Raw genomic sequence first — 54,073 nt, forward strand, 5'->3', positions numbered from 1 at the left:
TATGTGTGACTGTAATGACGCAGATAGTTAGTTTACATTAAATCAGTTCATCAGACTATCCCAGTTTTACAGTATACTCACGGTACATGATCACCGAACTACTAGTACTTCCGCTCCTCCAAAATGGGTCACGCAACCTTGAAAATGATGACGGTAACCAAGAATTGTTCGAAAATCCTGATTATTCATATTGTTACCTTTAATAATGTCTTAGATTGGTATGGAAATAAGGTACACCGACAAATTCCGTTATTTTCTCTCTTTTCAGACGACTTTTTTTTTTTTTAAATATTGAATACAGTGTATTAAAAACAAAAGTTGATGACTTTTTTCCAAAATTTTTAAGATCATTTTTAAAAATAATAAAATCAATCAAATGACCGCGGGCGACAACCTTGTCGCATGGGCGTTTGCATAGGCACATGGGAAAGGTACGAGGGAAGAACAGTAAAAACAAAATGTACTACAAAAATGTTGCAAGCGGGCGCACTTCTCGAGGAAGTACACAACCACCAACCATACAATAAAAACTCCGCCATTGATTCAAACTTCTGTCATAAGCAGCATGTTGCAAAATGTCGTTTTCCTTTGGTAGCGCATCGTTTGGTGGCCAACCACCAGCAACATCGGCTCCGGCGTTTGGAGGGTTTGGAAGCAGTGCGTTGACTACAGGTACGAATACATTACTCCATCACTGTGCGACGCAGCTTGTGAAGTTGCCATCAATACTTCTACAGTTTTATCAGCTCCGATCGATCAGCTAAAACTCAGCAAATTTACCTGTCATCAATACTTCAACAAACCACAGTCCCTCAGGACTGTGATCAAACATCTTGTCTACATCAAGTGTGCATACCAGTCCTGAAGAGGGTCTTATACATTTAAACCACAGCTATAGATGTGTACATATGCAGTTCTGATGACCGTGTCTCTTTATTTTTTTTATATCTTGCTAATGGGAAATTCAAGGAAAGCCTAAAAAGCATAAAAAGAAAAGCTTTAAAGGCCTTATTTTCTTTAAAGGGAAAAACTGGTAAAAACCTAAGTATACCACTGTCACTCTCTCTGTTTGATAAACTAATCAGACCAATTCTCACATATGGTAGTGATGTGTGGAAAGATGAAATTACACTCAAATCACCAATTGAAGATGTACATATAAATTATCTTCGTTTTCTCTTGGGGACATCCATAAACATCACAACAATGGGTTTATACGATGAACTTGGACGTTGCCATTGGAGACTTTTATCGAAAAACAAATGATCAAATATTTTAATCGTGTAAAGAACTCGTCAAATCCATTATTAAAACTAGCTTTCTAAGAAAATAAAGAGAATAATAGTAAATGGTACACTAATATAGATTCCCTTCTGAATAACATCAACCAGTCTAACTTGGTCGACAGCAATGAAATTCTAACAGCAAGGCAATTAGGACGAATTAACAAAAATATACAAACATCATTCATATCAACTTGGAAAAGTGAATTACATAACGACAATCAATAAAAACAAAATGAAAAAGATGCACGAAAATTTGACTAAATTCCGCCTCAGTGACCATAACTTGAAAATTGAGACTGGCAAACACAAAGGAATACCCCTTGCTAATAGATTATGCAACCTTTGTGATCAAAACGAAGTAGAAGATGAGTATCACCTAATGATGTCATGCCAAAGATATACCCCCGAAAGAAATGTCCTATTTGAAATGGCAAAAACCAAAATCCAAAACTTTAAAAATTTGCCACCAAAGACACAATTCATAGCCTTGCTAAACAATAGTGGTCTAACACTCCCTGTAGCAAGGTACCTAAAGAAATGTTTTGAAATAAGACAGCAACCCCAGTGATAATTTTCTTTCACAGTTTAAGTTTTGCATTTTGTTTTCTATCTTTTGTAGTATTATAATTTAATTTTTTTATTCTCTGTAATGTATTATTAGCTTAGTTTGTTTTATTTTATCTATTTATTTTTTTGTTTTATTCCTTCTTAAACTTTTGTAACCATTGCCAATCCCTCCGGGGAATGTGTAAGTGTTAATAAACTTATTATTATTCTGTTCAGGAACTACTGGCTTCTCTGGATTTGGTGCAACTAAAACAACAGCACCCTCTCTCTTCGGTGGACTTGGAACTGTTACTACAGCCACAACAGCGCCCTCAGGATCCTTTTCTTTCCAAGGTAACAAGTATACTAGTAATAGTATATACTAATCACGATCACGAACTACTCACTGTTTCCATGTTCCATTTCTTTTCAATCGCCAAAATCCAAAATTTGATGTTGGCATTAATCATGTTTGTCAAATAAAAATGAAACAGTTCCGAAACTGAAATGAATATATTTCCTACTAATGTTAATTAGTATGCAAGACCATATAATAAATCCACTCTGATATGACATCAGTTCATATGCTTTAATTACATGTACATTCAAACATATAAACACTAGTGAGATTCAAACTCATGACCACAGAAAATGTGTCTAGCTATCATAGGCAGACATGCTTCTCGTTACATACGTATGTACTACCCCTTCCCCCCAAAGGCACATTTAAATAGCTTGTAGTAATCAGTGAGAATAAATGTAGATACACAATTTGAATCTCTGACATCACAGAATATATTTCTACATATGTAAAGCCAAGATTTAATTGTCAGAAAAACCTACTCAGTTATGATTTCTCTCTGGGACAATTCTGTCTGTCACTGTATTCTTGGTTACAGGTTTTGGAGCTGGAACTGGAACCACTGGGTTGGGAACTGGTCTTGGTACAGGAGCATTAGGTACTGGATTAACAACTACTACCACAGGGGGTACTGGATTTGGAACTGGATTAGGCTTTGGGACTGGATTTGGGTCTTCTGCGACAGGACTAGGTACTGGTCTCGGAACCGGATTTGGTACCAGCTTAGGAACTGGACTTGGCACTGGACTAGGGACTGGATTAGGGACTGGACTTGGCACTGGGTTGTCATCTGGATTTGGTACTACTGGACTGGGTGCCACTGGTCTTGGTACTACTGGTCTGGGCACAACTGGACTTGGTACAGGCATTCAAGGTTAGTTCACTAGTTGTTAGTTACTACCTTGGTTGAACTGATGTGCACAAAACAATTAATTCAGCTAATGGCTTAAGTTACTGCTATTGAATCTTGTACTTACTGAGAGGATACATCATAGCTTCACGTTGTTTATACCATACAACTTAATTTGTTTTTTTGTACCATTAGCAATTTATGATGTCATGGTAACTAGTTTTTGTGACCACCACCAAATTGTCTGATTAAAAAAAACAATACAATATGGTAAATATAGTGATTTTGTAAACTATTCTTTTTTCTGTTGCTTAACAGGCCAGCAAGCCAACTCTGCCAATGTGCTTGTAAACACAGCCAGTGCGCTACACTTGCCTATGATATTTGGTGATGAAAGAGACATTGTTTTTGCCAAATGGAATCAGATCCAAGCATTTTGGGGAACTGGTAAAGGCTATTACACCCAGAATGCATCTGTTGACTTCTCACCTGATAACCCTTTTTGCAGGTTTAAGGTAAATATAGTTTCACAATTCAGTGGATGCTTGCAGAGTGTCAGGAGATTCTGTCATCAGTTTTGCATTCTATTCTTTGATGATCATGTGTAACACATTAACCTTTTGAACCAATAATTTTTCACACCCAAATTTTGCATGTTCTATAAATATTTCAGTACCTGCAGGTCTTTAATCTTTAAATTTTTGAGAAAATTGTTGTCAACGGTAACAAAAGTTTGGCATTCAAAGGTTTGAGGTTTTTATTATGCACCTTACAAGATAAAGTCAGTAATCTAAATGAGACATCACAACAAGAACTATGAAATGTTATAAGAGAATATTCACATCATAACAACAATAGCAATGTCTTAGAGACTTCATACACAGAATAGATTAAATACATCCAATGAATTAGCATAAACTCAAGTACATCAACCAGTAAAACAGAGAACAAAAATACAGAATTAATAGAAGATGCTATGAATAGAAATGAATGGCTGAACAACCAAATTACAATACAAGAAATAAATGCTGTATTAAGAAAACTGAAGACAAGGAAAGCTAGCACATTGATGGAATACCTTCTGTGGTGTTCAAATATGGAATGCCACTCTTAATACAAGCACTTAAAAAACTATATAGTCTGAGGAACACAATCGAGAATTATGGAATAGGAACATAATTACCTTAAAATTGTTGCAAAAACTCTTGGATACATTATCTGAATACAATAAAAAAAAAGTAAAATATTGACATTATTAAAAAACAGAAAGATCTGAAATGAGACCAACAATAGAGGAAAGTTTAAACTACACACATACAGACTTTTGAATAATACAATTAAATATGCACCCTATTTAAACATTACTGAAAAATATCAAGATATTAAAACATTAGCCAAACTAAGACTAAGCTGTCATAGCCTTGGGATTGAAGTTGCCAGACACGCACGTCCCAAAACACCAGCTAACAAAAGAATTTGCTAAATATGTAAAACAACAGAAGATGAAAAACATTTCATAATACACTGTCAAATATATACAAATGAAAGATGGGAACTTTATGAACAATTCAACAGAATATACAATAATTTCTCAACAAAGAACTTATAATATTATTATACATGCATGCATGACATACAGTGTTAAATAGTGGTGGTCATTTCGCAAATATGCTTGAGATATTGGTTCCATATGGGAAAGTCTCGCACATACAGAACGCAATGTCCACCACCCTTTAAATTTGCTTACCTGTTTCAGACAGTTGGGTACAGCTGTAAACCATCCACAAAGAATGAGTTGGGTCTAGTGGCATTGGATTTCAAGAAGAAAGAATCAGAAATACGAAGTTACCAGCAACAAATTGTTGACAACTTGTTTAAGTTACTGGGAAGCAAACCTACATTGTCTGTCTGCGTTGAAGGTGTGAGGGCGCTGCCAGATGATCGGTAAGTGCGAGGGCTCTGTCCAAAATACGTGGTACGTAGGATAGAATACAGTGTTGCGAGAAATCAGGAAGCTAGTAGATCGTTTTGAAGGGAACTGCAACACAGATGTATTGTCCAGCCAATATTAACTACAGTAATGCGGAATGTTTTTCAGAACTGAAGTCCTTATCTATCTTCTTGAGCGTCTACCGACCGGTACATCAAAGAGAGTGTCTGCTACTGATCTGTTTAGTTTTTTATCTCAGCCAACCATCAAGCAGCAACTTGTTAATCTAGGTGTTGATAATATGATGCCTAAAACTGAATTAACAGAAGCTCAGTTACGACAGTACATGGACAACCCACCCGCAGGTAAGCTGGCTTGTTAAGCTATATTCAATATTACAAACAGGAAGTTGACTGGCCTCAAAATGCAAAAACGTGTTGTCTGGTGATCTTGTTACTGTCAGCATCATATTGGTGTTGTTCACCATTATTATTGCCAGCTAACGAATTGACTGCTTTGCTGTGCATGTTATGTATTTTATTGGATCTGATTAGGTCAACCGAACATCAAACTGATACTGAGGGACATATAGACTTGCAGTATGATGCATTTTAGTTTCAATTTATTGCATCCGTTTGTAGAAATTGACGTATGGCTAATGGAAAAACAGGCCAATGGCCTGTTGCTCAACGGCTATTGTACAAAAGATTAGTGCTGTATATGCCACAACTTTTCGTTTAAATTTGTACTTTTAAATGAAATATCGCCAAACAACCACACAAAGTTGTCAATGGAATAATAAACACATGTATGCCTAACACCAAAGCAATGGGAAATAGTGGTTTGTTGAAATTCCATTTTTAACCAAAAATGACAAAAATATTTGCCAAAATTAGAGAATTAAAGATATGGCCATGAAATGAACAAATCTAGTAGATGTCAACACAAGGTACATACACACCAAGTATCAAAGCATTCAGGCTACCGGTTTTGAAGAAGAAGTCGAAAATAGAATTTTTGACCAAAAATGACCATTTTAAAATAGTAACATCTGTTTGTTTTTTTCATTATTTTCGCCTTAAGTTTCTACCTTTCTACTGTCGATGGGTCCTGAAACTATTTCATCAATTATTTTGAGGGCGATGGTCCGAAATTGGTCGATGAAAACCGTGTGAAATGGGAAAACCACCGTTAAAGTCCTATTATAAACCACGGTTTATATTACAATGTATCAATTTAAAAATTGGGATCAAAAGCTGAAGTTCGGGGTGCGGTTTCTATTAAGTACATATTGCAATCACTAAATGGGCGTGGTCATTTTTTGTCCACAACACATGCACAAAACAAACAATACACCGTACAATCTCTTGAATAGGCGTCGGGGAAGAGAGAAAGGCATTATTTTGGTTCTAAAATAGGCGTTACATAATGTTGAAAAATTACAGTCAATCAAAAAAAAATTCCACATGATACAAAAAATACTCAGTATTTTTAATGTAATATGCATTTATTTTTTTAATTTTCTTGGTAACGAAAAGTATATTCTCACAGAAGTTTCAAATAAAAACAAGAATGCACTGCTTAGTAGCAAATGATCACATAACGGTAGCTCCATCCGGCCATGCTGCGGGTCACAAGTGGATAACTTACTTGTTTTCGAAGTGTTGATATTGGTGATTATTATTTAGTAGTGATTACAATAACGCACGAAAAATAAATTCGTTGAATTGTTATAAAATGCAAGTAAAATTCAACTTAGTTTCCCCGTAAGCGAATGATTTCAGTCACATGTAAACAGCCGATATGATATCCGCCATGTTTTTGAATGCTCACGTGACGTATTATTGACAGGATAGGTCAAGTTGCTAATTAACCAGTCAAAATGCTGGATGGTGCCCACGTGTCTAAATTACATAGCTCATTTAAATATGTTTATGACAGTTCAGCGACCTCATGGTGAACGCAACACGGAAGAGATTTACCGATAATGTAGTGCGATCTTTTGCCTTTGATTTCCATGGGAAAACGGCATGATTTTTTTTTAAATCAAGAAATTATTTGTTTTCGAAAGATAAATTATTCTTCAATGCTCAGTTTAACACTTTTACGGTGATAAAAGCTCATTGTCTAAAACTTACGAAACACAGACGTATTCAGAAAGAGTATTGACAGAGGTCGCCGCCAGAACAAAAGCAGTTTCATTGCCTGTCTGACATCTTATCTATAGGTGTGAATATTTTTAGGCATGTTGTCGAAACAAATGAATAGGATTAGGAACAATGCGGTTTTGGAACAGCTGGTTGAAACAATGAAGTCAGTCACGGTCTTGTTGAATTGGGGGTGCGGTTAGTAATAGGTACTTTTCAAGTTTTCAATTTTTGTTAAGAACTCTTAAACCCCGAAGCCGGAATTGGGGGTGCGGTTACTATTACGTATGCGGTTTATATTAGGACTTTAACGGTAGGAGAAAACAGGAGAATCGACCTGCCCACAGACAAAAACAATTCGACTGACCGACACAGGGATGCACAGACTTATTCATAAACAAAGTTATTCCAACACCATACTATAGAAGGCGCTCTCACTATAGACCGCCACAGTAGAGTTTTGGGGGGCTAATTTGCATAATTTTTGGCAGATCGACTTCTCATGAACAAATTACCATCTACACTCATCAAGGCATTCACACACCAAAAATCGAGTCAAATGGTTCGGCGGTTTTTGAGAAGAAGTCGTGCACAGAGAGACAGACAGATAGACAGATAGACAGATAGACGGACGACAGACTCAGGACAGAAATCCATCCCATAGGCTTAGCCGGCCTATAGTCCATTGAGCCAAAAAGAGAATTAAGTCACTAGTCAAGTATATGAGTGTGTATAACTACATAGAGTTGTTACTTTGGTCCTTGCCTTTTGCTCCAAATATGTTCACTCTATTTCTAATTTAGCCATTAGAAAAAATGTTCAAATATTATGTTATATCAAAACTATAGAGGCAGTAAATAATCTCTCTAAATAAATTTGTGTTACACTGCCCTCATTTAATCAAATGGCGCTCATTCGTAAAAATGGTTTGATCAATCTGATGATTAAATACTCTCAAGACATGCATAGCTAAACAGTCTTGTAAATTTCCTGACAATATTGACATTTTGTGGTATGCAACAATATAGCGATGACATAAAAAGTATTGCTGCATTGTTAGCCACTTATTTGTCAGGTTTGAACATTTTCCTAACATAACTTTTTTTCAACTTTTCAGATTCATTATTGACATCTAGATTCCTAATTTTTTGATAATTTGTTTTTGAGGGTGTTCTCAAAAATATTCTAATTCTAATGCTTTCACTTCATCCACTATATTTCATAGGTTATGATCCACGATTATGGAGACAAGCAAAACTTGACAATCCTGACCCATCAAAGTAAGTACACCTATAACACCCCCGCCTCCAAACGGTTTAGCTTATCTATTAATACATAATTGTTTTCTGCTGGAGAAGAGTATTTTCTTTGCTAGTTGTCCTATGATAGGTTTTCACATTTGTACACTCATGAAAGCCTCCACAGATGAATGAGTGAAAATTGTGTCAGCAGGCCATGTGTTAACCTCAGACTAGTGGTTAGGCCAAGTATGTACAGTCAAATTGTGTGAACTATATAATTGATAGTGCATGATTGAAGTGGTGAACTTAACATTGCACATTTTATGTATGCAAGGGCAAGGTTTTAATAGGTGAACTATGTTTACATGTTTTTGTGTTCCTGGGTGGGTGGATCTTTTTTTTCTATTAAGGTAGCGAGAAGGGAAATTTTCATTTTTTTCTTGATTTTTCAAAAATTGATAAAACGGTTACTTTAGACCTTGATACATCACCCCAGGTTTACAAAAGATCAAAATTGCGAAATAATGTTGCTTAAATTAGTGTTTTAAAACACTAGCAGAAAAGACTACAACTGCCGTTTCGTGGATATTTGCATAGTGTTTATCTTTGGAAGGAATTAAATGATAACATCTTATCTGTATACTCTGTTGTTGACGATTCTGATATAACGGGTGATAAGCTTCCAGTTGCAAACAATGCGTGTTTATCTAACGTCCATTGTCAGCATTATTGTCAGTCGAGACTTCGTCGGAGAAACATGGTCACACAGTACTCATTTCGCCCAACCTTCTGCTTTTACATCGACCGCTTATTGCTTAATTTCCGACCACGCGGTCTTGTCCGACCGGAAACCGACCGCATTTTAATCGCGTTTTTTTTCCGCTCGCTCGCTCATTGAAAACATTGACCGCTCGCCCAAACACTGAAAACTGGCACATGGGTGGTCGAAATGGTGGTTTTGATAGTAAAGTGTGAACATACAACTAGTATTAACTATTATTACATTCTGAACGACACTTCAAACCTAATAGCTGTATTACACTTGTATCGTGAAAGCAACTGAACTGGGACCTCTTGTTACGTGTTTTGGGTGCTTGTTCTAGATGTAATATTTTTATTTTTATTTTAATGAGACAGTTACGTGAAAAAAGCCTAGGTAACTCCTTTTGACAGAGCAGAGAAACGAGGAAATGTTAGTGATTAATTCCAAAAATAACGATATCAAATTCACATCGGTCCACGTCTGGTAAAATTTGACATTCAATTTTTAAAATTAAGTCACGATCATTGAATGAGCTCGGTCTATACCGTATACGTACCGCAAAAGTGTTCCCACAAAAAATATTTTCGACTAAAAACGGCCACATGCCCTGAAAAAATCGAACAGAGCTTGACATGTATGAATAATTTATTGTGCTTAAAAGAAAAACGTGTCAAATTTAGTTATAGCCATAACTATTTGGTGGCCAGTCGATGAACAATTCAAAGTCCTTCAGGGCTGAAAATCATCGACGCTACTCTGGTTTACTTAATTTCACAACTTGCAGAGAAAACTGATTCGAATAAAATAAAGCAAGCGATTGATAAGGATGATTATTAATATTTTCCCCGATGCTCTTCGAATTTTTATTTTTTTTATTTCAAGGTAAGAAATGGCTAGCTGAAGTTGCATCGTCTTCAATGCGGTTGTTTCACCGCGAACAACTCTAGCTCTGTTTTGGGCATGGTTTAGTTTTGCGATGTAAAATAAAATATATATTAAAATAATAATACTTGATTAATTATTTGGGGTTTCAGCCCACAAATTACGGACATGATCTCCATTAATTACGGTCATTGTTTGTCTTCTCTCGGCTGATTGTCACGGTGTTGATCGACGCCCTTCCTAAACTCAGTATGGAGACACCAACGGGGATCGACATTCCAAACAAACAATCGAAATTATCAACGAAAGACGAGATTTTTCTAGATATTTACAAACATACTGTCATGACAAACATATGTAAAATTAACAAATACACAAAGAGGTGTAATATTAGGTTTTATTTTAGGCTTAGAAATATTTTCTTTCACTCAGCCCATGCATGTAACTGCCATTTAGCTTTAAGGTCCTTCAGCATCGGGGGAAAACAACAATAATTATACAAAACACATTGCGAAGACTCAACAATCAGGAAAGAAACCCCAGACAACCCTGTCGTACTTGTGTTGAAATACATTTTGTATTTCACGTCAGAATATTGTTTAAAATAAAATATTCAGTCCAAGCCAAATCAAGGGCAAAGGGTCAGGTTGCGTGCATATAATTATATATAGTTAAAACAAAAAGTATTTGAACTTTTGTCAGCTGTTCAACATCTATAAAAACCAGAAAGACAATTATAAGGCAATGTGAACCTCGTAAATTATTCTGTTAGTCCGAATTTTAAATGCGCACGAGCGAGCAGGTGGGCGTTGATATTTCGGGGTTTGCGCGGTCGAAACTAAAGCGGAAATTGTCCGGTCGAATTCAACAAGCGGTCACAAAAGCGAGAGAAAAAGGTGATTGGAAAGCGGAAGCGGGCGGGAGGTTGTGCGAAAGGAGTACTGTAACTTTGCACAACTTTCTTTTAAATCGTTTTATTTTCCAAGTCAATATTCTATTTTACTAATACATTTTTTTTCTAACGCAATGGCGAAGAAAAGAAAGAAAGCGTTGACAGACGAGGCAAAGAAAAATCTGCCACTAAGTGTCGCACTCTGACACAGCAATTTTTTTTCAAACATCGGCCATTTTGTTTCACCATGAAAACCGTTTTATTAGATGTCTTATCTGAGACACTTGAAGGATTAGCTTGTTTGTAAACTGTCAGCGTGTACAGTGGGACAGTAATGTTTGTCAGAGGATTATCCCTCGTTGTTCGTTTGCATAACAATGGAAAACCCGAACGTTCCTGGAGTACAGACTCAAATGCCAGCAGTTTTCTTCATTTTTCGCGCTCGAGCTTGAAATTATTCATTATCTGACACTCTTTATGAGTTCTATGATATCAGTGGTTAATATGTTTGGCCATTTTTAGTGTATATTTATAATAATGCAGCAAATCTACAGTGTTTTATTAACCAAAACTGTTTTTCGCGTTTTTCTCGAGTTGAAGTTTTGATCGAGAACGACTCATTGGGACCGCCGCCAAATCAAGTGCGTTCGGACTTGGACATTCAAACTCGCAGTTATCGTTCAAAAGATAATGATGGTGCGAAATATGTCTGGGTTTTTAAAGAAAATGCTTTGTCACAGAATAATAGTCTGTTAAAGGTGCCAAGTATGAAATAATTTGGGGACAAAAAAACAAACCTGCATAGAAATCGGAATAATAGGTCTTTTGATTATCGGAGACGCATTTCAATGGACTTGATTACGGACAATGCATAACTTAAATTTCACCAGGAAATTCCGCAGTGTGCTCTCGCAATCGCGTACTTAGTCATTTTTACAAGGTTCGCCATTTTTGATGTCACGTGATAATTATGTAAACAATGTCTGTCCAGTTTGTGCGAACTTGCACCTCTATACTTAGTCTTTTGAAATATATAACCTAAATTACTGTTCTGAACGAGACAACAGACAGAGAATGTTTTATTTAAAAACGTCACAAAACCTTCTCGCTACCTTAAGCTTAATTCCAGTCTCCATGGTTAGATTCAGTTTTAAATTTATGCATATTGATGTATTTTCCTATTCAGTTTAATTCCAGTTCCCATGGTTGGATTCAGTTTTAAATTTATGCATATTGATGTATTTTCCTATTCAGTTTAATTCCAGTTCCCATGGTTGGATTCAGTTTTAAATTTATGCATATTGATGTATTTTCCTATTCAGTTTAATTCCAGTTCCCATGGTTGGATTCAGTTTTAAATTTATGCATATTGATGTATTTTCCTATTCAGTTTAATTCCAGTTCCCATGGTTGGATTCAGTTTTAAATTTATGCATATTGATGTATTTTCCTATTCAGTTTAATTCCAGTTCCCATGGTTGGATTCAGTTTTAAATTTATGCATATTGATGTATTTTCCTATTCAGTTTAATTCCAGTTCCCATGGTTGGATTCAGTTTTAAATTTATGCATGTTGATGTATTTTCCTATTCAGTTTAATTCCAGTTCCCATGGTTGGATTCAGTTTTAAATTTATGCATATTGATGTATTTTCCTATTCAGTTTAATTCCAGTTCCCATGGTTGGATTCAGTTTTAAATTTATGCATATTGATGTATTTTCCTATTCAGTTTAATTCCAGTTCCCATGGTTGGATTCAGTTTTAAATTTATGCATATTGATGTATTTTCCTATTCAGTTTAATTCCAGTTCCCATGGTTGGATTCAGTTTTAAATTTATGCATGTTGATGTATTTTCCTATTCAGTTTAATTCCAGTTCCCATGGTTGGATTCAGTTTTAAATTTATGCATGTTGATGTATTTTCCTATTCAGTTTAATTCCAGTTCCCATGGTTGGATTCAGTTTTAAATTTATGCATATTGATGTATTTTCCTATTCAGTTTAATTCCAGTTCCCATGGTTGGATTCAGTTTTAAATTTATGCATATTGATGTATTTTCCTATTCAGTTTAATTCCAGTTCCCATGGTTGGATTCAGTTTTAAATTTATGCATATTGATGTATTTTCCTATTCAGTTTAATTCCAGTTCCCATGGTTGGATTCAGTTTTAAATTTATGCATATTGATGTATTTTCCTATTCAGTTTAATTCCAGTTCCCATGGTTGGATTCAGTTTTAAATTTATGCATATTGATGTATTTTCCTATTCAGTTTAATTCCAGTTCCCATGGTTGGATTCAGTTTTAAATTTATGCATATTGATGTATTTTCCTATTCAGTTTAATTCCAGTTCCCATGGTTGGATTCAGTTTTAAATTTATGCATGTTGATGTATTTTCCTATTCAGTTTAATTCCAGTTCCCATGGTTGGATTCAGTTTTAAATTTATGCATATTGATGTATTTTCCTATTCAGTTTAATTCCAGTTCCCATGGTTGGATTCAGTTTTAAATTTATGCATATTGATGTATTTTCCTATTCAGTTTAATTCCAGTTCCCATGGTTGGATTCAGTTTTAAATTTATGCATATTGATGTATTTTCCTATTCAGTTTAATTCCAGTTCCCATGGTTGGATTCAGTTTTAAATTTATGCATATTGATGTATTTTCCTATTCAGTTTAATTCCAGTTCCCATGGTTGGATTCAGTTTTAAATTTATGCATGTTGATGTATTTTCCTATTCAGTTTAATTCCAGTTCCCATGGTTGGATTCAGTGAATTGAATTCAAGATTTAAACATCAGGAACAACAAAATAAACAACACCAAGGTAGACTGAATGTAAGTCAACATCAATAAACTTCAAAGAAGTTTTAATCCTGAAAATGTTGACAGTTTTACTTAATGCTATGAAAAAAATAAATACCATTAATTGCTGCACAGCTTTGCTTGTACGATAAAACTACATCTACATATTCAAGTTATTTCCATTATCTGTAAGTTTTGTTTGATTTTACTTGCTCATATGTAGCCCAAAAATAGAGACTTATATTGTCATTACTGTACCCCAATTTATGCCAGTCATATATCTATTTGAAATCATCTTTCATAATTGACAAGATTATTCCAGCCAAATGTTTTTTTTCTAAAAGAATGATATATTTTTCGATTAGATAATTGCAGAAGACATTTCTACTCTTCAAAGAAATCAATCCACAATACATGCTAAGTTAGCGGAGTATAAACGAAAACAAGCTGAACTTTCACATAGAGTTTTGCAGGTAAGAATTCCCATTTGTGTTTGCCTATATCTAGCATTTACACCACCATAACAGCACATTTTAAAACGCTACATTTGCCATGCAGTGGGTGTTCGTATTTCATGCATGACAATTGTAGCACTTTGACATTGATTTCATATCAGAATCACACGAGTGAAATCATTCAAGGGATTCAACCTCTGAAAGTGCACCCATTCATCACAATATGTTAAATAATTCTTGATACGTGTACTTGAAAATGATTACAGGTTATGCTAGTACAAGAAGTTTACAGAAAAAGTGGTCTTGCTATACAAATTGATGAGGAACAACTTAGAGTACAATTAGAGTCAATACAGGCTGAATTAAATGCACCCACTCAGTTCAAGGTAAATAATTGTAATATACACTTACTTAATACTGCCACCACAGTTGCTTATTGGCAACACTGAATTTGCCATTTTTATACGCCTTGTGATATACCCAGTCCGAAGGCTTATGGATTGAGTTTCATCACAATATATTTCATATGTTCATGGACCGATTTCCCCCAAACATGGTATATGGTAGTAGACATATGCCCCCAGATTTTGTTTCTGTTCAGATACAAAATGGCCGACTGGCAGCCATATTTGACTCATATCTCCATTTTATATGTGTAAAGCATTGTCTCTTCGTTGTACTCGCCAATTCTGTTCAAACTTAGATTATGGGTGAAAGTTGTTGGTATACTGGGGCACATTCATTATTTTTCAAATTTTTTCCCCAAAAATTTGACAACTGGAGGCCATTTTGTTTTGTTTGTTTTGCATATAGCTTCAGCTTACAATTAAGTTCATTCAGATTTGGTGCAGAGGGCATATATTATTTCACAAAGATGCAAGTTAGTTTTTGTTGAGATTCTATTAATATGGCTGATCACCAGCCATTTTGTTTAATGGAAATTGGTAATTTTTCGTCCTTTTTTGCACATTTTGGCTTATATCTCAAATTCATGCAGTCCAAACTTGGTAGTTTTTTGTTACAGTCCACTTTGTTTTCAAAAATATTTGCATAATCATTTCATATTTGGAATCCACATTTCCTAATATGGTGGGATGTAACAACACATTTATAGCATGCTGTTACTGATACCCCAGATTTTGTTTGTTACTGAGATACCATGATATAATAATATGCTTAATTATGCCTTAATGAAATAACAAATCATCTTAGGGCTCATTGTAGTGAATTTGGTTACAAAAAATAAAATGAAAGATGTAAAACAAAATGAAAAATTAATTATGATGATTTTGTGTTTTTTGGATGAAAATTTCAAGTATTCAGTTACTTGTTTCAGAAGTTTTGGGTCTGTGTGAGTAATAATAGATAAATGCATGTTAATTAACTAATTAGCATATAAGTGTTTTTTCTGTATTAATAAGCACATCAGATGAGAGAATTATAATTCAGTGAATCAGTGTACACCTTCATTATTAACCAGACAAACCTTCATTATTAACCAGACAAACCTTTGTTATTAATTTAATTATACATGATTGCCTATGGTATAATTGCAGCAACCTTACCCGGACTTTACCCAGACCTTATAAACAGTATATAGTTATGACATTACTTTGAATTAATACATGTACAATGTAGGTCATTTTAAGGAGCGCTGTCATCTATCTCTGATTTGTGTGAATATGTTACGCTGCATATTCTTTCTACACTGACTAATCTGTGTATGTGTGTTTTATTCTCACTAATCACTCAGGGTCGTCTCAATGAAATGATGTCTCAGATTCGAATGCAAAGCCAAGCTCTAGGAGCCCGAACTGAAGAAAGATACTCAATGGATCTTGCTTTGCAAGATGAAATCAAACAGGTGAGCCTATCAGAATTAAGACTGAGTATGTCACAGAAGACACAGAATATAGACCATTGCCAATACTTCTGTAAAACTATCAAACATGGTTATTGTAGTTGTCTTATAACGAAATTAAGATTTGTACATTAAAGCATAGACAGTATAGTAGAAAGGACGCGCAACTGCGGCAAACATCAAAGTCAAACGCCAGATGCCCAACGCAAGCTGGACTGGAATATTCTAATGACATCATATTTATTTCGATGCGATGTCACTACTTTCGTATCAAACTACAAGGATCTTTTCCTAAACGAGTCGTTTTCTTTCCGCAATACGCATCTTTCGAACACATAATAGTTATCAGTTGTTCCCGTGACCGTGGTTCACTAGTAAATATTACTTTTAATATATATGTTCCTGTTTAATTGAATAAAATTGAAAGTTAGTTTCAGACAGCAGTAATGTTTCCGTACATGTTAACTAAATGTGGTGGTAGGTAAATGTTATATTCAGTTTGTACCCTGTTTTCGACAAAATATTTGAATATTTCTTTTTTCATGATGCATGAATTTTCTTATGTTATTTTCCACCGACTGTGCTCGTTTTTTGTTGTTTTCTGCCTTGCACTTTTTTTAAATTAACTTTCAATTGGTCTGTTTTCATGTGTCATCTTCATGTCTGTCGTCATCTTGACTACCTGTTCACACTCTTTCAAAGGGAATGCTTGTCCAAGTTTGTACCCTGTTTTCGACAGAATACACGAATATTGTTTTCATGATGCATGGATCTTCAAATTTTGCTATTTTTCACAGACTACGCTTGTTTTTTGTTGTTCTGTCTCGCATTTTTTCAAAAATAGACTTTCATTCCATCGTCCATTTTTTACATCTGTCGCCATCTTGACTACACGTCCAGTCTTTCAGCCTGGATACACGTCTACCTACGCTGTACCCCGTTTTCATTAATAATTTCAAAGACTTCTACAATACCTTAGGCAACTCTCGTCAACACCTAAAACACGCATTTTACGAGAAATCAAAATAAACATTTAGCTTATGTTAACGGTTAGTTTAAATCAGCTTAACTTTTTTCCAGCCCACCCTACTACAATAGAATCACTGGAGTTGCTTGTCCTTCCTACTATACTGTCTATGATTAAAGCAATAGAACTAAAAATGTATTGGTGATTCATTATTTTAAAATTTTGACACAAGTCGTGAATGTGTTCTTACATAGTATGAATGCATGTTGAATCATTATTTCATGCTAAATATTAATCATGACAGTCGTAACTATTATAATTCCATGTAATAGTTTCACTAAAACAAACATTTTGAAATAAAAAAACAAAAAAAATTTTTACCATAGGACCATTAGTGAGTTTCTCACTACTTTCATGGCAATCAAAAGATCTGATTCGTTTTGATAGTAATCATCCACTAGCAAAATTTACAGAATGATGGAAAACTTTGATAAGAATACCTATTGTAGATTTCAGTGTAGGAGCTCTATAGAGAACCTGTGCAGATGTCAGTGTAGTATTTGTGCAGATTTGCCAAAGTCTCATTCCTTCAACTTGTCTGTTCACAGCATTTAAGACAACAACAAGAAGGCATTCGGCATCTTATCAGCATTATAAAAGATGATGCAGATGACTTACAGTTGATAGAACAAGGACTAACAGAAGTCATTCACAGAAGACGATAACATTTTATGTACTGGTAATACAATGTAACATACTTGTATTACAGTGTAACATACTGGTAATACAGTAACATACTGTACCTGTGTAGGTAATACAATGTATCATATGGGTATAACACATTTTGTAAAATCAACCAAATACATGTTGACATATTCACATGTTGCACAGCTGACTTCAAGACATCAACTAGAGAGCACTATGTGTGGTAATTTGTGTGAAGCCAACAACAGTCTAAGCTGTAAATCCAACACGAGGACAAGGTTACTATTATTAAAGCCACTTTGAGATCTAGACTGGTCAGTGACGTCTGTAATGCCCACTTCTTAGATCATTTACCTTGTGTTGTACAATAAATATTGATACAACTTTGCAAAATTTCACTAAAAGGCAATCTTTTTCGTATTTGATATTTTCATAAATACTAGTAATTCTGAAATTATTGGTTTTAACGTATTGTCGATGTGTGTATCCCTTCAAAAAATGTTATTACCAATAGTCTTCATTTAGACAAAGTCCAAATACATTGTACTAGTAATTGTTCCCCTGCCCTTTGAAATTATATTTTTGATTTTCAATGATAAATGACTAACTCAGCATTTATGTTCCATGAGGAGTCATTTTTGAAGCGTTTTCATTTGTTACACCCCAATCAAATCTAAAGTGCGTATTTTTGAAAATCAAATTTCATTTTATGTACATTGTTGACAGTATTCTGATTGCTTAATAATATTCCTTTTGACCGAGCGAGTCAAAGTGGTTGTAAGGTCTTGCATCAAAATGTCACTTATTTCTGAAGTTATTGTAACATGTTTTTTTTTACTCCAAGGATAAACAAAAGTGTAATAGAAATTTACAATGTACCATTCTGTTTTAGGCTATTTGTACAAACAGATCAAGCGATCACTGGAAGTGAAGTAGCAGCTCTCAAGAAAGTTTGCACGGCTAATGTGCCCTTCAAACAATCATTTATGTCCATCAATTTACACATTTTGTAATGAAATTAAGATTACAAATTGGACTGTACAAAATTGGTTTGAAATAAAATTAGATTTATTTGATTTTTGACTCCCATGTGCGAAGCACAAAATGGGAGTCTTTGCAGTTAGTGTGTCTGTATGTGTGTATGTGTGTGTGTGTATGTGTGTCCGACTGTTCCACTGCTATCTCAAGAACCATACATCGGTTTTTGATGAAACTTGGTGCATAGATGCTCTGGGCCAATGCGCAGATTTGATTAGGTTTTGGTAAAAATCCATGCTCGTTAATTACCTAATTTGCATGATAATTAGCTAATTTTTAGCTGTTCTATGACTGTTCCACTGATATCTAAAGAACCACTCATTGGATTTTGATGAAACTTGGTACATAGATGCTCTGAACATATACGCAGATTTGATTAATTTTTGGTAAAAATCCGTGCATATTAATTACCTAATTTACATGATAATTAGCTATTTTTTAGTGGTTCCATGACTGTTCCACTGATATCTAAACAACCACTCATTGGATTTTGATTAAACTTGGTACATAGATGCTCTGAACTAATGCTAGGTTTTGATTAGTTTTTGGTAATAATCCGTGGATACTAATTACCTAATTTGCATAATGATTAGTCAATTTTCGGTTTTTCCACTGATATCTCAAGTACTAATCATCACATTTCAAATGAAACTTGGTACATAGATGTCATACGACACTGCACAGACCTGATAGTTTTTATGCTAATATCAGTACATATTAATTACCTAATTTGCATAATTAATTAATTTTCAGCATTTGATACAAGTAGTTAGCATTACATTTCAATGAAACTTGGTACTTACATACTCGAGGACTATGCAGAGATTGATTGTTTTCGATAAATATTTGTGCATATTAATCCCCTAATTTGCATAATTAGTTAATTTTCAGCTTTTCCATGGGTATCTCAAGTACTAATCATCGCATTTCAATGAAACTTGGTACATAGATCCTTTAGGACTATGCAGAGACCTGATTAGTTTTAGGGTAAATAATTGTGCATATTAATTACCTAATTTGCATAATTAATTTTCAGCTTTTCTACTGATATCTAAAGTACTAATCATCACATTTCAATGAATCTAGAATTATGCAGACCCAATTAGTTTCCGGTAAATATTTGTGCATATTAATCACCTAATTTGCATAATTAACCAACTTTCACACTGATATCTCAGGTACTATACATCACATATCAATGGATGCTGTAGGACAATAGACAGACCTGAATAATTGTGGGTTACAATCTGTACATATTAATTACCTAATTTGCATAATTAACCAATTTTAAGCTTTCACACTGATATCAAAAGTACCGTAAAAACTCCAAAATTTCGACCGGTTTTAAATAATTGGTGTTAGAAATGTGACATGTTTTTAGAGTCGTGGCCGAGTTGTAACTCAAAATCTAAAAGTCATCAATCAGTGAGTATTATGACAAGCAAAACAAAACATCAAGACGCGCAGAAGAGGTCAGCACAAAACTAATAGGTCAAAAGACAAAGCTGTCTCGCACTACCTAGGAAAACTTGCGAATGTTCGAAGTACAGGTACCCATTGGACAAAAGATACATGGAAGTTTAGCAAACTATCTCCCCGACCCAGTGCAATGTATCCGGTTAGAATCAAAGCTCACGTGTCCCTTATTTGAGGGACCAAATTCTGCCGTAAATTCGCCCTTGGATTAAAAAATAAAATGGGATTTAAGAAAATAAAATGGGACTTTTAAGGTGTATTTTGGCGTCATTTTTCGGACATTTCAATCAATCCTGCCGGCTAAAATAGAGTCTAAGTTTTACCGTAGTCATTGACGTCTGTCTATTCAAGAGTACACGTGTATGATTTTTATCGTGACTAGCGTGAGCGGGTAAGCTTCCTTTCGAGAATGAGCTGTTATCACTGTGAACAATGTTAAATTATTCTTCAGATGACCAGTTTATTTTTTAAAAACAACTAATTTTTTTATTTAAAAAAAAATTATGCCGTTTTCGCATCAAAATCCAAGCCAAAATATCGTACTACAACATCAATCTCTTCCGCATTGCGTTCAATAACATTAACATATTTAAATAAGCTATGGTAATTTGAACACTTTGGCATCATCCAGCTTTTTGATTGGTTAATTAGCGATTTGACCTATTTGACCTAAGAGAACATGGCGGATATCCTACAGCATCAAACGTTTATACGAGACCGGAATCATTCGCTTACGATGAAACTTAGTTGACTTTTATTTGTATTTCATAACCATTCAACAAATTTATTTTGTGTACATTATTATAATCACTACTGAGTACAGTAATAATCAACAATTCAGAAACGCAGCATGCCGAGATTTTTGTGTTCGTTTTTATTTGAAACTTCGTTTATTTAGAATATATTTTCGTTACCAATAAAATAAAAATCTCTCAGTCAATCAGAAACCCGGATTCATGCCTTCGAGGAAGGTCCAGTTTGAACGCTCACATCGTTTTTTTTTTTCGTTTGGGGGAAAACTAAAACTGGTCGCAATTTTCGAATAAGAATGAGTCGGCAATTTTTAGTGGAGTCGAAAATTTGGAGGTAAATAAAACACCGAAACCCGGCAAATAAATAGCCAGTCGAATTTTTAGAGGGGACGAAATTTTGGAGTTTTCACGGTACTAATTATTCCATTTCAATGAAATTTAGTACAAAGATGCTCTAGGACAATGTACAAACCTAATTAGTTTGGGGTAAAAATCTGTTCATATTAATTCCCTAATAAGCATAATAATTCATAATTTTTTGGTTCTAATCACATTTCAATTAAACTTGGAGACATAGATTTTCTGTTACATTGCGCAGACCTCATTAGTTTTACACTCAAATCTGGTCATATTAATTTTCTGATTTGCATAATTAGTTTTCAGCTAAGTAATTTCGAATTATATTTAATGTGTCTCCAATACTCTCAGCACATGGGAGTTCTTTCTAAGCTTTCTTTGATTTGATAATGGTTTGCACAACAATCCTATAGTTATCTAACAATGACAAGGGTCTACTTTTCAGGAATATAACTGAGTAAAAATTTTACATGAATACATATGTAATATTGAAGCAATTGGACTTGCGGTTTTTAACAAGAAGTCGAAAATATCACTTTTTACCAAAATTAGAGAATTAAAGATATCAGTACAAAACGAACAAATCTGAGAGGTCCACATGTAGTACATTTGTACCTATATATTTAATATTGGACTTGCGGTTTTTAACAAGAAGTAGAAAATATCACTTTTTACCAAAAATGACAAAAATATTCACCAAAATTAGAGAATTGAAGATATTATCATGAAATGTTCACCCAAAATGTTCACTTTAAAACCATTAGTAAAACATGTGTAATTTTTACCAATAATATGTAATTGTTTTTGACTTATTGTAAAATCAAACTTATATTTGTAAGAACACCTTGCTGACAATTGTTAGTAGTATAAAAGAAACTTTTAAAAAAATTGGATATTTATTCATAAACAAGATGAAAAAAAATTATACAGCAGTGAAACATTCCACACTTATTTGAGCATGAATGCCAAAAATATAATTTTGCTTCTGTGAAAAAAATCATATAATACAAAAAATGTTGCTTGCAATAATATGAAAATATTTTTTTTTAAAAATACGTTCGATATCTCTAGAGTGCTGTCTCCCTCTCCTCCGCTTCTACCATTAGTTTATCACTGCATGTGATTTCACTAGTTGACATCTCCATCACACTCCGATCATGTATCCGCTGTAGAAAAAGTACATGCATGGTATAGTGATTGCATTTGTACTACAATGTACGATAGTAATACGACTTTTTGGATCATCACTATTGTTTTCATTCAGCAATTACTAAGATTAGATAGCAAATCTGTAGTTCCATGCACACATGCCCCACCAGTAAGAAGGCAAAAATATGCAGTACACATTGTATAGTGAGATAGTCCTTGATGATAGTTATTACTTACCCGTCTATGTCTGATCCAGATAGTACCAGCGAGAACCGTTAATGCCTCAGAACTGAAACTACACAGCAATGCGGTAATACCCAATTGGGCACCGTGAAGTCTAGAAACCAACATTGAATGATATTACCGGTAGTATTATTTTGAATTATTTGTATCTTTGGTGTAAAAATACATAAAAAATGTTACACAGCAATTATGGGGGAAATAATTATTGCATTCCAAAAACAAGAACTACATTTTTTGTACTTCACCTGAAACTGTCAAATAAATGTACATTTTGTATGCGACAAGTTGAACTATACAGACAGACAGGTCAATTATAATGACTACTAATGCACACAGCAATATCAAAATAAAATGTACTAACCCAAACATAGGAAAAGTCAAAAGTGATACAACGAGTACCACCAATCTGACCACAGCACTAGGAGCAATCATTTTTGTTTGTTGCCATAGCAACAACCATGATGTTACATGAGCTCTCAATGTAACTACAGAGAGATGGAAGAAACATGTCAACTTGTGAGTGCATGCCCTTGGAAACTACAGTGGATTTAACACCAAACATGGAATACCAGATCTGTTGTGGTGCACTTACATCTTAAAAAGTGACAATGCAAGTTTATCCTCTACATTTAGAGAGTTGGGAACCCTATTCCTGACATGACTGGGCTGCTTGTCCTGGGATCTGTAAAGGGTGATGGTCGTCACAGTGCACGAGTTTTTATATGGGTCCCATAGGATGCATACTTTATATTAAAGTATTGTATTTGCACGCACATGTTTGTTTCTTGTTTTTCTGTAAGCAGGATAACTCAAAACAATATTAAAAATAAAATTGTCAGGACACAAATTGTTTGTAGAGATGATTTTTCATTAATAACTAAAAAATTTAAGGAGAGGTAGATGTAATTGGTATCTATGGCAGAGGTTTGCACTCTTGGATTGCCTTCTAAGTTGACAAGTGTAACTAAACCAACGACAATTACTTTGTGAGCAGTGCAAAGAACCAAAGGGTTTGTAACAGTTAACATTTCACCGGGATGTTTATTCCCAAACTATGAAAATTTAGCATTTTACAATAATTGAGAAGATAAACAAATCCATCATAATATGTTCAGAAACGGAAACTGTGTAAAACTATCAAACATTTAGTGGCTTACAGTGTCCTGATACAACTACCGCTATGCTCACCTGCAAATGGCATAAAAGAGAATATTTTTAGCGGCACAACACACAATGCTGCAGTCACTTCATCAATTCGAAGTACGGTGGTTAGAAACGACTCGGCAATACCTGGGATCCAAAACAATATTAACATGCCCTGTAATAATAATTTATAACAACATAAAATTGCAAGTTAGAAAACGTACTGTGGGTAAACACAACATCGGCACTATGGTTCATTCTTCATTGCTGTTGCAGGGAAGAGCTTCCGGAAATGTAAATCAACAATGATTTTACCATCGTTTATTCAGTGGGGGATTAAAACAATCATGATTTATTACAGAAGGAAACCAAGGAATTTGAGTGACAATCAAGTTTACAACAGATGTCATTTTTTACTCTGATTGAACACGTTTGCACCACAATTTCAACATGGTTATATATTGCCCATATGATCATCAACAAGACTGTATATTTCACATTGCTTCAGTGTCAGTAAGTAAGGAGAATTCTGAAAATCATGGATGAAATCTCATTAGACGCTACGGTATTCTAAAATCATCTGAGAGTATTGCCGAAAATGCTACCTATACTCAAGGGCAGGGCTACGTCAACTTTCTTTGCTTCTAAGATGCATACCACTGTACCATGTATTTCTATGGACACTACGCGAGCTGCTATGTAATGCCAGTCGAAGAGCCGATGAAAATGGCTAAAGCCAAGAAAACACCACAAACTCAAATTTGATCTAATCCTGAGCAACGAAATTTGTATGTGTTGTACATGTAGGGGTAAATCTTGTTCTGGGGAGTCTCAACAACTACCTCAAAGTACAGTTTTCTGAGAGTTTTTGGACTTTGTTTTCATTGTGATGGTGGTGAAAATACCTGGATGTCCACCCCAAGAATATAGTTGCTGCCCCCTTGCCTTTTAATGGTGCAGCAATTTTGCATTTATAGGGGTCTTGCATGGTCAATACAATCAGAGAAGAAACACCTGATATATATACCGGGATATATCATCCATTGTTTTCATCACCTGCCTATCATTCAGTTGAGTAATTTGAATTCTGGGCATGTTGGCTAGAAACAAATGAGCAATGGATCCATTCTGAACTTTTATTAGAATGTACAACTTGAAATGGTTATGGGTAAAAACAATGGAGAAACAAAAAGTTGCATAACTTACAGAAAAAGATATGCACATGCAAGTTACATTGAAGATTGCGATATGTCTTGGTGTGATTTTGATTCGAGTTGTAACATTCTGACGCTGTAGAGAAAACAGATCAAGAAATTATAGTTTAATGCAAGAACAATTCAGGATACAAGTATATATTAACTTTTCAGACACACAAAGAAAAAAATATGCCAATACTTTCAGAGCAAAACTGATTTTGGATTTTCTTTGAGGTTGATGAATATAGTTTCATGGTATATATTAATTTATCAATGTTATATAAATTTGGGTTTTTGCTTTTAAGTATTTTATGATTATTTTGAACCAAATGGACATAATCTTCTATAACAGATTCTAAAGATCTTTATCAAAATTTTGAAAAAAAAATAGGTGATAAATTTAACCTATTTTATTTTGTGACAAAAGAAGGCTTGAAGAGTTGATGTTTATATTAAAAACAAATGAGAGTCTCAGTTTATATTCGCTTCTATTGGAGATGCACTTCAAATAGAGCAAATACTGAATACATTCCAGTGCTTCCTTGGTAATTAAATTTACTATTAATAAAATCAACATGTCACAAAATAAATAAGGTATACTATTTCAGAGGTCACACATTAGACATACAGGTTTCATGTCCTATAGTCTCTTACCTTAAGAAATGTTGGTGCTAGGGTTTTAAGTTCATTCAACCATTGGTATACTACCTGAGCCACTGGGTAGGTGACTGTTAATACAGCCAATGCCTGTCAAACAAATTATATTTCAGTATGGAGCATCATATGCAAAAAAAAAACAAGTTTCACATAAACATGGTCAATTTTTATAAGGGTAGGATGTGATTGAATATGATAAGAAGTTGTATGATGATTATATCGACCAACACATATGGATGAGGTTGATGCATTCCAGTACTGCCTGAGTGTATACTTTGCTATATTCTTGTGATAACCTTATTACCAGTATTATACATCTTTTTCCTGATTGTCATGATAATTTAATGAGAGGTAACAGCCCCGAAATGTTTTGCCTTGTATGAAGGTTTGCGCTATTCCCATCACAGGTATATGCATCTTTAGTAAAGATAAGAATTTGTTGTCAATATGAACGTTCCAGTGTTGGTGACGTATATTACCACAAATAAGAGAAATTATGAACATTGGAACAATTGCAGATATATTTTGGAATGAATATGGAAACAGCTTTTAACAGAATAGTAATTTTTATTGTTTTTTGTGCTAGATATATACTACTAATAATAATTGTTATATTAAAGTACTGTAAATTACCTAATTTTCACTTGGAATTTATTTTTGCTATTTTCACTGAATGTACCGGTATTAATCATTGAAATTACCCTTTTTCTTATATTCTACATTCAACTCATTAGTCAAAAATAAAATTCATACTAAAATCCATTTTTCAAGAAAAATTAATTTCAGCTAAAATAAAGTACAAGACTTAATTACCTGTACAGTGGCTTCAGGATCATCCAGATCACGTGCTACGAGTACATTACAGATCGGCCTGCTAAGTATTTGAATACAACGTACAAGTGCTAATGGCCACCAGAACCATAATACTTTCCTCACAGTCAGTCCCATCATCTGCCAACAAAATAGTTGAAGACTAAATTTCACAAAAAGAGATTCACTATATTGTAGTAGAATTTTCACAGTTGACTTACAAGTTTTGACAGTAGTTACTGTTATTTATTACACTTATCACATCATCTTCATTGAGCAATGAGAAATTGAAACTTGTGCTTCTCTTGTGTAGTAATTTCCATTTGCTCCTCACAAAAAGCTCTGAGAAAAATGAATGAAAATTACTGCACAAGTTGAATGAAGCTCATATTGTAGGGTCAATTACTTCATGTATCATCAAATGAGATCAGAGATTAGGCCAAAAAAATTGTTTTTGTTTCTTTTCATCATGCACTTCAATTTGAAACCTCTATCCTACTAATTTTTTTCTGCAGTTTTGCATAACGGTGAAGTTTTCAAAATTTTTTTCTGTTGATTGGACGAAATCCAAGTCTGATAAAAATTGATGTTTTTGAAAATATTTGGAGAATATGAAAATCCATCTGAAAGTATTTGTGATGCGTGTGATTGGCCGAGGGTGGTTCAGCTGCCGCCATCTTTGATTTTTATTCTGTGTCACAGGTATTGATAGCATCTAAATAAGTGACATTTCTCGTGAAGAAAATGTTTAATATGTAATATGACTTACTCCATCTGAAGTGCTGACAGTGATCGGTTGCTTTGGGTATATAAATTTGAAGAATCCCGCAAGTAATATGGTAAGTCTGACAGACGTTGCTAAGTAGAGTGCTATTGTTGGAATCATCACAGGGAAGACAACAGATAAACTTGTATGTAGTAGACCAATAGTTGTGCCAATCTATTAAATAAATATCTCAATATTATTGTTATCATTTTTTTTTACCACTCATCATGTTACAATTGTAGTTGCATTGTTATAAACCGAAATATATAAAGAGAAATTTGCACATGAAAAGTCAGTACAGATGATAGTGAAATTCAATATCTGAGGTTGTCCCTCACAATATTGGGTTGATTGGATCCAAGCTTGAAAATAGATTAGTTTCTGATCAGCACATGCCTCGGTTTGAAAGGTGCACATCTCACCTTTATTTATGGTTGCTTATAAGTGTTGCAAAAATACAAGAAATACAAGAATTTTATTGCAAAAAATAAATAAATAAGAAAAAAGGTCCATCTCTCAGGGCCAGCAACAATTATATTTTGGGTCTTTAAGTGCCTCATTCAATGCATAACATTGTACCCAATATGTGAATAATGCAGACATTGTGTGTTTACACAAAATTTGACACAATAATCCTGTACAATTACCTGCTATCAACTACCTTCTACAAACTATCAACAACTCACTGCCAACTATTTTGTACCATCAACAACCTATTATCTACTATCAACTACTCACTACCAACTGTTTTATGTGTACCATCAACAACCTGTTATCTACTATCAACCACTCACTACCAACTGTTTTATGTGTACCATCAACAACCTGTTATCTACTATCAACCACTCACTACCAACTATTTTGTGTACCATCAACAACCTATTACCTATTATCAACTACCATCAAACAATTTAAACATTACCTGTAAGCCAACATCCACAATACTAGCTCCTCCTACCAATGTACTGTACTTGTGTTGTAGTAGAATACCAGCAAACAACTGAGCCTGTAATGATTGTAAAAATAATAATAATATCTCTTGAAAAACTTTGATAAAGTTCAGCAATGTATGCCGTACTGTACAACAATTGAATATTTGCATGTTTTAAACTTTCTTGTGAACAAGCAAACATCACCACAATCAAAACAGTACACTGTATTAAAATTAGTGGCAGTTATATTTGCCTGATTTGTCACAGAATATCAGGACAGTAGAAATAAATTTTACTACATACAAATCATAACTGATTGAGCTCTGTTAACAACAGTGTGAACCTAATTTAATGAAGTTGTTGAGAAATATGCACACTCAATCATCCTAATATGGAATTCATTCTTTGTCATTTACTGTATTACAGTATTTCACAATATTCAAATTATTTAATACTAGGAATTTATTTATTGATTTAATTTTAGTTTGGCATTACAATTTACTCACAATTCCATCTATAAGTGGATATATACTCAGATAAAATATACAGTTCCTGGCGGCATTACCAATCTCATCGTCAAGTCCATATAGTTTAGTAACTGCATAGTAACCTAGCTCTGTATAAGCTGTGAACGAAAATTGTAATTGGCTGATGACAAAATAAACGAGCAGTGGTTGCGGCAACCCATCCTGCATATTAAATAAGCAATGCATGATGGGAGATTTTGACCTTTTAACCAACCAAACATAGTTAATATCAGAAAATAATCATCATTACCAATTATATGATAAATATAATACGACCTGAATTTAGCAAACTTCAGTGATTTGTTTTGTAATATTCTAATTGGTTGACACATTCAATAATAATTCATTTTATTATTAATGTACCATGACCCTTTCAACTCCCATCTTAATTACTGTAGAATACTTTATTTTAGCTGGAATTATTTTTCGCTGAAAAGACTTTTTGAGTGTTTTCTATGGAATTTATTTTCACTGATTTTTGACAAGTTGAATGTAAAATATAGGAAAAAATACATATTCACTGGATTTTATTTTCACTGAATCTTTCCTTCAGCGAAAACTAATTCCAAGCGAAAATAAAGTATTGTACAATATATGATACTACTGGTAATACTGGTATCCAAGAAGAAATATTCACTGGGTTAAATTTTAGTGAATTTGATGTTGTAGAACTATTCATTGTTTTAAATTCACTGGTTTATAATAACAATAATAACTTTATTACACAACTTAACCATCTGTGGGTTTAGTAAGGTAAAAAAATTAAAATACACTGAAATTCAACATAGAAAGAAATACAAATTAAAAAATCTCTGAAAAAATTGATTAAACAGTAGCAAGGTTCTCCCAGACCACAGTTACATATTTATCTTTTAGAAAATTGTATTTTTTAAATAATATGACAAAGCCATATTATTTCCCATTATTTTCACAAAGCTTTCCATTCTGGACAAGTCATTAATTTTTATTTTAAAATACTCCAAGACATGTTTTCTCTCTACTTCATAGAAATTGCAATCTAAGATGAAATGCATTTCATCTTCAATTTGATCTGAATTGCATTTTTTGCACGTTCTTTCATTTTCTGGGGTTTTTGGTTTACTCTTCCTTCCCAATTCAGTTTCAAGGTTGTGGTCACTGAGCCTAAACTTTGCTAAAACTCTACGTTGGCTGAAGTTTTTCATTTCATTTAGATAGTTTTCTAATTCAAATTTTTGTTTAAATACACTATATGTTTTAAGTTTGTTCCCCTCTTTTTTATTTAATTGTTTTCTCCATGATTGAATAAATTCATTTGATAGCTTTGTTTTTACAACATTGGTTAGTTGATTAATATTGTTGATCTTGTTAGTTTCTTTTATTTTAGACAAGTTTTTTTCTCCAAAAATTGTTTTTATTTGAGTAATCCAGGTAGAATTATTTTGTATTTCCTTTAATACACATTTTAATATGTGATTTTCAGGAAGCAAATTTATTCTGTACCAGTATTTAACCTTTGAAACCATTGCATTTATTCTTACTGGTAATCTACCTAGTTCACCCCTTATACCAATTGATGGTGTAAATTTACTAACACCAAGAATATAACGATAATAATTATTACAAACTTGCTCTAGGTTATTTGTGTCATTTGTTAGTTCACCTGCCCAAATTTCTGACCCATACATTAGAATGGGTGTAACCAACTGATCAAATAATTTTAAACACAATGAAGTTGAAATCATTTTATGACTAAGTATAGTTTGTCTAATGGCAAATAATGTCTTCATTGCTTTATTTTTTAGCATACAATGGTTTGTTTTAAATTTTCCATTCGGAGTGAATATCATACCCAAATAACAGAACTCCTTGACTGGTGTTATGTTTTTACCATCTATAATAAAAGTTTAGTTTTTCACTATTCTGTTACTTGTGTTGAATATCATCACTTTGGTTTTCTTAACATTCACATCAAGATTCCAGGTTTTACAATAGTCTGCTAATTTATTCAGACAATTTTGTAAACCCTCTGCAGTCTGTGAAAACAAAACAAGATCGTCTGCATATAAAATAGAGTTTAAGGGTTTATCACCAATCATGATTGGTGTATCACCACTTTTACCAAAATGACCTGGAAGATCATTGATGAATATGTTAAAAAGGGTGGGTGAGATATTACAACCCTGTTTCACACCACATGTGGACTGAAAACCCCCTGTTAAGCCATTTGACATCTTTACCTTGTAGTTTATGTTATTGTACATGGATTTAATGATTTCATAGAAGGAAACAATACATTCTAATGTTACATTTGAATATTCATGAAGTTTTAATTTAGCGTACTTTTCTATTAGTGACAAAATCAGTGAAAATTAATCCCAGCCAATAATTATGAATTATTCTAGATTGGAAATACAAACTATTTTTTTGGGAGTTTATTTTTTCTAATTTTCTTGACCATGCTGCCTTGCTCAAATTATCATTTAGAATGTTTGTCATTGAAAATAACATTGAACTTACATATAAGCAATGCTATCAATATGATAAAAGTACCGATTCCAAAGATGCATATGATTGGTTTGACGATATCACTACGACTGTGTACCTGTACAACACCAACATGTTTAAACTCCAGCAAAGAGCCATTCGCAAATTTCACCAATGTGTAAGAGATACCAAATATGGCCAGTATAGAAGTGGCATCTTTAGATGACGTGAGTCCACGATTCAACGTCTAGAAAAAAAAGAAATTACATGTGATCACACGAGAGCATTGACATCATTGGTTCATCCATTCAGTGAGATTTTGTTTCTTTCAGGATTTCATTGCAGAAAGAGGACGATGGCAGAACTGGAAACAAAATAATATGTATATGAAATAATACTAGAGAATAATTCTGCCGGGATCAATAACAAAAATATCTAGCATGCCTAAATGCACCCAACTAACTGAAGACATTTTTTTTTACTGGTACACCGTTTTTCTCTGGCAGCGCACCTCCACGCCTTAAGAGGCCAAGTTTCTCAATGAAGGTGAATATACTTGATGGCTATTACATCCAGTTGAAATGACATGTTAGAAAATGCTGCGATTTGAAGTCAACAATTAACGTACAACCACTTCTCTGTATGCACATGTTGCTTTATAGATTAATTTAAAACTAATTTAGTTAATTAATCGTTCAAATTAGCATAGGAAACATAGTATAACAATGTCAGACAAGTGAAATATACATATATACCAGGATTTAAACCATTTGAGCCAACTGTTAAGATATCAACCAAACATGTTGAAAGTTGTTAATTAGAATGCTAATTAACTTGTACATATTATTTCTAAATTTTCAACTACACAAACAGTATGTGTTTGTCCTATTTTAACTCATTTGCGCGAACTGGATCAACAAAACAAAGTATTTAAATAGTATGCAAATCACCTAATAATATGCACGAATCTGTACTAAAATCTTATCAGGTACGAATCTTGTTTGCCCCCGATGTAGTTGTTCGAGTTGACGGAACTATCATGAAATGTGGTAATGACGCTTAAACATATTGTACTGACCTGTTCGGCAACGTTCACAGCGATAAACGTGCAAGTCAGCGGTAGCATGAACCGGATCAGCGGCCAGTACTCGCAGTTTATGTTGCACTTCGGCATCTTGTCAAATATATTTGCGCATTAACCAGGTCTAAACACGATGCATACGCCTGATCGTCACTACACAACAGTCATTCTCCTTCCGATAGATCTTTGTGGCCAGAAAACCGAAAGCATAACTCTGCCTGGGAGATTGCGCAACAGCAGTGGTCATAGTCAGGTGATGTGTCAGCTGATTTGTAAGTTGAAAGGTCAATCTGGTCAACATATCCGACGATGCCAAAACAGCCAGAATTACTAATTTCATTTGACACTATAGAACAAACTATACTGTTAATAATAAAACTTTTAAATGCTGGGATCATATCCTTAGCTTTATTGAACAGATTGGTACGCAACTTTATTATATTTGTTGCATTCCATCAGAAAGTGCATTTCATCCCCAATTAATGATAAGTTCATCAAATAAGCTGTTAAGTGAAGCAGATTTAAAACCTACAGGAAATTCGAAAACAATTTTGACTACAGTCATGAAAAAATGTACCTCCCCAAGAAAGCTTTAGTAAGTTTACACTGATAATCATTGCTTAAAAATAGAATCCGAAAAACAAACAATATCAAAACAACAGAAGAAAAAGGAATATGTGCAATATTTTATAATATCAAGTCCGATATATAAAAACCGAAGACTAAATTCATTATAAAAATGATATGTCATTGACACAGCAACGCCTTGCAGTGAATCCTTGTCTTCTATTTTATATTATTTGTCATGGTTTGAAATATATTTAATAGGCCACAGAACTATAATGTTATTTTCATCAGTAGATATGGTTGCTTAGAAAGATGGTATTTTAGACATTATTCTTAGAATACATGAAGTAATATTACCTCCATGTTTTAGATTTACATCTTGATTATAAGTCATAGATAGTCATTTTGATTACCTATTGCCTTATAATATAGGTCATTTTGTATTTGTTTTCTTGCTATTTATCGTCCATGTGCTGTAATTTGTATCACCAATAGAATTGCTTCCGAAAAATTGTACATGTCCACCCAGAGTAGTATCAATCATTGACCCCGGCGATGCAAATAAATGTGACACGCCCACCCCATTGATTACAGTGGTCACATGATCTTCGACATTTGTTGATGAAAGTTCGAACACACTGTACTATGTAGAATTGATTGCGTGTGTGGACAGCATTATGCCCAGGTCTGATTTCCGCCGTTTCATATACATATCACCATGGTAGCCACGAAAGTAAAATTAGGCGTGTCAGCTGGAGTGGGTTTACTGCTATGCGCCATTGGTCTGGCGCTGATACCAGCCTTCAATGTTTTGATTCACAGGACTGTCGAAAAGGTACGTGAAACAAAATTGTTGCTTTCCGGTCCTGATTTGTGTTAATTACAATGTCCCTGGAATCGAGTTTTGTTCCATGCTCGTTTTATTATCGTCACCCGGGACGAAAGACTCCGCCAAGACCTATCGCTCAGAATACGACACCATATTCCTCAGTGACCCACATACTGCAGATGACCTGTTCGATTTAATTTTTCATGCCAATAGTCACATGACCAATAGTTTAGGTTACCCATAGCTCAAAGTGTAAGATCGTGAGGCAGAAATTAATACAATGGTGGGAACACAAACTTGAGCTTTATTTATTCACTGCATGAACATGGCAGCCATATTGTAAACACTGTTTTACATATTGCCTGTGAGGGCGCACTTCACAAATAACAATTACATGAATATAAATGTGTACTACTGTACTGGACATTACATCCATCTCCTCTTTAGATATTCAGTCTATGAATGTTAATGAATAAATCATATTGCAGAGTTTGTATACTTCTGGTATAATCTATATGGTAGCCTTTAACTTGCCTTGCAGAGGTTATAATATAAGTTCATAAACATAGGTATCTCACAAATATTCATTGCAGTAGTAACGATGAAGCATAAATTCAACAATGTTAAACATTAACGATATAACCAACTAACTACTAGAAAATTCCATACTTAAACTCAAAACCCTGAGAGAAGAAAGGTGTCAATCAGGTCAATGATCTCATTGTTATTGTTTATGTTATGAAGTCTTTGAGGTATTCCGGTTCACGTCTTAATCTGGTTGATTTGCGTATTGATTGTGGTTGTATATCCGGTGGAGTAGATGGTACATTTTCAACATCTGAAGAATTAAATTCTTTTTCTTCTATCTCTTCTAACTCCTCTTCACCTGGAATAACTCCCTCACTGAATTTCAGTTTCTTGAAATAAGAGCTATTGCGTGTGACTTTATGATTTCCGCGACGAGCAGTTATCATTGTTCCCTTCTGTTGCTCAACTTGATATGGCTCTGGCTTAAATGGCGTAGACATCTTATTTTGTTTTCTTTGTTTGATTAGTACACGATCTCCTATTTGAATGTCTGACGGTTTTGCATGATTTCTTTGATCAGCATACTCTTTCATAATCTGTTTCTTCATTGCATCTCTGGATTGTAGATCTTTGTTTTTGTAATGCTGGTGCTGTATTTCTGGAAGTGTGGTTCTTAGTTTTCTTCCATTCAGCAATTCTGCTGGAGATTTGTCAGTTGTGGAGTGTGGTGTAGCACGGTATTGACGTAGAAATTTGAATATTTCTTTATGCCAATTCTTGCCTTCAATTACGGCGATACGCACTGCCTTTTCAACAGTTCTCATTGCTCTCTCTGCTTCATCATTTGCTCTTGGCCACAGTGGTGTCACTTTCTGGTGATGAAATCCCAAGTGATTAGCAAATTTGCTAAAATCATGTCCATTAAATGGTGGACCGTTATCAGACTTCACCACTTCAGGTATACCTTGACGTGCAAATATTTCATCTACACGTGGAATTACAGCTTGTGCTGATGTTGATCGAAGGAATGCAATTTCTGGAAATCTACTGTAGTCGTCAATTAATACTAGAATATATTCACCGCTAGGAAATGGACCACAGAAATCCATTGAAACATTCTTCCATGGACCACTAGGTAGTGTAGTCATTTTCAGTGGCTCATTATTTGGCTTTGAACTATGATTTGCTGCCTGACATGGAATGCATTTAGCTATCAGTTCATCTACCATATGGTCTATCCCAGGAAACCATAATGTTTCTCTGAGTAATCTCTTGGTCTTCACTACTCCTTGATGTCCATTATGTGCTAATTTTACTGTACGTTGCTGTAATGCGTGTGGAATTATGAGGCGGTATCCTCTCAGTAGTACCCCTTTTGCAATCGACAGTTCGTCCTTCACTTTTCTATACTGAGCAATTTCAGGATCAACATCATGCCACCGTTGTGTTAGTATTACATGTGACAACTTTTGTAATGTCTTCTGAAGTAGCTTTCTGGACTTCTTCAAGTGTCATTGCGTCTGGCATTGAATTCTCAACAATGAAGTTAACATAAGTGTCAATTCGTGAACTATGGTCAACAGAATTTGTCATATCCTTATCTGAGTGACGACTCATATAATCTGCCGGGTTTTCTTTACCTGGGCGATAAATTACTTTGTATTTGTATGGTTGCATACGTAGACACAGACGTTCAATTCTGGCTGTAGACTTGCACTGTGGTTTATTGAAGATTCCTTCTAATGGTTTGTGATCTGTGATTATTGTAAAGGATGGTCCATAAATGTATAAGTGAAAATGTTCACTTGCCCATACCATCGCAAGTGCCTCTCTCTCTCTGTCTGGCTATATCTACTCTCAGCATCAGTTAGTGCGCGACTTGCATATGCGACTATGTTCCGATTTCCATCTGTAGTGATCTGCACTAGAATCGCACCCAATCCTGTTGGGCTGGCATCAACGATAATCTCTGTATTATACTCTGGGTTGAAGTATTTCATCACTTTCTTACTAGCCATTTCAGTTTTTAGTGCACTGAATGACTTTTGTTGTCTTGGGCCCCATGACCATGGTACATCTTGATGAGTAAGCTCTCATATGGGTGCTGATATAGATGCGAAGTCTGGTATGAATCTGGCTATGTATTGTGCCATGCCAAGAAAACTTCTGACTTCCATTACATCCTGTGGTTCACTGACCTTCAGTAGTGATGATACTTTCTTATTGTCGGCTGATACTCCCTTAGAAGAAAAGGTATGCCCATAGAATGTGATTTCTGACTTACTGAATTCACATTTCTCTCTGTTGGCAGTAATGTTATTGTCTCTTAGTCTCTGCAATACAGCTTTCAATTGGTCATCATGATCTGTCTGTTCCTTGCCGAATACTATTATGTCGTCTGATATATTTCTAGCACCTGGAATTCCTTGCAGTGCATCAGAGACAGCCTTCTGAAATATTTCTGCCGCTGAATTTATGCCAAAACTTAGTCTCTTGTAACGAAATAAACCTAAATGTGTGGCAAATGTGGTTATGTGTCTTGAATCAGGATCCAGTTCTATTTGATGATATCCCTTGTTCAAATCTATTTTGGTGAACACTGTAGCACCATTTAAATCTACTATCAGATCTTCTATTGTCGGTATCGGGTGACGTTCTCTTTCTATAGCTGTATTTGGAGCTCTCATGTCAACACAAATACGAATATTTTCTTTCTTTGGCACAACAACAATCGGGGAAACCCACGGTGTTGCACCTACGGCCTTTTCTATTATGTCTAACTCTTCCAATTTCTGTAACTCTTTCTCTACTTTATCTCGAACGTGGAATGGAACACGACGATGCTGTTGAGCGACTGGTTTAACTGATTTATCAATATGTAATTTTGCTTTAACATGTTTCATCTTTCCAATGCCCTCAAAACGATCCATGAAATCATTAACTATTTTCCCAACTGTGGGTACAGGTATTGTAGAATGTACATTATTCACGATGCATAGCAATCCAAGATTCACTGCTGTCTCACACCCTAACAAATTTCCTCCTGTGCCTTTAACTACACAGAAATTCTCAGTCAACTGTTGGTTAGTTACAAGTGATTGTACAGTCATCTCAGCTTCACCTATTACTGGAAGTGGTTTTACAGGATTATAAGCGTATATTTTCTTTGATGATTGACGTAATTGAACACCTTTAATTTGTTGCAGTGTTTGCTCATCTATGATGTTCATACCAGCTCCCGAGTCAATGAGACATTTTACCGGTTGTCCTGCTAACATGACTTGTGTATGTGGTTGAAATTTATCAATGACTGGGGATACTGATATGTGGTATACATATTCATCATCTGTAGAATTATCTTCGTGGACGTCAATTGCTTTTGCTCGCTGTATATTATTGCTCCTACATACTTTTGCAAAATGTCAAATTTTCTGACACTTTTTGCATGCTTTGCCGCGTGCTGGACATAGAGTATCTTTGTGTGGGTATATGCCACCACATCTGAAGCAAGACTTACTAATATCATTTCTAGTTGGACCTTTGACCTGACTTTGACCTGAGCTCTCTCCTGATTTTGAATTCAGCCATGGTTTTTTTCTATTCCTATTAAATTTCTTAGACACATGCTTAATTTCAGAAATATGATCTACCCTATCAGTGTCCTCTATGCCTTTTGCTTGACGTTCTGATATTTCAAAAGCACGACCTGCATCAAGAATGTCTTTTAATGACAAATTTCTCTGAGTGCTCTCCTTCTCAGCCTTGCTGATGTTGTAGATAGTACTATTTGTGACTTGATCTCTTCATCTTCATTATGAAATGTGCATGTCTTTGCAAGTTGTCTCAAACGTGTGTTATAACTGTCTAATGTTTCACCAGGTTTCTGTGATGCATTTCGGAATACATAAACTTTGTATGCTTTATTTACTTTGGGTACAAAGTATTTATTCAGTGCTTCCAAGGCTTGCTTGAATTCATCACCAGTATCTGGTAGGGTATCAAAAATATCTGCTACCTCATCCCCAGCTGAATATAATAGTAAGGCACGCTTTCTCTTATCATCAGTAATTCCCTGGGCAACCAAATATGTCTCAAAACGTTTCACCCATTTTGTCCATCTTGGCCCTATGGAGGTGCTTTCATCATGTACTGGGAATGACGGAAATGGTAGCAGTGCAGTAGCCATTGTTCAGAATTAATTCAATAATTTCACATCCAGCGAATCTGTATTACTCTGACGGTAGTCTGAATTCTAACGAATCTGTAAACTCTGACACTGGGAAATGTGTATGGCTGATTTACACACTACATGTATGTTCAGTCAATGTTCAACTCACGGTTTATGAATTAAAATATTTCTGCAGGCATCTCAGGTTTTCTTGAATGTTGCACTAGATCTTGTTCATCCTCGTCGCCATGTTGTAAGATCGTGAGGCAGAAATTAATACAATGGTGGGAACACAAACTTGAGCTTTATTTATTCACTGCATGAACATGGCAGCCATATTGTAAACACTGTTTTACATATTGCCTGTGAGGGCGCACTTCACAAATAACAATTACATGAATATAAATGTGTACTACTGTACTGGACATTACACAAAGGTCATCTTAAACATTCGTGTATCCTCTCTCCCAGTCGCCCCGGGAAGGAGTAATATATACCTGGTTTCTTGCTTCGTTTTAACACCGAGGGCTACGCTGCACAGCAGAGCATTGATGTCGATTTCACTAAACTCACCATGTACAGGAAATCAGCATTTCTTCTCCGTTTAGTTTTAGTAGTTAGTATATGTTAAAGATGTGTTTTGAATGCTACATAGTATATGTATAGCCTACACTATACTGCCAAAACACTAGCAAATAGAATTCAACACGCGAACAATGAAATATCATAATGTGAGACGTAACTACTCGCCCTCCCCGGCCTGTAGTCAGGTCAATATATGGAAAATAACCCCTCAACCCCCAAAAATTGCTACAAAAGGTTTCTCAACTGATTCTTAAACTCATAGTTGCTGTCGACATAGGAAGTAAAGTAAGCAAATAACGCCGAATAAACGGCAAGGTAAAGACTATGTCTAATTATAGTAAATACGTACTGCGTGCGTGACTCGAACCGGCGCTCGCGTACGGCACCTAATCGCCTAGCTTAACGCTACTACACGTCTTCCCCTCGGCCACCGGGCATCCCCAAAAAAGGATGCTTAATAACCGAGCTTTTTACGTGCAGAGAACGTGAAACCCGTCCACGCGATACGCGCCACACAGCATGGCCAGAATGCGGCAAAGGCCTTCAGATCTGGCTGTAGTAGGATGGTGAAAGTAATGGTACAGCATTTTAACAGTGAATAAGTACTGAGAAATAATTTTTAAACTCATAGTTGCTGTAGACATAGGAAGTAAAGTAAGCAAATAACGCCGAATAAACGGCAAGGTAAAGACTATGTCTAATTATAGTAAATACGTACTGCGTGCGTGACTCGAACCGGCGCTCGCGTACGGCACCTAATCGCCTAGCTTAACGCTACTACACGTCTTCCCCTCGGCCACCGGGCATCCCCAAAAAAGGATGCTTAATAACCGAGCTTTTTACGTGCAGAGAACGTGAAACCCGTCCACGCGATACGCGCCACACAGCATGGCCAGAATGCGGCAAAGGCCTTCAGATCTGGCTGTAGTAGGATGGTGAAAGTAATGGTACAGCATTTTAACAGTGAATAAGTACTGAGAAATAATTTTTAAACTCATAGTTGCTGTCGACATAGGAAGTAAAGTAAGCAAATAACGCCGAATAAACGGCAAGGTAAAGACTATGTCTAATTATAGTAAATACGTACTGCGTGCGTGACTCGAACCGGCGCTCGCGTACGGCACCTAATCGCCTAGCTTAACGCTACTACACGTCTTCCCCTCGGCCACCGGGCATCCCCAAAAAAGGATGCTTAATAACCGAGCTTTTTACGTGCAGAGAACGTGAAACCCGTCCACGCGATACGCGCCACACAGCATGGCCAGAATGCGGCAAAGGCCTTCAGATCTGGCTGTAGTAGGATGGTGAAAGTAATGGTACAGCATTTTAACAGTGAATAAGTACTGAGAAATAATTTTTAAACTCATAGTTGCTGTCGACATAGGAAGTAAAGTAAGCAAATAACGCCGAATAAACGGCAAGGTAAAGACTATGTCTAATTATAGTAAATACGTACTGCGTGCGTGACTCGAACCGGCGCTCGCGTACGGCACCTAATCGCCTAGCTTAACGCTACTACACGTCTTCCCCTCGGCCACCGGGCATCCCCAAAAAAGGATGCTTAATAACCGAGCTTTTTACGTGCAGAGAACGTGAAACCCGTCCACGCGATACGCGCCACACAGCATGGCCAGAATGCGGCAAAGGCCTTCAGATCTGGCTGTAGTAGGATGGTGATACTTTACTTCCTATGTCGACAGCAACTATGAGTTTAAAAATTATTTCTCAGTACTTATTCACTGTTAAAATGCTGTACCATTACTTTCACCATCCTACTACAGCCAGATCTGAAGGCCTTTGCCGCATTCTGGCCATGCTGTGTGGCGCGTATCGCGTGGACGGGTTTCACGTTCTCTGCACGTAAAAAGCTCGGTTATTAAGCATCCTTTTTTGGGGATGCCCGGTGGCCGAGGGGAAGACGTGTAGTAGCGTTAAGCTAGGCGATTAGGTGCCGTACGCGAGCGCCGGTTCGAGTCACGCACGCAGTACGTATTTACTATAATTAGACATAGTCTTTACCTTGCCGTTTATTCGGCGTTATTTGCTTACTTTACTTCCTATGTCGACAGCAACTATGAGTTTAAAAATTATTTCTCAGTACTTATTCACTGTTAAAATGCTGTACCATTACTTTCACCATCCTACTACAGCCAGATCTGAAGGCCTTTGCCGCATTCTGGCCATGCTGTGTGGCGCGTATCGCGTGGACGGGTTTCACGTTCTCTGCACGTAAAAAGCTCGGTTATTAAGCATCCTTTTTTGGGGATGCCCGGTGGCCGAGGGGAAGACGTGTAGTAGCGTTAAGCTAGGCGATTAGGTGCCGTACGCGAGCGCCGGTTCGAGTCACGCACGCAGTACGTATTTACTATAATTAGACATAGTCTTTACCTTGCCGTTTATTCGGCGTTATTTGCTTACTTTACTTCCTATGTCGACAGCAACTATGAGTTTAAAAATTATTTCTCAGTACTTATTCACTGTTAAAATGCTGTACCATTACTTTCACCATCCTACTACAGCCAGATCTGAAGGCCTTTGCCGCATTCTGGCCATGCTGTGTGGCGCGTATCGCGTGGACGGGTTTCACGTTCTCTGCACGTAAAAAGCTCGGTTATTAAGCATCCTTTTTTGGGGATGCCCGGTGGCCGAGGGGAAGACGTGTAGTAGCGTTAAGCTAGGCGATTAGGTGCCGTACGCGAGCGCCGGTTCGAGTCACGCACGCAGTACGTATTTACTATAATTAGACATAGTCTTTACCTTGCCGTTTATTCGGCGTTATTTGCTTACTTTACTTCCTATGTCGACAGCAACTATGAGTTTAAAAATTATTTCTCAGTACTTATTCACTGTTAAAATGCTGTACCATTACTTTCACCATCCTACTACAGCCAGATCTGAAGGCCTTTGCCGCATTCTGGCCATGCTGTGTGGCGCGTATCGCGTGGACGGGTTTCACGTTCTCTGCACGTAAAAAGCTCGGTTATTAAGCATCCTTTTTTGGGGATGCCCGGTGGCCGAGGGGAAGACGTGTAGTAGCGTTAAGCTAGGCGATTAGGTGCCGTACGCGAGCGCCGGTTCGAGTCACGCACGCAGTACGTATTTACTATAATTAGACATAGTCTTTACCTTGCCGTTTATTCGGCGTTATTTGCTTACTCAACTGATTCTGGTAGGTTTCAGTGTACTTTTTAACATACTAAAAGTTTATCAAAGTAGGACCCCCGGAAAAGTTTTTTTTTTCAAGATGGCGTCTAAGATGGCCGTCGAAACATCTGAAAGATCATAACTCTGTAACTATCAACTCAAATTTGATGATCTTGGTGTCTATACCTAGGTTTTTGGGGACATAGAACACATTAAGATCATACAAAATGATGTTGGCTTATTATGTAACACACAAATCTAGTATGGCGTCAAAAATGGCTGCCAACACCTCCAAATGACTGCAAGATCATAACTATTGACACAAATGTGATAATCTTGATGTCCATCCCCAGGTTTTTTGGGCAAGGAACACATTGAGAGAACTTTGGATATCACTGAGCTATTGAATCATTATGAAATTGAATTCACGACCTTCAGCTGTCTACTATCACCTATTGCACAAATACCTTTGTCCATGGAATAAGTTTCAGAGTTTTCAGTTTTGAGCATCATCCTCTTCCCCAGTATCAACGTATTGAGTGTTGTTTGGGTTGTAACAGTTTTCAGTTTGGCAAGGGCCACATACAGCAGTGCAGGGGAGTCCATACCGTCTGCAGCTGCATCTAGAGGATTTGCATCCCACCAAACAGTTGCAATGGATAATTTTCAAGAGTTTGTCAGACGCAGCATTTTTTGGGGTCATAATTGGAATTAACTGATCATTTTCCTGTTTCCATCCCAATTGATCACAACATTATCACTATTATCAGCAAAGGGACATTTCATGGAATGGGTGTCATTGCTTCTATCACCCCTAGAAAAAGGATGAACCATATCATTCCACGAAGAAAGATCTCAGGACTGAAAACTTAAAACAATCTTGGAGTACAGGTTTGCAAGTCATGCTTGTCATGAGGTAGTTTTCCAGGACCTGCCGAGATTTCTTGACTCTGACAAGAGGATCGATATTCTGTGGGAAGTCTCCCTCGGCTTCAAAGAGGCAACACCGAATTGGCTAGGGATGATGCATATCTTGCATCAGGGGAGCCAGCACCCTGGGCAGTTCTCAGTCAAATTCTTGCCTATGATCAATATGTACTCTGGAGACAAATCATGCATTGTGTCTACATTAGACTTTGTTTGCAACCTTGCCATGAAGCACAACCTTGCCACCATTGTAACATTTGACCAGCCCTTGTATTGGAAGGTTGCCGATATCATCGTTGATGCGCCACAAAGTAGTCACTTGAATGGCATTGTACTGATGTTGGGGTGTTTTCATACACTTATGAACTTGCTGGTGGCCATAGGAACTCTCATGGAAGGGACTGGGCTCAAAAACATACTCAAGACTGTCTTTGGAGAAAATGCAGTTGTGCACATGATGACAGGGAAAGCTGTCCGGAGGGCTTTGTGGGGCCATCTTCTTTTTGACAAGTGCCTACGTAACCAGCTTATAACGGAAATGGTCAAAGACGATCCCGAGATTCAGACATTGCTGGATCAAGCCGAGGAATTGTATTCCTCCCTTCTTAGTGGAGAGACAACGCTAGGAGATGCTGCTTGTTCTGAGGTTTTGATTCGACTCAAGACAGTAATGGAGAAGAAGAAATCTGAGCTTCCTCAGACCTCAAAGTCCAGCCAGTTGTGACTAATTTATCAGCGCATGGTTGACATGGCAAGAATGTTGATCAAGGCAAATCGTACTGCCCTTCTGTTCCAGTGTTTCCTTGTGGGGTCAAGGTCAGGAGATCTTTCCCTTGAAAAAGTTTTGACATATGAACTAAGCCCCTACCCTCCAGTCCTCTTTGAGGCCAGGAACATTCTTCGAAGAGCAGACAATTCGCGACCATGCTGCGGACTTATCAAGTGAGGCTGTGATGAACTCTATTCCTGAAACAGATTGGTACGTGCTTGAGGTGGTTCTTTGCTCCACCGTTTACCTTGGAAGAAAGATGATGCAATAGCCGAGTATTATGCAGACTTCACTGAGAGACATTACGGACTAGTGACAGTGGTGTTCGGTGGCTGAGGATACAGATTCGCTGATCTTGCTCCTTCATTACTCCAGAACAGACAATGAGATCATCTTCTTCCGTTCTGATGCTAATAAGCAGTCAAAAGAACACAAAGTGTATAACATTAACCTGTTGAAAGAAACTTTAGGAGATGATGTGTGCAATGAGTTGCTCTTTGTACATGCCTACTCAGGCTGTGTTTGAACTTCAAGGATTTTCGGCATCGGAAAAAAAGTCAGCCTTCCGGAAATTAGTGAAATCTGATCCTGTCATGAAGTCCTGTGCTAGTGCATTCATCCTTCAAAACAAATCTCAGGAGGACATATCAGGTCTTGCCAAAGACATGATGGTTAATCTCTTTGGTGGCAAGTATAATGATACACTATCATCACTGCGCCTTATCATTTTCACCAAGAAAGTGGCAACTGCTGAATCATTTGTCACTCTTGAATGGCTTCCCCCAACATTACCTGCAACAAGATTCCATAGCCAATGTGTGTACTTTCAAATTATGGTATGGATGGGGATGGCAAATGAAATGAATCCAATCGAATGGAGATTGAAACAGGAAAACGATCAGTTAATTCCAATTATGACCCCAAAAAATGCTGCGCCTGACAAACTCTTGAAAATTATCCATTGCGACTGTTTGGTGGGATGCAAATCCTCTTGATGCAGCTGCAGACGCTATGGACTCCCCTGCACTGCTGTATGTGGCTCTTGCCAAACTGAAAACTGTGACAATCCAAACAACACGCAAGATGTTGGTACCGAGGAAGAGAATGACACACGAAACTGAAAACTCTGAAACTTATTCCATGGACAAAGGTGTTTGTGCAATAGGTGATAGTGGTGATAGAGGTGACAGCTGAAGATCATAATTAAATTTTATAATGATTCAATAGCTCAGTGATATCCAAAGTTCTCTTAATGTGTTCCTTGCCCCAAAAAACCTGGGGATAGACATCAAGATTATCACATTTGTGTCAATAGTTATGGACTTGCGGTCATTTGGAGGTGTTGGCAGCCATTTTTGACGCCATACTGGATTTGTGTGTTACATTATAGGCCAACATCATTTTGTATGATCTTAATGTGTTCTTTGCCCCGAAAACCTAGGGATAGACACCAAGATCATGAAATTTGAGTTGATAGTTACAGAGTTATAATCATTAAGAAGTTTCGGCGGCCATCTTGGACGCCATCTTGAAAAAAAAACATTTCCGGGGATCCTACTTTGGTGAACTTTCAGTATGTTAAAAAGTACACTAACAAGTACTAGAATCAGTTGAAAAACCTTTTGTAGCAATTTTTGGGGGGGGGGTTAAACTCTATTTTAACCTAACTACTGATAGAATGGAGGATTAATTTGATGTATGCACATATTATGATGGGTTGGCATAGGTATGATTCCAAGTACTAGTACACCATACATTCCAATCGCCGTGTATGTGTGTCCATTCACATCGCATGATGATCGAGCATTACTAGGACTGTTGTATATGATCATGGTCCTGTTTTTGTCTTGATTTGACAGCAATTGATTCTAGAACCTTCGTCGTATATATACGAGAATTGGAAGAAGCCTAGCGACCCCATTTATATGCAATATTGGCTATGGGATCTTCAAAATGAATACGAGTTTAGGAATGGAGACCAACCTGCTGTTCTCGAACGAGGTCCTTATACTTACAGGTACGTTGATTGAAAGTTAATTGGATTGTCCTAGTCGTGGCATTTTTTATGTGATAATTATCCTTTTTAAACCTGATTCCGGCGTCAAATTAATTTTGCGCCAGAACAAGAACATTTGCCAAATTAATTCCTAAAATGAATTATGATACATATGTATACATGGGTCGATCTAAAAAAAATATCGTGTGAAGTGAAATTAGAATGAATGAATGAATGAATGAATGAGTAGAAATCAGATACACTTACCAATATCTATGGTACCTATGGTAAAACGGCTTGCAGCCAGAAACAGTGAAAAATCTTTAAAAAAAATCTTCAAAACAATTTTCCCAGTAAAGTTAATGGAAAGTCCAACAATATAACTGTAATATTTCTGGTTGCAGACCAGAGAAAGAGACAAGCACGCAACAATCACCAATATAGACTAACTTTATTGTCAATGTACAGCCTTTATATAAAGAGAGTTACATAACTAACCAGATGGTCAATTACAAGGCACTTGTAATTATGTATACACATCTATTAAAGTTCATTGACATACAAATTACTACAATAACCATATATTTTTTTTAAATAACGCATTGCTTGAAATCAGGAGAGGTAAAAAGCTAAAGATGTGACCCCCCTCAATTGTCTATCCCACAATCCTTTGCAAAATATAATACTATGAGATTATTATAAATATCATACTATATTTGTAAAACAATTTTACTATACTCGTACATTTCTTGTATTAACCAAATAATCAAATATCTCAGACATTTTACCAGATCAAAGTTCACATACCGTCATTTTATTTTCAGAGAGTACCAAACCAAACACAATATCACGTGGAATGCAAATGGAACGGTGTCATATCGAAATGTACGTCAGTACGTGTTCATACCTGAGATGTCGGTAGGACTGGAAAACGACACAGTAAAAACAATAAATATTCCACTTGTGGTGAGTAATAATACATATCGTTATCAAAGTCAAGGTTATAAAATCAAAATACGTTGCGTGTATTCTAAAATGTATTTTGTCACAGTCATGCGTGTTTGAGCGGTTTACAACAATTAGGGTTGTTCATTTCCCTATAATATAGCTGATACAATTTCACGAATTTGACATTTAACCCTGGACTACATGTGGTAACTGTTTATCATGGCCGGCACAATTACATGTACTGAAGGCAATTTGCATGTCTTTTTTCAGCAGTATGTTTTGTTTGAAAACTTCTGGCGCATACGTACTTTGAACTTGAAAGATTGTGCAATCTGCCATTGAGTCAATTACAATTAGCCAATTTATATTGTTAATACATACATTTTATTTTCTTTATTAAAGAGTTAAACACCGGTTAGGCGGTGGTCAACATGCCATGTCGTGTCCTGTTATTTATTTATTTATTTATTTATTTATTTATTTATTTATTTATTTATTTATTTATTTATTTATTTATTTATTTATTTATTTATTTATTTTATGTGCGTGTACACATCTATGGTTTATTACTTTCCATTATATTGTCGTTGTTGTTATCGTCATCGTTGTCAGTCATTTTTTTAAATACATTATTCTAGTTCCTTAGCTATAAGTGGCCAGATATAAATTAAAGTATGTGTATTTGTTGCAGACCATCGCCAGTATGTTGAAAAATATGCCGTCATTGATAGAAACACTTGGTGAATACATTGTAGATGTTTTAGCATTGGCAGACAAGGAGACGCTAATCAAAACTTTGACGGTGAAAGATATACTTTGGGGATATACCGACCCCATATTCAAATTGATATACGAATTGACGGGGACATCGTTCGTGCCAAGTCCTGATTTTGGGCTCTTCTTAGGTGTAAGTATGACTGTCATGTCATTGTTATATGAAATGCAAGGGCTTCGAAGCGGATTTGAGTAAAATATATCTCGTTAGCCATATATCCTAGGGTATATATGGTTTTTAGCGTCCTATACTTCAAAACAAAAATAGAACAATATTCGAGTCTCAGAGTGGTATAGTGCTATTGAAAAGTCATGATTCCAATAGCCGTTAATTCAGAATGACCCGGAATATTCCATTGAGAACTTAGAAACTCCGTCAGAAAGTCGTGGATTATTATATATATAAGTGCATGTACTATTTGTCTGTCTGTAGCAAAATGACACAGATGATGGAGAGTTCACGGTGTATACTGGTAAACTGGACATTAATATGTTAAACATAATTGATAGATGGAAAGGAGAAGATCATTTATCCTGGTGGTCAGATATGTATGCAAATATGATAAATGGAACCGGTAAGTGAGAAACCAAAGTAGATCGGATACAACGTCGTTGGGATGTCTACGTTAATGTAACTAGAACCAGAGGCATGCACCATGGAACATAGTATTAGTTTACAAGTGTGATGTACCGTTGGCGTCTTCCTATCATCATATATTCAGTAATGTTGCGAAACCCGCGCCCATTCGCCATTGACGAGTAACTTAGTGACGGAGAAGACTTGCTACTTGATCCCAACCATGATTATTTTCTTTGTTTCAGACGCCACTTTAAATCCCCCGTTTAGTAATCCAAGTGTTATGCACTACGTATTCCAGTCACTGGTGTGCAGGTACGTTTACAAGTTACGACTATCACGAATATGCGAGAACAGTCATTCTCCGTCTTATTATAATATAATCAGAAGCGCCCTCGTGTGTCAAGTTGATGGTGACAGTAACCCCATGTTTGATTGACCCTCATACAACTAATAATTTTTACCCTCAGATAACTAATTATTAGTTGTCTGAAAATGACCACATTAATTTTTCTCCAGGTCGTTGCATGGTGCGTTCATTGGACAGAAGACAGTCCAAAATATCGCTGTCGATCGTTTTGTGAGTCCCGCCTACGAATTTGCGAACCCAGTGGATCATCCCGACAATGCCGGTTTTTGTACCCCGGATGTAAAACACTGTCTTCCATCAGGATTCCTAAATGTCAGCAACTGTCAACAAGGTAACCACGGCGACCCTGTCAGTAAATATAGCGTTTTATACAGTTCATGCATGAGAGACAAATATTCCAATTTTAGGTTAAATAAGTAATATCTAAGTAATATCACATTCTTGTTTTACTGCACTAAATAATACCTCAAATTTTCTACCATACCTGAAAGAAGCAAGCAGTTAATACGAACGACTTTTAAACTCTTACTTCGGAACTGTGTGCACAATTGACGTATGTATAATAAAAAAAAAACGATGTTCTGTTGCACACGGGTATGTTTATTGAGTAAAAATAACTAATTGTTTCAGAAAGCGATGAGAGATGATATTGATTTACGGAAATAATCAGCAACACAATATCTGCATTGTACATTGATAGGTGCACCAATTGCGTTATCGCTGCCACATTATCTGTATGCTGACCCTAAGTACATACCACCAAATATGAATCCTAATATAGAAGAACACCAGACATATCTCGACGCACATAGGGTAAGGCTATAAGTCCTTCGAGTATTATATTGTGCATCGTCATATACTACAAATCACTGTCCCTCTAACAATATGGTAGTAGAAATATACTACTAACAAACATTATATGCATTTGTAGAGAAATGAAAGATCAGAGCCACGTTCATAATTTACATGTTGCATGCACTGATTTAACACATAATGCCAATAAATACGTCATAAATGATCTTGTTTTATTTCAGTTGACTGGTATCACAATGAGAGCGACTAAACGTATGCAAGTTAATGTACACGTAACCGCCGACCCGGATACAAAGATCACGTATGTTTTGGTCCCGATACATCAAAATTGCTCTTGGTGGCAGTATATTGTTTCTTATAGGGAGGGTTGGATGATTGAGATAATATTTTGGACATCGGGGCTTGAATAATTGTTACTATAGTAGGGAAAGGACTGGAAATTAGGTTTTCGTAAAACTATACTTATATATCCGATTTATATTTTTGAAATGATTAATGATCATAAAAATCGAAATGTATAAATTGTTTGTCTTGTCAGACGTGGTATGTACATTTTCATAGTCTCTGTGTTGTCTTGTTTGTTTATCAAGGGAACTTTCCAAAGTGACTGAAGTATTCTACCCTGTTCTTTGGCTCAACGAAGTAAGTGAAGTCGTTAAAAAGACAAATGTACCTATTGTGTAACAAATGTGTTTTAATTATCATGACCGTCGATCTTTTCAATAACAAGAAATCATGTCTATACTTTTCAGAGTTACGTCATTGGAACTAAGAATGCAAATGAATTCAAAGATAAAGTGGAGCGGCCAATACGAATCACTACCATAGTACAGTGGACTGTATTTGCATTAGGCGCGTTTATCCTTTTGGTAGTGTGTATCCTTGCCATACGTCATTGTTCTGAGGAGAAGCAGACACGTGATACGCAAGAAGAGGTGACGACTCATGAATTCTACTTTTCCTATTAGTAATATATCATTCGCCGGTTCCCGTGTCATGTGATATTGTTAGTGCGAGTAGATCACCAAATCTGCCATATTGTTCATTCTCCGTGTTTAGCAGTGTCTGGCAAGCCATCGGCACTCGGTCCGAAGGTGATGAGCACATTCGTTACAGAAAACACGTGGAAAAGGTATATCATTTGGACTAAAATCAAGTAACGTGTGTTACGTTACGTGTTCGGGGTTACCAAAACATCTATGTTCAAAAATATAATAAAATATCAATTTCTGCTATTATACTGATATTACTTCATTATCATGGAATGCTGATTTTAGTTAATTTCGTAAAAATAAAAAAAAAATGCAAGTTCTGTATTAGAACACCCATTGAAGGATAATATGTATAAAATGCATGCTATCATTTCAGTTTACGCTTACAAAATGCTTTAAAAAATATATGTTTGGCCTTGAAAAGGGTAGGAAAATAGGATGTACCGTACAACCACTCAGATAGGGTATGAAAAGGGAGATTTATAACCACGTGGTCTTAGCTCCCATTTCCAACATTTAGTAACGCACATGTCATCCCACGGGTATTTAGCTCACCGTTACATGGCGAGCAAATGTCATTTAGTACTACTCCAAGATGCTGGAAAAATCGTTATTTCCAAATTTATATCTGTGCGATCGGTGTGCGATACACCCAGCAGATGATAACCATTTTAAGCAATTAAGTACAGAGAACGATGTATTTTTGATATTGTCTTGTTCTTTCTTTCCAGGATAACGTGATAACGAGAAAAAAACAGCCACCGACTGCGTCGTCATCAGACTCGGCTCGACTTCTACGAGATGGGCCAAAGGTTAATTGATACCACTAAGTGTGAGATGAGTGTGCCCATGTGTGTCAGAATTTTTGCGCCGTTTTCCAACACATTTTTTTCTTTAAAATGATCGTTTTGCTATAATTAAACCCACAACAAATGTACTTATTATAACAGTTATGTTGCAACTTGTGGATGGGCTGAAAGCTTCCTATATGCATTGTCCAAATCATTTCAGTTCAAATAAATAGAATAATTTACATAAATTGGAATATAGATATTTACCAATTTTTTGGAGGAACACCAAGTCCGGTTTCCTGCTTTATATGCAAATACATTTTTGATATTGTGCACTGGTTTATTATACACAAAACAACAAATTATAATTTACGAAAACTTACTAAAAGAAAACTTAATAAAACAGATAATTTATATTCAAAATATATGTTGTTTTGCATCTTTTGTTTCTGAAGATTGTCTAGGAATGATTTAAGCTTTTCTTTTTTTTTGAGTCCATGTAGAATAAAATTGTTTAGGATATGTATTGAGGAAAACCGATTGATACTATTGAAAACAAATAACTGATACTGGTACTGTGTAAATATCAAGAATTCTGCAAAGAAAGAATTAAGATTCGGATAATGTGTTTTTGATTGGTGTAGGTTGTCGTCATATGAATGAATTCTTCACTAATCGCATAAAAATAAATCTAAATAAGATTCTTACAAGAGGATTTCGTAAAGGTTATAAATTCGAATGAGATACTGTGTTTTAATATATACAGTATCCGTTTTTGAACTTAACCTTGCATATATGATGGTCCCTCCAGTTTGTTATTTTTGTTTGCTTCGAAGTGTTCAGTATTCGTTTATAAATATTATTGTCACACCACTTAATTATGTGTACCGACTAATAATTTACTTGTAAGTTAGTAATTTTATGCAAATTGAAATAAAAAATAAGCTAGCGTGTTCTGCGAATAATCGCATTCTACAATAATCTGTACAGCTGGCAATGCATTGATGGCAAAAATGTAGGGCCTAATAGAGATTCTTGTGGAACATTGCAATTTATTGGAAGTTCTTAGAACACGTCCCCGTTCACGCTAGTGTGCTGTTTTCTGTTACTATGGCAATTCACAATGAGAGTCCGTACCATATACGTCAGGTTACTTTTATATTTAGTTTACCATCTAACCCCCTCGGAATATCACATACTGCACCACCGGAAGAGGGGGTAGTTTGAGGGAACGTGTGACACATTTGTTGCGGTTTCTCGTATCGTTGATCTCGCGTGCGAGATCTCCAATTGAGACAATAAAACTATTGAAACCATCTATTATATTCCGCTGTTCTACATATTTGTCTGGTCGCCTGACTACCACCAAGAAATTGAACTTCAAAAGAGGTGGGTAGTTTCATTTTCTTTTTTAATCTACCTATTATGGATATCTTCACATGATTAATTTATATTATCGCTGAAAGACAGTACAGAATAAAATTATTTAGCTATACAACATTCCTGAGCAGATTACGATGGCGTCTTTATATGAATAATAATTATAACAGGGTTTTATTTATTTTTTAATCACTTTATGTTTACACCTTATTGGCTATTTTTATTCCCGCAGTTATCTACGTCTTATTTGATTTCTTGGTAAGGTTTATCTTTTTTTAGAAATAAGATGGGGGTGTTTATTGCAAAATCTCAGAAACTAACTTAAAATCAAACAAAGAGTTTATGTTATGCTTGCCAAAAACTTAAGCCCAGTCAGCTTTGCTGAGGTCATCTTGTTTTGAAATTTTCGAATACTATGAATGTTCTTTGTTTGGTTGCTTGAAACAATTACTAGTATTTAGATTTTCAAAGATGAAGACAATTGCCAGGTGCGCTGAGATGTCTACAATGGTCTCGTACATAACATATTTGCATTGAAAATTGGTGTATAAATTGCAATTACAATAGATTTATATTTTATATATATTAATGACAACCCATAATGACCCAGAAGACATGCATCATAATATACATTTGTAACTCAGCGACATTTTTATATATATAAACTACAACCTTTCTTTGTTTTGGACGAACATTTGTTTCTATTGAATATTATATCAAGTGAAATATATTTTTAAATTGTTTGGCGTCGGATATTGCTATAATCATTTTAGTTTTGACAAGCGTCTCATAAAAGACCTTGAATTCTTGGAAAATTTTGCTGAGAGAATTTACATTTATATCAGAAATTGAATTGATGGGCGTCTGGTTTTGCTGCGATAAGAACACGTAAATTACGAGAGGTAAGCTTAACAGATGTCATGTCATTGTACAAAGTTGTGCTTACTCAATGAAAACAATGCAAGTCCATCCATCTTTCTTTCAAGACAACTATTAAGTTGTTCAAACTTGTAACTCATCAATCTCAACAAATTCGCAACTAGGATTGATTCAAATTCGATGTAGTTCAGAGTCGTTTTTTAATTGTGGTTGTCGGAGCACATCGTTTGAAGCGTGCATACTGACAACTGTTTATGTATTAATTGACCGGAGTCAGACAATAATCAGATTTGAGTCAACCACGCACAATTAGGTCTAGATGCATCAGTTGTCCATAAAATTAGACAAGATGATTAGGTTCTGTGATGATGTAAAGATAAGTAATCTTTCCTATGGTCGTTGTATCGGAGACACACGAGTAAATTGATCATTATGAAACATATCGCTGACACATTCGAAATGAATATATTGAATGGAATTGGTCGCAATTTGAGAAGAAAATGTCACATTTGCTGCTCTGAGTTCTAATATTTTTATTCCAATGTATAATTTGTTGTACAATAAATTTGAATTTTATCGTAAATTGGCTGTACATTTTGTAATTATTCCCTTGGGAGGTTAAACTTGGTTGAACGGCAAAAATCGCATCACAATGTCAAGTACCTAAATTGGGGCCTAATAATTCATTCGGATATTAGTCGACAGAAAACAACCATATCTTGCATTATTTCGTTTTAAAAATATTT

At 35.7% G+C, this 54,073-nt stretch overlaps 3 protein-coding genes across 4 annotated transcripts; 2 read left to right on the top strand and 1 right to left on the bottom strand.

Annotated features, from left to right (window-relative positions):
- Positions 1–501: 501 nt before the first annotated feature.
- LOC146747212 (nucleoporin p54-like) lies at positions 502–18,773 on the top strand. The gene is made up of 12 exons (XM_085498566.1): positions 502–672; positions 2,070–2,186; positions 2,732–3,067; positions 3,362–3,558; positions 4,800–4,987; positions 5,142–5,338; positions 8,346–8,400; positions 13,649–13,742; positions 14,075–14,182; positions 14,431–14,550; positions 15,918–16,028; positions 17,601–18,773. Exons 1-12 carry the CDS (start codon positions 576–578, stop codon positions 17,715–17,717), a joined length of 1,737 nt encoding a protein of 578 aa, XP_085354692.1. The 5' UTR covers positions 502–575; the 3' UTR covers positions 17,718–18,773.
- Positions 18,774–22,197: 3,424 nt separating this feature from the next.
- Positions 22,198–32,514, bottom strand: LOC146747213 (progressive ankylosis protein homolog B-like). The gene is made up of 12 exons (XM_085498567.1): positions 32,288–32,514; positions 31,243–31,456; positions 28,723–28,841; positions 28,207–28,290; positions 27,288–27,458; positions 26,522–26,659; positions 25,706–25,798; positions 25,062–25,145; positions 23,901–24,030; positions 23,074–23,197; positions 22,707–22,806; positions 22,198–22,486 (listed from the first exon to the last, which is right to left on the bottom strand). Exons 1-12 carry the CDS (start codon positions 32,381–32,383, stop codon positions 22,388–22,390), a joined length of 1,452 nt encoding a protein of 483 aa, XP_085354693.1. The 5' UTR covers positions 32,384–32,514; the 3' UTR covers positions 22,198–22,387.
- A 965-nt stretch (positions 32,515–33,479) lies between these two features.
- Positions 33,480–51,491, top strand: LOC100369066 (platelet glycoprotein 4-like). Of its 2 annotated transcripts, XM_006812392.3 has the most exons (12): positions 33,480–33,692; positions 45,667–45,824; positions 46,628–46,769; positions 47,443–47,658; positions 47,959–48,100; positions 48,348–48,417; positions 48,622–48,803; positions 49,173–49,285; positions 49,507–49,586; positions 49,876–49,927; positions 50,038–50,220; positions 51,009–51,491. In XM_006812392.3, the coding sequence occupies exons 1-12, from the start codon at positions 33,576–33,578 to the stop codon at positions 51,096–51,098; spliced, it is 1,545 nt and encodes a 514-aa protein (XP_006812455.2). In that variant the 5' UTR covers positions 33,480–33,575; the 3' UTR covers positions 51,099–51,491. The 2 variants fall into 2 exon arrangements, with proteins under 2 accessions (XP_006812455.2, XP_085354694.1); XM_085498568.1 differs by lacking the exon at positions 45,667–45,824 and having other exon boundaries at positions 33,617–33,692.
- The last annotated feature ends 2,582 nt before the right edge of the window (positions 51,492–54,073 follow it).

This window comes from Saccoglossus kowalevskii, chromosome 4, assembly GCF_978046115.1.
Source record: "Saccoglossus kowalevskii chromosome 4, keSacKowa6.1, whole genome shotgun sequence".
Classification (NCBI taxonomy): Eukaryota; Metazoa; Hemichordata; class Enteropneusta; family Harrimaniidae; genus Saccoglossus; species Saccoglossus kowalevskii.

Bases quoted from the DNA above. Each gene is read 5' to 3' on its own strand.
- LOC146747212 (XM_085498566.1), top strand. From the start codon at position 576: ATGTCGTTTTCCTTTGGTAGCGCATCGTTTGGTGGCCAACCACCAGCA. The intron at 673-2,069 runs GTACGAATACAT...TATTCTGTTCAG, and splicing joins AAGCAGTGCGTTGACTACAG to GAACTACTGGCTTCTCTGGA. The intron at 4,988-5,141 runs GTAAGTGCGAGG...AATGTTTTTCAG, and splicing joins AGGGCGCTGCCAGATGATCG to AACTGAAGTCCTTATCTATC.
- LOC146747213 (XM_085498567.1), bottom strand. From the start codon at position 32,383: ATGCCGAAGTGCAACATAAACTGCGAGTACTGGCCGCTGATCCGGTTC. The intron at 31,457-32,287 runs GTCAGTACAATA...TTTTTTTTCTAG, and splicing joins CTGTGAACGTTGCCGAACAG to ACGTTGAATCGTGGACTCAC. The intron at 22,487-22,706 runs GTAAGTAATAAC...CTTTTTCTACAG, and splicing joins TCTGGATCAGACATAGACGG to CGGATACATGATCGGAGTGT.
- LOC100369066 (XM_006812392.3), top strand. From the start codon at position 33,576: ATGGTAGCCACGAAAGTAAAATTAGGCGTGTCAGCTGGAGTGGGTTTA. The intron at 45,825-46,627 runs GTACGTTGATTG...TTTTATTTTCAG, and splicing joins CGAGGTCCTTATACTTACAG to AGAGTACCAAACCAAACACA. The intron at 46,770-47,442 runs GTGAGTAATAAT...TATTTGTTGCAG, and splicing joins CAATAAATATTCCACTTGTG to ACCATCGCCAGTATGTTGAA.